The 71759-nt window shown below is 37.6% G+C and overlaps 4 protein-coding genes, 2 long non-coding RNA genes and 1 other non-coding gene across 10 annotated transcripts; 3 read left to right on the top strand and 4 right to left on the bottom strand.

Annotated features, from left to right (window-relative positions):
• Nucleotides 1–11376: 11376 nt before the first annotated feature.
• Nucleotides 11377–12086, top strand: LOC131312845 (uncharacterized). The gene is made up of 3 exons (XR_009196001.1): nucleotides 11377–11560; nucleotides 11647–11767; nucleotides 11847–12086. It is a non-coding gene; the product is annotated as an uncharacterized LOC131312845 (long non-coding RNA).
• A 1812-nt stretch (nucleotides 12087–13898) lies between these two features.
• LOC131312855 (uncharacterized) lies at nucleotides 13899–15379 on the bottom strand. The gene is made up of 2 exons (XR_009196004.1): nucleotides 14386–15379; nucleotides 13899–14168 (listed from the first exon to the last, which is right to left on the bottom strand). It is a non-coding gene; the product is annotated as an uncharacterized LOC131312855 (long non-coding RNA).
• Nucleotides 15380–18725: 3346 nt separating this feature from the next.
• On the bottom strand, nucleotides 18726–21033 carry LOC131312814 (B3 domain-containing transcription factor VRN1-like). Of its 2 annotated transcripts, XM_058340821.1 has the most exons (3): nucleotides 20873–21033; nucleotides 19313–19525; nucleotides 18726–19239 (listed from the first exon to the last, which is right to left on the bottom strand). In XM_058340821.1, exons 1-3 carry the CDS (start codon nucleotides 20924–20926, stop codon nucleotides 19171–19173), a joined length of 336 nt encoding a protein of 111 aa, XP_058196804.1. In that variant the 5' UTR covers nucleotides 20927–21033; the 3' UTR covers nucleotides 18726–19170. The 2 variants fall into 2 exon arrangements, with proteins under 2 accessions (XP_058196804.1, XP_058196795.1); XM_058340812.1 differs by having other exon boundaries at nucleotides 18726–19525.
• A 5857-nt stretch (nucleotides 21034–26890) lies between these two features.
• Nucleotides 26891–41840, top strand: LOC131312838 (protein LSD1). Its single transcript, XM_058340836.1, has 7 exons — nucleotides 26891–27192; nucleotides 29670–29783; nucleotides 36352–36462; nucleotides 38080–38192; nucleotides 41152–41220; nucleotides 41325–41396; nucleotides 41492–41840. The coding sequence occupies exons 2-7, from the start codon at nucleotides 29672–29674 to the stop codon at nucleotides 41531–41533; spliced, it is 519 nt and encodes a 172-aa protein (XP_058196819.1). The 5' UTR covers nucleotides 26891–27192; nucleotides 29670–29671; the 3' UTR covers nucleotides 41534–41840.
• Nucleotides 31707–31814, bottom strand: LOC131318224 (small nucleolar RNA snoR100). Its single transcript, XR_009197559.1, has one exon. It is a non-coding gene; the product is annotated as a small nucleolar RNA snoR100 (small nucleolar RNA).
• Nucleotides 41841–48608: 6768 nt separating the features above from the next.
• Nucleotides 48609–50946, top strand: LOC131312828 (CASP-like protein 1B2). The gene is made up of 3 exons (XM_058340827.1): nucleotides 48609–48982; nucleotides 49697–49820; nucleotides 50383–50946. Exons 1-3 carry the CDS (start codon nucleotides 48732–48734, stop codon nucleotides 50632–50634), a joined length of 627 nt encoding a protein of 208 aa, XP_058196810.1. The 5' UTR covers nucleotides 48609–48731; the 3' UTR covers nucleotides 50635–50946.
• Nucleotides 50947–52272: 1326 nt separating this feature from the next.
• Nucleotides 52273–69497, bottom strand: LOC131312894 (F-box/kelch-repeat protein At3g23880-like). Of its 3 annotated transcripts, none has more exons than XM_058340912.1 (3): nucleotides 69356–69497; nucleotides 66670–67975; nucleotides 52273–52568 (listed from the first exon to the last, which is right to left on the bottom strand). In XM_058340912.1, exons 2-3 carry the CDS (start codon nucleotides 67839–67841, stop codon nucleotides 52559–52561), a joined length of 1182 nt encoding a protein of 393 aa, XP_058196895.1. In that variant the 5' UTR covers nucleotides 67842–67975; nucleotides 69356–69497; the 3' UTR covers nucleotides 52273–52558. The 3 variants fall into 3 exon arrangements, with proteins under 3 accessions (XP_058196895.1, XP_058196908.1, XP_058196902.1); XM_058340925.1 differs by having other exon boundaries at nucleotides 66670–67923; nucleotides 69356–69471; XM_058340919.1 differs by lacking the exon at nucleotides 69356–69497 and adding an exon at nucleotides 69205–69242.
• Between the last annotated feature and the right edge of the window lie 2262 nt (nucleotides 69498–71759).

The following is a 71759-nucleotide window of genomic DNA, read 5'->3' on the forward strand; positions in this document are numbered from 1 at the left end:
GTTCCACTAACACTTTTTTTACTTTTAGAAAAGTGCACGTTTTGTTGTTATTCAATTGTTTTCGCATTTGTTAGTTTTGCGCCAAACTTATATGAATTATTGATTTGTCTCAACGAGAGGAATCAAAAAAGTAAACAAATTATAATTTTATCCAAATATTATGGGGAATATCACTTTTAGTTAAAAAAAAAAAAACCACCTTTTTTACATTCTTTACTGAAAAGTGGTTATTGTTTAAAAAATGTTACTCCCTCCATTCCAATTTGTGAGTTCCGCTCCGGGATTCCAACTTGTTAAGAGAGTGTAATTATTACATGGACAGATTTCTAACTTTCCAATTTTGCCCCTCAATTTTGGAATTGTTTTTGTACACTTTAAATGGAAACCAATTTCCTAAGAAATAAGTAACAAATCCCAAGATGTTCTGGGCGGCAAAGTTGGTTGGCATTTCAAAAGTTAGTTCAAGCATTCAAAATTGAATACAACTCTCTTTCTATCTCTCTCTCACACACACACACATTTTTGTTCTTTTTAAAGAAGGGTAAAAGAGGAAAGTTGAACATTTTTTTGTGTTGACTTGGCAAATGGGACTTTCATTTTGAAACAGCCAAAAAAGAAAGGTGGATTATCAAATAGGAAGGAGAGAGTAAACGTGATGTAGGGTGGAGTACTTAAAAAGGCCACGTGATGAGAAGCAGGGAACTATAGTAGACTAGTAGACTGGTGGTTTCAAGTCAGGCATGGGGGGCTGCCACAAAATTCAAACTTTGAATTTCATTATGGGCCTTTTGGGTGATATTGGGCCTTCTTAACACAATAATTTCAACTTTAATGGGCTTCAATGCAATTCCATAAGTTTGGCCCTACATCCTCGCCCACCTATTCCCAGAATTGGCTAAGTTTGCATGGAAGCTGAAAGGTCTCCAACTCTCAAGAAGAAACCCATTGAAGAGAATCTGGGGTTTCAAAACAAGTCAGCTCTCCATTAGCTGGAAGAAGAAGGAAAAAAAGGAAAAAGTGAAATCTACATATGAGCTGTTGCAGCCCTTGCAGTCTCAGTTTCTATATCTGAGGGTGGTATTGCAAAATCGAAATAGGATTCTGCTTAATGAAGCTCAAGCAGCGTGGACCTTGAACAAAATCATGGACTTAAAATATGATGGTGATGAAGATTGATGAAGTTGTAAGCAAGATCTTCGAAATGGAAATACAAGATGAGGAGAGGGCTGCATGCCATCTCTAATTTTCCATTCCAAAAATCGTAAAGGGTGTCCTTCCAATGCCTCAATGAATGGAACATCTGAGGCTTGGGTTAGGGGGTGAAAAGGGGTAAGTTCTCTTGTGTGAATGTGCCCAATATATGGGTGCGTGTGTTCTCTCTTCTGGGTCCAATGTATTCTCATTTCTAGGTGGTGTGTGTGGGGCGGGGGCATTCTTCTTCTTATGGGGGTGTAATCACTTATGGAACACATGAAAATAGGGGCAGTACACAAAATAGGGGACGGGGGCGTTCAAAGGGATGGGGTACGTGTGTCCATAATTGAGTCAAAATTGAGAGGCTTTGAGTCTACATTTGGGGCGGGGGAGTCAAAATTGAGAGGGTATGAGAGGTGTGAGTTTGCAATTGGGAGAGGGGTAAGTGATCTGTGTACAAAAAGGGTGGGATCGGTGGGGGTGTATATCTGGATAAGAGGTGGTTTTGTGAGGTCTCTATTTCTGGAAAAGAGGTGGGAATGTGAGGGGCGAGTTTGTGAGGTTATTGTCGAAGTGAGGGATGGGGGAGCATGTTAGCCTTTTAAGTGGAAATGGGGTGGCACTGAAAATTCCGCCATTGATTGAAGTTTTTCAAAGGGGATAGAATAATTGCTTCGGGTGAATTTGGTGATTTGAGGAACGATCTCGATAAATTTGGGTTTGTGTTTTCCCTATTGGAAGCAGGAGGAAGTCGTTAATCTCATTCTCCAGAAGTTAATTGTGGGTAAGCCTGTACAAGCTATGAACGGAAGCTGCATCTTCGAAGGTGTGACTGGAAAAATGCTTAGTTTAAAATGTGGAAGACAGACAGATTGCAACCATAGCGTAGACATTGTTCGGCTTAGTTTGTTTCGTGAAATTATCAAATTACCTTTAATGAAACGAGCCGGTTAGTCATTCAAGCTTCATTGAAAGCTTATCGAGCTTTTAAAAATTATTCAGGCTTAAGCTTCTTTTTGAGATGAGTGGATTTCGAAAAAGATTATGTTAAACAATATATAATGAGTGCGGAAGCAGGTTTGGGTTACAATTTAAAGTAGCTTATTTTTTGGTTTCCTCTAATTCCATCCAATTCGAAGAATAAAGAAAAACAAAAACAAAATGATACTAGCTACTACCAAACATGTTTTGTGATTTCATTATTGTTTACAAAAATTATTACCAAATATATTTTTTTTTTTGTTTTTATAAAAACATAATCCTAATTCTACTTCTAGTTTCTTAAAAACAAAAAACTGAAAACTAAAAATGTTACCAATCGCATTTTGCAGAAATTATTCTTCGGTTTACTCCGGTGATTTAGAGGTTCTCGTGTCTGTGATGTTGAATTTGAGGACATTGGATTTGTGGGTGTCAACTTTAGAAGTTTAAAAGCCCACCAAAGCTAATTAATCCTCGAGATACAAAAGATAACAAGAATGGAATATAAACGGGGCATGGGCACGACAACAACACGAATGTAGCACGCGCACAAAAAAAGCACGGATATGGAACGACATGAGTAAACATAAAGGGACAAGCAATTACATTTCTTTTCTAATATTTTGTGTAAATTACTCGTGTTTTGTTCTTTGAAATCTGGTTCAAGAGAAGAGTACTTATGACTGGAGTCAAGCTGTCTAATCTTACAACGAGAATAAGTTTTTAATCTTAGGTGCAGTGGCTGTTGGTAGTTTTTGTTAAAACAAATAGAAAAAGACAATGTTAAATAGTAATGAGAGACAAATTAAACACTGTAGTCATCGAAAATCTCGTTGATACAAATAGGAATTCGGAAACGTGGGAGCTCTCTTTACTCAGCGGGAATTCGTTGTATTATTGCTTATCTAAGATAAATATTAGAATCCTTTTATATAAATTTGTAAGTATTACCAGTTGCATTTAAAAAAAAACAAAAACAAAAGAAAGTATTACTAGTTGAGAACATAGTACCAATTTATTTATAATTAACACATATTTTGTTTCTCCAATTTTCAATTCAAGTTCAACTTTATACGTTTGTTCTATGCGCCACAGTATGCATCTCAAACCACATATCGGTGCAAGCAGTGAAAGATCCCAAAAAGGCTGATCAATTGATGGATGCGAATGCTATAAACTTAATTGTAATGGTTATAGTGCTCGTCTCCCTAACAATTATTGTTTTATTGGCCGGATATTGTTATAAACGCATACGATCAAACATTAATCGGCGGTAAATTAACTCGTTTCACATAGTTCACTACCCCACTGATGTCGGGGTTGGCTTTGGTGCCACTCGGTGTACCATATGTCTAGAAACTTTCATTGAGGGAGGTAGAGTGAGTAAGCATACTTCCAATTTGTAAACACAGTTACCATCATCATTGCCTTCTCAAGTTGATGACATCCGGCATCCTTAGATGTCCTGACTGTTGGCAAGAGTACACCGCAGCACGGCGACTGCGTGATTGTTTATCATGAACTATTGTGCTCACTTATCTATTAGCTAGTAGTACTACTAGTATGTTTTTTTCCCGTTTCACTTGTAAAGAGTAGTAACAATAAAAGTTTCATGATTTCCTGGAATTTTTTTTTAGAACAAATTAATACTAGTCGTTATATATCAAGTTGGATTTCTTTTTCTTTTTTGTCAAACGGAAATAGCATCCATTCTTTCGGTTACCGAAGAAAATGCCTTGTGAGAATATGAGATTTCCATGCTAATAATCTCGACTGGCAATCAAACAACGAAGGACTACTTGCACTACCTAATAAAGAATATTAGTCGCATTGTGGTCTTAAATTAGAGGGTGGATTAATCTAAGTTAAATTATGTGACCAGAAATAAGTTCCTTCTACATCATCTATATATTATAAAACGAAGCCGTTTTTGTCTACACATACAAACATGAGCACCTCTACAACCGTTATCGCTTTCAAGCTAAGATCGTAGCCGTCCGATTAAGAGAATGTTTCCGTAAGTTATACTTCGATATGTTGTTAATATACACTTTCCTTCAATTTATTACCTTTTGTTTTTTTTTCTTCATTTTAAGTTGATATTATTTCAAGAGGGTTGATAATTAACCTGTAAATTATTTCCTTTTTCATTTCTTCTCTCTGCCTTGGCATGAGCTTTTTAAAGTGAGGCAGAGAGTAAGTAGGTTATATTGGATGGGTAGAGCAGACAACTTATTTTGTTAAGATGTGCCTTTAGGCACAAGCATCCACTAGTACTTGGATATGACAAGACAAATGCCCGCAATACAAACTTTGACAGATCTACCTAAAGTAAGATGTTTTTTTTTATCAGCAATTTTTTTTATTAATCTTCAAATTCAAAAATTACAAAGATTAAAAGGACAAGGGCAGATGAAATTTGAAATTACTTAATCTTCTTAGCTACCCGAGACTCAATCGGTCAAAGACCAACAAAACCCAAAAATAACCCCACAGCCATCTGCCAACCAGAGCTGATTGGCAAAAGAAAGTACTTTATTATGCAAAAGAAAGTTTATTAATCTCGAATGAGGATAAAAAGATTATAAAAGGGACAAGGGCAAGCAAAAGCAACCTAAGATCCAAACAAAAAGTGTTGGCAAAAAATCAACAAAGAGAGAAATTTCTCAGACACATGGACAGCTCTTAGTTAATCCGATTGAACATTTTTTTTTTTTTTTTGGTTGCAAAATGATTGGTGTGGCTATTAGTTTTCCTCAATGGTTGCCTTGGATTTCATGTTCTACGCAACCAGGATTTCATATTTCTTCTTTAAAGAATTGTAAGTTGAATTTCTTTTGCTGAAAAAAAAAGGGATTGTATGTAGTTATATATGGGAACCACGGAGAATAGATTTGAAGGATTAATTCATAGAATCCAAAAATAGATATACATATTCTTCCCTTTTAAATTTCAAATAGTAACTACTTCTTATGAGATGTTTTCTCAACCCTCTCTCTCAAACCTAGCCACCACAACTCCTCGATCTTCTCCCTTCTCCTCCTCCCTGTGGGTTCCATACCTGTGTGCGGCGGCGAGAGGGGGAGACCATGGTACTACCGACTCACTTTCTTTGTTTTTTTTTTTCCTTCCGTCTCTCCAGATCTATGACTTGTCGTCTGCTCTATCGGAGTTTTGTCTCTCGTTCAACGAGAGTTATTGGTTTTGTCTTTGGATAAATTTTGTCTACAGATTGGATTCTCTCAATTGAGATTGCTTCAAAACGATGTCTGTGCTTCAGCGTCCTATCCCCACACGATGTCTTTGGCGAGGCAACCTATGGCGGCTTGGCAGATCTATAGTTCTTGGGAGTTCATTGGTGCGTTCTTACTTGGGTGGAGTGCATCTGATCGTCTGGGTATTTTGGTGTCTTTTATCCATAACTTTGCATTTTTTTCTCGTTTGAGACTCCTAATTAAATGTTAGGCAGTTTAAAAGTGTCGCTTTTGCGTCAAGCCATGTCTGGATTAGGATAAAAGACTTAGATTGCCTTGTGATTTACTTGTTTTGTATTTATTAGACGATTAGTTTGGCTTTGTCCAAGTTCTTTGCAATGATCTCCGTTTTGTAAGTGCCGCTGGGCATTTATCAATACAATCTTCTCACTTTTGACCAAAAAAAAGAAGAAAAGTTCAAATAGTAGAAAATAGCAATAGATTCACTTTTTCTTGGATAACTAAGTTAAATTCTTGACTAAACTAATATTGCATAAACTGCAACAATCTTTCATTACGTGCAGAAACCAAATCCCTAACGTAAGAATAGCAATCGATAAAGAAAGTTGGGGAAGTAAAAATGGGAATATGCCCATGGCGACGACACGATTGATTGTAATGGTGGATACCATAAGGCTAGTTTGTAATTTAAGGACTAGGTGAATTGCAACGTGCACGACACGTTTATCATGCCCGCTGAAGAGATCAAAATTGAAATCGTAGCAGTAGTAGGGGATGGCTTGAATCTGCTCCTTCTCGGTGGTCAGGAGGTCTCAATTGGAGCATTTCCCTTTATTGCCTTGTCACCTGCTTTCCAACTTCCACACAGAGTCTCTGTTTGCAAGTTCAATATATCTTATGCAGAAATTTCCGAAATTCTTTCATCCATCAGTGCTCACATGGAGTTGCTGCTATCTACAGTGGCGTCCTGGTTTACTATGTCAGGATCGACAATCACGAACTCACCTTGGGTTGGTATGACATAGTTGCTGACCACAAATTCGGAGGCGACTACACTATATTATTGGCCTCAGTAGGTCATCTTCTGTTTGACCTATATATTTTTGATGAAGAAGGATTGCCAGGTTAAATACCCATTGACAACCACTACAACTATTAATCATCCAAACGCACCTCCTAATTGGGATCCCATCGAAGCCCAAAGTTACGCCACCCTTTGTAAGTTTTACAATACCAGTACAACCCCAAAGTTACAAAACACAGGCACCCAATAAACTTTCATGAAATTTTCTTTGCCAATGAACATGCACTATATTCACTGGATGCATGCCATCAGCGTTTCGAAGCATGGGACATGAACTAAGATTCCACAAAAAACTGACCAATGGAGATTTAGTGGCTCTGGTAGTAATTTTATTATTACCTACCACAAAATACCATATATGAAATGGCAACTAATAAGCACACTTAATCTTACTATAGGAACTGTGCAAATCAATTAAGCAATTTGCAAAAGAGCACAAGATGAAGACTTTCATTTTGGTGACGAGGCAAAGAATCTGGGAAATACAACATATTGCTGGATACCTCGTTGGGCACAGCTGGTATGCATATGTTGCTGCACACAGTCTCAGATGCCATGACACTCTTATCTTCAGTCTTGATTCGCATCTAAGACTCCGTGTCTTGATCTTCGATGAAGCCGGAAGGGAACGCACATATGATTGGTATTAAAAACCACAACTCTCTTTTCGCTGTAATAGCTAATTCCCTTCCAAAGGCCTTTTGAACCCTTCATTTAACTAGGAGCTGTACTGGCTTTTGGAAACTCATCCTTCTGGTGTACTAAGGACAAGAGTCCTCTTTTGGATCTGCTAGCCAATGGTCCTTTTTGTATTACTTAGCAATGGTTTACATTATGATAGGTGCAGCTCTCTTTTCGCTATAATAGCTAATGCCCTTCGTAAGGGCTTTTGAACCCTTCCCTTAGCAATGCGTTGTACTAGCTTTTGCAATGACCTCCTTCTGGTGTACTAAGGACCAGAGTCCTCTTTTGGATCCACTACCTAATGGCCTTTTTCATATTACTTAGCAATGATTTACATTATGAAGATGGATGATGTAGACTAAATTCAATGTTGCTAATGAACAATAGTAGTACAAGTACATCATCTACACATCTTTCAGCTCAGTTTGGGAAAAAATGATGCAGCTTCTTTCCATTGCAACCATATCTACCAGTTTGTTTCAATATCTTATTCTTGAACTCGACTAATATATTTTCCTTCGTTGCAACACACACGCATAGATGCATATGCCCAAAACTAAGGTTTCCACGTGAGTTTATCTCCATAACACTAAACGCTTTATCCAAGCTATTGTATAACCTCCTGGCAGAAAAAAAAGCCTCATAAATATTTGTGGAGTGCACAGATGTAGTTGTTTATATACATGAAAAGCCAAAAACAAGCACGACCAGCTTATTCTGAACTTTCAAAAGAAGAAAAAACTTACCTTAATGCACGAAGAAAATAATTGCACTCACTTAAAAAAGGGAACCACAACCTGCCATTGCCAACCAAGATTCCGCACCATCTCAAATCTGCAACTAAAACATACTGAAAATTTCCAACTTCTGAAAAAAGGAATTCTATCAGTATGGTAGGAAATGCTGCATGCAAACGATCTCCCATGCTCACCAATCAAGCATATCATGTGCAGCTAAAAAAGACTCATGTGCAAAATGGCCTGGATAGATTGACAGAAGCATCAAAACCAAAAATGCTTTTTGAGTCCCCATTACAAAATACCGCCCATTTTCTCAAAAAATGAAACTCATCCATGGACTGCTTTTGAATTTGCTTAGACAAATTTCTCTGCTTGGCCTTAATTGACTTAGTGAAGTTCATGTAGTTTGGCACACTGTAATTTCTCTTCTCAATTCCATCTGAAGCCATGTCATCCACCAGTAGTGAACAACAAGGACACAAAATAGGACACAGAGTCGAAAAGATTCACGACGTCAGTTTTCCTTTTGCACCAAATATTTTCATTTCACCTTTAGTCTCATGGTCCTAGCACCATAATGTTATATGGCAGCCACTTACGTAAACTCCTTTTCAAAATTAACATGATCATTTGCAAATAGGTGGCATATGGCCAACCAAATTCAATCAAATGAATATGCTGAGTCAAAAACTAATGCAGTTAAAAATCAAGTTTTCTTATCTTCAATGATTCACAAACAACTAATTGCATGGTTATAATTTGCTTTAATTTCTTAAAACTGCAATCAACTGGTATCCAGGATCCTATCATCTGTATTCAACTATTCGTTTCTTGGTGAATTGCCGATTATGGTGGTTTCATAAACTTGTAAGGACTGTCAATATACTTTCGTGATATCTGGAGCAATGTTTTGGATGTGTACTTCCTAATTTTGAATTTTTTTTTGTTTCTCACTCAAATTTGAGTGCCTTCATACGAGCTATCACAAATTTTGGTTTGAACGAGTTGTATTAGCACCCACAGTTAGCAAGTCTAAAACAGATACTTAAACGCGTCCCCTAAGGCCTAATGGATCTTTGATAATAATGTATCTTTTGTTCAAATTTCCTATTTAGTTTTGTCTATTTGTCTGGCGAAGTATTTAACATGTGACAGGTAGCTTGAACTTAAAATTGGTTTTAATATGTTACATGGGTGTTGAAAGGGGCTTTAATTAAGGATATGTCTCATATATCTGAATCTGCATTGAGCCAATCCTTCTTAATTAAAAAACTTACAATACCCTTGCTTCTGATGAACGAGACGTATCTAACGCAGCCTTTGAGCCCATTCACATGGGATTGTAAACTTTAATAGTGGAATCACTGTTTGCTGCTATCGATTATGTTATTAAAACAGTGGTTTCAATAAATGCTAGACAACATAGGAATACACTTAGCGGCTAGGTTTCCTCAAATCATGGCTGATATGGTACACTTAACGGCTGCACCTCCTAAAATCAAGGATGATATACTGTCAAAACTGAGAATCACTTGTATTCTTCACATGTGCATTCCGGTAGTGAATTCGTAGCACTAAACGGCTACATTTAATAAAAAAAAAATGAATAAAGTACAGCTTCTTTTAATGAGCATTAATGGCAAACTTAAACTATTGGATTCTTTATCATTTCATTAGCCCAATGCCCAAACGCAACTCACCATTTTGTTATTACCTGTTGGTCATATGTAAGTCTATAAAAACTTGCATTGAACTTGTTTTTTCTATGGTTATCTGATTGCAGGCCTCAAGGTAATGCATTCATTCTTTCATTCAACAGATACTTTCAGCTCTATTACTATAGTTATAAAACTTATCCTGATTTAAATTACTCTCACTTTGACATAGATTCTGACAAGTAAGAGATACAGTTTGCTACTGCCACTACTATGCTTATCCAAGTCTTCTGCAGGTAAGATGGCTTCCAACATCAAGATGCTTAAGGACATGGTTACTGGCGACTCTAACTGGACGGCCGAATTCATGGTGATTGAAAAGGGGTTTCCAAGAATTACTGAAAAGAATAGGCTTTACCAAAAGCTTGTCTTCATTGACTCTAAGGTAACTAAAATTTCAAACTCACCGTCAAGAAAACTTATATTGCAAGATTCAATTCCTCTCCAGAATAATCATGCTACATAACCTCACTACAAAAATACAACCCAGGGTACCAAAATACAAGGCACCATCTTCCAAGAAGACATGAGTGTGCTCAAAGACACATTGAAGATCTACCACACTTACACAATTAACAATGTTGTCGTCAATGACACTCCCCCAATACACCGAGTCATTGACAATGATCACCAATGGCTGCTATACGGAAGGACCCCAATCAAAGAGGTCGAAGTTAAGTCACTTAGCGTTTGAGCTTTGAAGTATAACTTCGTACCTCTTGCTAACCTTACTGACCATACCAACTCAAGAGAAGGCATAGGTACAATCTTTCTACCGAAGTTAAATAGAATTCCTTCTAGATCCAGCAACCTAATACAATTGATTCGCCCAAAAAATAGATTCAATATTTGCTGTTCTCAAGGTTGGCGCTCCTAAAAAAACCAGGGAGTCATGGGTCCAAAACATTCTCGTCATTGATCAAGGGTAATATTTACCACAACATTGCCACTTATTCCTTATTTGCATCATTATTAATTATTGTTACCACACATGCATTTATACAACCTATGTATCCACAGAATGCAGTAAATAGTCTTGACACTATGGGATCAATTCGTTGAGCATGAAGGAAGAGCTTTCGCTAAGCTCTCTGGAAAATACCCAATCGTCCTTGGTGTCAAACTCAAAGTAGACACGCAAAATGGTAGCAGCCGTGAAACTATCTTATTCAGATTCCAGATCCACCTTGCTTTACACATCATCTAAACATCCTTACTATTATTTGGACTCTCGTGCACAGTTTTAAACATTTGAACAACACATTTTAACCAATAGCCAAAAAAAGGGATTCACCTAAACAATTACACGCACCAACACATGCGTCTTGGGTTCACTGATTAATGATATAAAAAACTCAACAACATTGAAAGTTCTTCAAAGTAACTGTTACTGATATATCTGCAGGTGTCAAAATGCAAACAAGGGGATCTACTACATTCATCTTTGACCCAGCCCTCCCAGAGGCAAACATGCTAAAGACATGGTAATCTCAATTCCAAAAAACACAAATAATACCGCACAACATAATAATACAAAAGAATGCACTAAAAGTTATATTTACAACAAAATTACAAACAGGTGCATGGCACATTCAACTGCACTAAAAAAAATACCACCTATCGAACTGTACCAACTGGGATTGGGTAGATCATCTAGGCCGCACCAAAGTGAAATAATTTTAGTGAGCCGCTTACCAACAATTGTCAACACGGTACTCTCTCATTCCTAGACACTAAAACTTTATACAAATTTGTGCATTACTAAAGCCTGTGGAGTTTCTAAATACAGCAAGAGACACACTGGGTTAAAGTTGTGTGCAAAGTCACCGATTGGAACCAAAGGTTCTACTATGTGTCGTGCTCAAAATGTATAAAGGCAACAACAGCTCAAAGTGATGCTCCTTTCTGGTGCAACTATTGCAAAGAAAAAGTCCATCCAATGCCAAGGTTAGTGCCTCACACATACTACATCTGTTCTTAAGATAAAAAATCTGCGACATTTAATACATTTGGTCCTTTGACTTTAATAACAGATGCAGGTTCCAAATACAATTGAGCGATTCCATAGGATTCATCATTGCTACAACATTTGGAGAATAAGCTGACTCAATGTTCTCAATCACTAGAGATTACTTAAAGAACAACATGCAAGAGGTTTGTGAAAAACAAAGCCAACATACTTCTTTCTTTTATAATTTATAACACTAATAAATAATCTTGCAAAAAAATATAGGGCATTCTATCAACCGCAGCTAGGGAAAAATTGGCAACAAGAATAGAATACGCTGTCCATTTGCGAGCTTACAAATATGCACCAAGAGATGTTGAACTCTGCCTCTTCAGCATCCACACGTTTGCTGCTGTAACTGAAATCATAGACGACCAAGATGACTTCTAGCTTCTCCTAGCACAAGCACCATCCCCAAAAAAACGTCTGGATGAAATCAAAGGTCAAACCTTTGCACCAATACCAAAAGCTCTGACCACTGCCATGCAAAATGCTGAACCTACTGAACCATTCACGCCAGAAGTCCAAGCTTAATTTGACCATTGGCATGGAAGCCGATGCAACTACTGAGGCTTCAAAGAGTCACACCATGGAACACACAATTGCTGCATCAAAGAATCCCAAAAAATAGCGCAGCCTCAAGATCAAAAATGACTGAATCCAGTCACCCACTAAAACTTTTTGCCAAGCTATTGAATCTACAATAGCTTATTCTATTTACCACTACTATCTATGTTTAATAACTTCTAGCACTTTGTAGTTTCGTAAATTTTGCACTCCTATGCTAGACCAAAGCACAGGATTCAGAATTTTATATACCTGCACCACTTCTTATAGCTTCTACAGCTGTAAAATAACTTTTTATCGTCGCCTTTAAAATAACATTTCAGTACGACTTAAGTAATCTCTTCATAATTCGATGCCTTACTTGTGCACTTTTCCGCTTGTCACTACAACAAAAATGAGAATAAGTGACGAAATTGCTTGTGAGGAAAATAGATTTCGTCTCCAATTGTGCCTATTTGTGAGGAATTTTTTTTTTGTCACCAATTAAGAGGACAGACAAATTTAAGGTGAGAAAATTTTATTTTGTCACCAAAAATAGTTAATTAGTGAGTAAGATATAAATTTCGTCACCTAAAGGATTGACAAAATAAATATAAGGTGATGAAATATTTATTTTCGTCACTAATCTCTTCCCTTCATAATTTGCATAGATGCTTACAACCAATACATGACAAATTAGTTCCTCACAAAAGGAAAGGGTTTTGGTGAGAAATTTTAATTGTCGTCGTTGAGGGGGAATTTTGGCGGGTGAAAAGGGCGCTGAAAATTTTAGGCGTTGATCCCAAAATTTTAGTAAAAGCCCTTTTTCATTCTAATTTTTTACACCCCTCTTATTTCTCTCACAAACCCCATCACCGTCGCTCACACCGCGCCCCACTCCATCTCTGTAACTCCATCACTCACACCGCTCCCCTTGCCATCACTGCAACTCCGAATCTCTCTCTCAAGGTATGTTATTCAACTTATTTCTCTTCTCCTCTATGGAATCCCTTCATCACTTTCCTCCCCCGATTTATAACCTCTACTGCGTTCTTTTTTTTTTGCAGCGGCATTAGCAGTCATCCATGTCTGATTCTAGTGAGCTCTCTCTCTCTCTCTCTCTCTCTCTCTCTCTCTCTCTCTCTCTCTCTCTCTCTCTCTCTCTCTCTCTCTCTATTTTTCTTGATTAGGTTCCCAATTTCTTTCTTTGGAGTATTTGTCACACCCCAAAATGGGAAGTGACCGGCCATGAACCACAAAACTGAAACTCGTAGAACATGCAGCCTAAAAGAAATTTGATTAAAAACCAAGGCAATAAACAAATAAATGGTCAACCATTTTTTTTATTTAAGCACAACTCCAACAAATTAAGTTCAACAAAAAGTATGGGGCACAAACATCCCATGAACCAAATAAAATTCAGTGATCCAACAGTAATAAAAGAATCCAGATGTCCGACAAAATATTTCAAATGCAGAAGCATTTAATAAAATAAAAATATGATTAGACACCCTAAGGAGGTCAATACAAGAAATCCCCGAGATGCCACCAGAGTACTTGCCTAATTCCCCAACTTGCCTGAAAAAGAAGTTGGAATAAATCCGTCAGCTGACGAGCTCAGTGAATAGCAAGTATGTATAATAAATAAAGTTGAAAGCGGAAATTAAAATAATTTACCATTAAATCATAATTTGGCATACGAGGTGTCCGGCAAAATAACAAATTAATCAATGAAGTATTTAACCAATAAATATTCTTGGTGGTGATCACAACATTAACTCCATCAACAATGGGGAACCACAATCAAATAGTACCATGGCCAAAATAAATCTCATCAAAATTGGATCCAATATCGAACTTAGAGTCACCAGGGTTGGCAGCCCGTGGTACTTTTCCTTAAGACGATCCGGCGAAAGAAAGCCATTGAGCATTAGGGTCACCGGCCTAACACGGTCTTTTCCCCAATGGCCAGGGTCACCAACACGAGAAGGAATAAGTTCCCTGGACTTCCGAAATAAATGTTCCCACTAATATCCACCAAGTTCTCACCAAAAAGAATATTAACAATTGATCTTAGAAAATTCGTCGCATGCCAATTTATATTACAACTTATAAACAGTTTTGAGTCTCCAAACAACATTCATATAAATTTCAGAAGGAAATACTTTTAATGGACACAGGGATCTTTCGAAAATACGTAACATACTTAACTACTCACCTGAATCCAAAAGTAATGCAATCGAACGCGCAAAAAGATGTTAACCTGAATAAAAGAACAAAGAACAAAATGACTAACTATACATATATACACTTGTAGATACAGAATACCACCTCCTATCAAAATAAAACTTAGCCTAATCCTAACTACTGCCCTCTGTAATCACTACTGCTAAAACCAAACTACATGCCTCCAACCATGAGCACACACCACTGTCCAATAACATTAAAAGAAAATAACTTCCAGCGAAACTCGTATAAAACCAAAACCATCCAAGTCTACTGCCACCATAAATTATTAAAATCATTCCACAGGAGTATTCCTAACTCTAGCAATTCCCATACCACGACAACAGAGATCAACACCACACACGACATCTATTATAATTTTAACCCGTTGCCGCACACACGACACACACTCTCACCCACCGACTCACTCCATCCATATCACACCCAATTAATTCTAATACCACAAAAAGATTGTGCAACCCAACAAACCCAACAACTGCTTCCCTCCTCCAAACGGCAGTGGAAAGTAATGGAAACATTAAAGACAAGATTACGTACCGTACAAAGCCGAGAGCAAGATCGGGAAAAGAAGTTCGACTGACACACCGGTACCTCACAACCTCCGGCTGCTTCTGCTCTCTCTTTTTCTTTCACCCAAAGTTCTCTCAACTTCTTTTCTCAAACGCTCTGCCCAAATAAAACCCTACACCGTGCAAAATATCTCCTAACTTTATAAAACTACCCACTACTCCCTATATTATAGCTAATTAGTTAATTAGATTTGTATAGAACGTAACACAATTTATAAAATTACCATTCAGTACCACCATTTTATCCAAAATTAATCTCATACCCCAAATATTACAATCGTGACATCAATATTCATAGCGCTCACAAAAATAATTAATTGGGACCCAAATATAACACCAATTAATAACGACAATATAACTAATTAAATAAAAGAAAAATGCTAGGCCGTAACAGTATTTGTAAAGCCCTAGATTTGTAATCCCGAGTAGATCCTGTAAGCCGCCCTCGATTTCTTCATAAAGTCATTGTAACATATTCTATGTTTGCTATATAGATTTCCCATACTGTGATTAATTTATTCTGTAATCAAAATTCGTTGGTTTTTTTAATCTAATTTGTTCCTTTTGGGTTCCGACACAATGAGATTATTTAGCATTTCCTTATTTTGATACTCGTACCCTTACGTCTTATGCCTAGTTTTTTTAATGGAGCTAACTTCATTTTTTTTTTAACGTTTTATATTCTTCAAGTCAAACATGATTCTAGATAATATAGGAGGAATAAAGGTGGGGCTATGGTTGCTTGGGGGCTGTTTTGGGACTGGTTTTAGAGATGATTTCAGAGTTTATTTCATCTGGTTTCAGAGGTTTTTTTTGTAGGGTCTTAGGGGGTTTTTTTTTTCCCTTCATGTAGGCATTTTTCTTTGGACTATATTCTTTTCTTACCCCCGTAACTTCAAAGAGCACGTATTGGTAATTAGCAGTCTATATAAAGGAGAGGGGCTAGGAGTAATAGGGACAGCCTATATAGGGTAGAGGGAATTGTCCTTAATTGGACAAAGAAATTCTAAATTTTCACCATTAACTCAGAACATTCATGTGTTTTAAACAGAATTCCGCAGGTTCAATCGAACCTTCTTCGTACTTCAAACTTCATAGGTACAGCTCATATTTTTGAAAACTAGGGGTTCAGCTGAACCCTCTTATTATATGGTACAGCGGCTACCGCCACCAAACTTGTACATAGGAATCGCTGAAACAAGAGTAGCCATTGAGGTATAGAAATATGTTGGGACTAAACAATCCTTCGAAATAAAAGCTGTCATGAGGATTGGAAGGCATACTAAATCTTAACCAAAGTGATGTAGATGACCTTTTGACCAATAGTTGTTTAATGTAGTATTTACATGTTTGCTTTTTTACTTTAAGAGGTAGTAGAGGACGGTGATTCTTCCACATGCACACGTATTCAGAACTTTTAAGCTTGAAGTATGCATTTTACCTAATGTATTGTGTTTCTTTATGCATAGCTAATTGTGAAGAGTATTCATGCTAATAGAGAGTTTTTTTGTCAATGCACAATTGTATTGACTTTCCTGGCATTCTCTTTCTTTCTTTTTGGGTAAAATAGCTTGAAATAAAAAGACGTTAAGTGAATGTACAGCCTACAAGGGGCATACCCAAGGAGGAGAAAAATAACAGAAAAAAAACAAAGATTAAGAAAAATGATCTGGCCAAGTGGCTACATTGATTTACGTCTAAGGTTACATTGAACATCCACATGTTTCAATTCCATTTAAGAGATGGAAGAGAAACACATGGCATTGAACATTGAAAATTGAAAACTGGCCCGAATTGCATAACAAACATAGCGGCATAGCACGGTTTTACTCAGCAGTGTAGCTTTTAGTCAGCAGCATGAGAGGGTGGTTGACACTGTAGCTAACCGGATTACAGGCATCTAGTGACTATTAACAGCAGTAGTCTCACTGCCACACATCAAGAAGCAGCACGTATAGCAGTAACAACTAGCAACTTCACCATGACAGACTTTGTTAACTAGCTAGAGACAACCAGTAGCAGTAGTAGAGAGCAGCAGAACAGCAGCTACTTGCTACCATGATAGCAGCTACAGTAACCCATATAATGAGAATCACAACAACAGCAGCATCTGGACTTACCAAACTACAACAACAAGGTAGTTAACATTTACAAACTGTGTTGGAAATAGCAGCAGCAAGGCACACAGAGATCTATCATGGACACAGTTTGAAACTCAAAAGAGAATGTAGGAAGCTAGGGACAAACCCCCTAGGAAAGCTTAAAATAGCCCAAGAGACAACCCCCCAAGGGTAGGTACAAAACATAGGGACTTACCAAGCTCCCAAGCTGGACAATTACAACATAAACACCTTATACAACTTCATGAAGGCATCAAAACAGTCCAGCACTCTGAATGGTCGAGCAAAGTAGCTGCTCAGCCTAAGAGGAATAGGACAATAGAAATACAGCCCACTCTATACACTGCTGGACTGCCGTAGAATTACAAGACTTTTGCGAACTAGAATAGAGCATACATAACAGAATAGAATGAGTAACAGAACAACAGTCTCTTTCTTTCTACTAGAGAATGTGAAAAGGAGAGAGATTCCCAGCATTTAGTCAAGTTTAAGAATATATGTGTCTAAAATGTTTGACATAATGTTCTATTTGGTTTTGATGTTCATTAATTTGGAAGTCTATGGATTATGGAGGTTTCTTAATTTCATTAGTTGCTTTCCATATGGCGCTTTAAGCTTTTCCCTTGCTTCCGAATTTTACTCCATTGTATACTTAGTCACAGTCAAACTAAATACTTTCATTAATCAGGCTACTCTAAAATTATTAGATTGAACTTTGTACTTTGCCTTAGCTTCGTAAGTAGGTCTACTCTAATATTTTTGTTTATTCAAATCTATCCAATCCGAAGACCTCATTCATAGTAAGCAACTTAATTACTATGTGATGCATGACATGACATTAATTTGATTACTTAAAACCTACTTGCATTTGCTATCAGACATGGACAAAAATTTGATGAAAATGGGCGTGACAGCAGATGGAAGAATTAGTCAGCTATATTATAATGGTGTTACTTTGTTTATTCAATTTGCAAGAGCAGTTGTTGATGCGCAAGGTAATATTCTGTGTCCTTGTCTAAAGTGTGTAAACTTTTACCGAAAAAGTCCAGAAGATGTGCAAATTCATTTGCTTCAGCATGAAATTATGCAAAGTTACACTATCTGGAATGAGCATGGAGAAAACCGTGAATCAAATGATGTTCGGCGTCATGAAATAAGAGATGGTGATCTAGGTGGTATTGATGCATTGGTGGAAAATCGAATAAGAGGGGAACCAATAGATACAACCCAACATCATGAGGAAGTCCAGAACTTTGATAAACTTTTGAATGATGCCCAACGTGAGATATACCCAGGTAGCAAAGATTATAATCTGTTGAAGTTTGTTATTGAGGTATTTAATATGAAGGTAACGAACCATTGGACCAATAAATCACTTGATATGTTCTTGAAATTCCAGATGAAACTTTTACCAGAAGGTAATTTAGTTCCCAAGAACACATACGAGGCAAGGAAGATATTGTCTGGCTTAGGCTTGTCATATGAGCTCATTGATGCCTGCATAAATGATTGTATACTCTTTTGGAAGGAAAATGCAGCACTGGATAGATGTCCAAAGTATAATGTGTCAAGGTACAAGATCAATTGTACTAGGGGAAAGATGCCCCTCTTTATCTTGCCTATTGACGTCCCTTTTAAGTCTACCCCCATTAGAAAGGCAACACTTTTGACCAAATCGATCTGCTGCCGTTAAATTATCCACGTTCTTCATCACATTCCACTTCTCCTTTTCAGTTTTCTACACTGACAGCCTTTGTGAATTAGACATTTCACTAGCTTTCATTTTGCCTTTCCACGATAGGGTTACACTATTTACCTTATCTTCCCATGATCTTCCATTTTATATAATTATTTCTGGTGAAAAATACTGGAAATTACATCTCAAGCTCTCCAAGGAAGAAATACATCTTCCACGCTTGTTGATTCTGATAGCAACTTCAGGGGCAAACTCATACATGTCCTGAATCAATGAATGACAGCATCTTTTACCAGTTCTTCTTTTATCCTGACATCCATCAAGAATTCCTTTTTCCAAAGAAACAAGCACTGGCCTTGATGGACGGCAACTCAATTTCTGAAGAGTGTCATTGCTTCTCCTTTCCCCTTCATGGGAGACTGGACGCTGCTTTCCTTTATCTGGTTCATCAGAGATGCTGAGAGTTTTTCGTGGATTGTAAATCTCAGTAGCAGTAAAATCAAATATAAGTACCTTGAACTCCAAATTCCCTTCATAATTGAACACTACAAAGAATCCACAACCAATAGAGTGGCTCTTGGAAAATTCTTTCCAACCATCACTAAACCAATGCATCTCATCAGCTTTTTCTACTCCCACGCGCCAAACTTGACCACTGCGAACAGTGAACTTGACCGAGGCAGAGAGTTCATCTCCATATTTCTTTGAGAAATCCTCTGCGATTCTCTGCAGATAAACCAAATCCATGTTCAGTTTGTCTAATGGATATAGTGATCCAGAAACCCGAAATATTACCATAAGTCTCCACCAATTGTGGTCAATGAAACAAGATATGGGGTACGGAAACAGGATGCAATTACAATCTGATACGTATATTACTACATGGCAATATGGAGAAACCTAAAAAGCAGGATATGCATCAGCATCTGTTTTGGTTTCGGATCCTGTCCAGTTATTCTCCTCTTTTTCTCTTACTGTACAACATATATAGCACATATACAGGGTAATTACCAGGTTTACGTATTGGTAGAATCAAATGGAAGTGAGTGCAACTTGTTACACCGGCGTTAAGATGTTTTGTGTCTGTTTCTTAACCCGTTATTTTCTCCTATTCTCTGGGAGTTAACTTTTTTGCGAAAAATGAATATCCAGATAGGCTACTCTAATTCATATATTTTCTGGGAATCATTCCCCTTGGCATCACATACCTATTTCCAGGATTCGTGCATGCACATATATTGGGACCAATGTTTGCATCAGCCAATACGTAGTGGTTTTTGAGATTTCAGAAACCGTCGATGGAAAATCGCATAGGTATCGCCCAATTCCTGTTACCTATGGGTCAGTTCCCGATTCACTGACCAGTTACTGCCAATACTCGACTGTTATGGGTTATTTAGACACTTGAGTTCTTTTTTCTTTTTTTTTTTGGTAAAAACTGATTTTTAAGAATTCACGACCACTGCATATTGTACAATACTTCTGATACCATTACACCAAAACCGTTATGTTACGTGTTCTGACATCGTTATTTAAAACCTTGATCGGAACGACACCAAGGTTCCACGGCATGCTATGAGCGCCGAACAGCACCAAGCATACACGTGTCATCACATAACGATCGGCACAAATCTAAGTACTTTTACATAGTTGGAAACTTGGAGAGCACCAAGTGGCCACGGAGAGTTGAACTTAAGCATTGAGCGAGAATCGAAGTAGTTTTAGATTGTTGGATTATTCAACAGACCAGTTGGCAAAAATTATTTAATACTCCCGGAGTATATGAACAGTATACTATGGGATCCACACGGGCACATGTGAGACCATATGATATGTTATGTGAGAGAAGTGAGCATCCTGTTCGTATACTCCGGGAGTAGTGAATAATATTCCAACTTACTGTCTAACGGGAACCAAAACAAAACACAACTCATAATCATTGTCTTCTTCCTCTTGTTTTTTTTCATGTTCTTGTTAGCAATTAGTATAACCCTTTACTAATCTTTGTTTTTTTCTGAACTTGACAGAAGAAAAAGGAAAAATCAAGAAAGACAGAGAGAGAGTTAAAGTTACAAGCCTGTGGTAGAGCATGACGGAGGGGAGGATAATCTTATAGAAACTTCCCATTCTGAGGCGCCGGCGATCTTTAACTCTTCTGGGCGCAGAGATTCTTTTGGGAATTGGGTTTGTTAATGGATTCTCCTTGGTCCTATTGACGTGATGTTGGATTTACACCTTATTTAAGGCTGATTTCCTGGTTTTATTGGTTTTGGGTCTTCGATATTTTTGGGGCACGTTTGGTTTCTACGGACCAAAATAAAGGAGTATGAGAAGGAAAGGGTAAAAATCACCGACAACCCCAATGGTTTTCCGTAAGTACAGATTCCCCTCCAAATTTCGAAACCTGGAGAATGATGCATTTCAATTACACCCAATTATCCGAAATGCTTATACTGGATTGTGTTGGATCCATCTCGGAGTCCCACATAAATGATCTGAGTCATTTAACTTTGTTTAAAACCTGTTTCTAAGAGTCCTCGTAAAAAATCGGCTTAGTCGAATATCAATCAAGGCTTGATTGACTCGTCAAATTTTTGGTCTCTAAATTCCCAAAATCCTAAAAAACACATGTTAAACAAATTAAATGATTTCGATCATTTGTGTGGGATTCCAAGGTGGGTCCAACACAATTCAGTGTAAGCATTTCAAAAGATTGGGTGTAATTGAAATGTATCACATAACCTTAGGGGGTTCCAAATCATTTTCCAAACCTGGAGCGGAACTAGCAAAGCTCGTGTTCTAAATATTTGCACTTTAAGAAATGATTATATGTTGATTGTTACTGAGTGAGCTACTTTCAAGTTGTTGAGTGAGCTAAAATTGTTTTTAGGTTCATAATACTAAGATGCCGTCTTGGTCATGATGGTTTGTATGAAAGTTATATACTCATGTACTTCTACTTCAATTATATAGATATAATATTCGCCTTTCACCCAAAAACAAAATTGTCTTCATTAATATTTTGATATGAATATTGCTTTTACCTTGAGATATTATATTTAGTAGTCCTGCTACATACACAGCAAACTGTGCACAGATTGTGCACAGATTTTGTTGTGGGGCCTACCACGAGTCCCACACAAATCATCCGAGTCGTTCATTTAATGTAAAACATTTTTTCAAGGGTCCCCGTAAAAAATAAGCTCAATTCAATACATATTGGTGCTTCATTCAACCATCTAACTTTTCATTCAGATTTTCGGATAATGAAAAGTTATATGATTGGATCGAGCACCTATAGGTATTGAATTGAGATTATTTTCTGCGGGGATCCTTGAAAAAATATTTTACATTTAATGAACGGCTCGGATGATTTGTGTGGGACCCGTGGTGGGCCCTATAATAAAATCTGTGCACAATCTGTGCACAAATTGTATGTGTGTAGACTTTCTGTATATTTAGTTTGTGCCAACTTGTATCCTAATACACATTTTTCCTTATTTCTTCTCTCTATCATATGTTCAGATGTCACTATATTTCTCTTTGGAACCCTTCAATTTTCTCTCGATTTTCTTCAACTACTCCATATTTTTTTTCCACTTATTTCATATCATACTTCTCAGGAGCTCTCTTCTTTTTTTTTTTCACCACTATTACCTATGTTATCCCTCTCAACACCGTGTTATGCATGGCTTTTAGCAAAAAAGTTCTACCTCCAATATATAATTATAACTCGCCTATTCATATCCATCATAGCATAATGGACATAATTTTCCATTCAGTTGGATGAATGGGTTGTCAATTTGTTACTAATTAGTATTCAGGGCATTCCAAATCTGTGGTTATTTAAGTCCTTGCGTGCAATGACAACGATTTTGATTGTTATGCTCGATAAATTGTGCACTTTTCACCTCAATCAAATTGCTTTGAAACATTTGGGCCACTTGTTCAAAGGTGGTTCAAACTTTGGGAATGAGTTCAACACTTGCATTTTTTGGTATGAGGATGAAAAATAGTTACTTGAAGCTTGGGAAACTTCGATCGATAAATACAACTTGCATGATAACATGTGGATGAAGAAAACTTGGGAAGAAGTGGGCACATGTATACATGACGTGGTCATTCACTACGGGAATGCGAAGCACCCAACTTAGGAGAGTCTAAATGCAAAGACAAAGAAATTTGTGAAGTTGGAATTTTTTACACAATTTGATAGACTTGTTATGGAGAATCGGAGTGAGGAATCGGATTCTATATTTGATCTTAGGGAAAAGATACAAGACTAAAGTTGAAAAGATCCCCCGAGTTAATTCAAGTTGCACATTTTTATCTAAATCACATATCAACCTAATTAAAACCACATTTTATGCCAAATCTTCTTCTTCTTTTTTTACCTAACAACTAATTTAACCACATTTATACGCATCTACTCTACAACCGTAAAATATACATGAAGGTATGTAATGTTTATGGTAGCTTCAGTGGTGGTGGGATTTGCATGCCCCTTTGGAAAATTGTATATGTAGAATATATAAAGTTCAAGAGAACTTTACGAACTCCGCCATATTTATCAATCAGAGGTAGTGAAAATTTAAAGAGTTCTCCTTTATTTGGACAACCTAAATTGAGTCTACAACTCTACTGGGGCATTCGAGCCAACCTGAGCTAAAGACTAAGAGGCGACCGCTTTAGGTCTTAATTTTTTTTAATTTTTTAGTAGTCTAGAAAAAAGGGCTCGATTAATTTTTAATTTTTTCTTTAGGCCCCTAAAAAGTCAGGGCCGGCTTTGTGGGGCATCAATGTATATGTGCAAGTTGTTTCATGTCTGATTGTGGTTGCCACATGGCGGTTGGAGTGTATCATTCTTCTGCGGGGTAAGATTATCTGATCAATGTTTTCTTCACAGTTTTGTGTGGTTGTTTGACGTATAGGTTTTTGGAAAAAGTATAGGACTGCCTTTTGGCCCCCAATATATATTTTGGATAGCAATAGAAAAAAAAAACTTTGGGTGCTTGAGTTTAGTTTATTCTTTGGAAACCAATTTTCTTTGATAATTGATATAGTCAACTTGAAATTTATAGTATCTCTAACTGATTTTTCTACGAGGAGTTAAACCTAATTTAATTGATTCCTCTCTCTCTCTCTCTCTCTCTCTCTCTCTCTCTCTCTCTCTCTCTCTCTCTCTCCTTATTTTTGATAGATTTTTTTTTATAGGCAACACAAGTTTTATTAAGAACACTTGACAAAGGGTACATTAAGTGGGAGAGAGGGGGAGAGGAATCCAACCAAGAGTTAGACGGAAAGAAAATAAAATGATGGGACAAAGCCCACCAACACCCAAAGGGCAGGCCCCGAAAGATAAATCTAGAAATCACCTGGGCCTGGCCCAAGAAGAGCCAAAGCAAACCCTAAGCCCAGATCACTTCCTATCACCAGCAAAATACGAACAGTTGCCGCCGCCACACCGCAGAACACATCCTCCACCACCACCAACCACCTGAGCCCCAGCTCCTCAACACCAGCCGCCCCCACACCAGCCGCCTCCAACCACACCACCACCTTCCCAAAACACCACCAACCACCTCCACCCTTAGTCACAACCTGCGGCCACCACCACCCACCAACCAGATGGCAAGCAAGTTTCGACGCAGACACGAACCTCACGAGCAACTGGTACCCGAGATTAACCGCCGAGGAGCCGACGATTCGGTCCTCACAAACGATTTGGGACGCCAGAAACTGAGCACTTCCATACGTCAACACTGAAACCACTGTCGTGCTGACCACCACCTCCCTTAACCTTCCACGGCCAACCTCCGGTCGAAAAGACCCACAACAGCCGTTAAGCAAAACCCACGCCCGTCCAGCAACGAAAAACGTGGTAGGATCCAATCTACCTCAACACCTTCGGCCACCGTCGGACCCTAGCCGTTAGGACAACCGAACACCCCCAGATGTGGTGATCGGCGGGAACCAAGCGGCAAGTAGGAGAGGCGAGGTAGGGAAGTTAAAACAACACAAGGAAAGATCGGTTGAGAGGAAGAGAAATCGACCTTGAGTTTGGGGTGAAAAAAGAAAGGAGGGAAGAGAAGAGAGATATTGGAAGCTACATGTGGATGGCATTGATAAAGCTTGATCGATTGGCATTGATAAAGCTCGATGACCTTTCTGCTAAAGGACTGGTGCACCATGTAAGGCCCCATTCCAGAAACCTTCTTAAAAAATAAGCAGCTTATTTCACATTATCAAACTCAAAAATAAAGAAAATAAAAAATAATTTTTTAATTTTTTTTTGTATCGTATAAAAGATCTCATCAAGATCTTCCAAATAAGATTCATATCGCATATTTTTAGATTTCAATAAGTCCATAATTTTTGGGCTTGAAATTACCTTCTTAAAAAATTAAAATTTTTCTTTAGTTTCGGAACGGAGCCTAAGCCTCTTTTGTTAGGTGATCCAAAACACATCAATACCATAGGCAGAGAACAAGTTGGCAACCCAACAGATCGACACTTTAATGGAAGTAGCACTTGAAAACCTTCCCAAAACACGGGAATTTTCCATGGGCTTAATTGCAAGAACACCCCATAAACTATCATTTTTTGGCAACTTTACCCCCTTAAGTTTAAATTCGTGCAACTTCACCCCCTAACTATCAAATTCGAGCAACTTCACCCCCTCCCCCATTTCCCGTCCAATTCTGTTAGGGATTTGAATGGAAAATTATAAAATTGGATGGAAAAGTAATTTAACATACCAAAATGCCCTATATACACCCATTGTAGACCCCTCTCTCTCTCTCTCTCTCTCTCTCTCTCTCTCTCTCTCTCTCTCTCTCTCTCTCTCTCTCTCCTCTACACCTCTCCTCGATTGGAGATGGGAGGTGGGAGATGGGGAGATCGGTTCTAGGGTCTCGGTCAACCTCGATCCATGATGGAGAGACAGAGACAGAGACAGAGATGAAAAGGTGGTGGGAGTGATCAATTGTTTTTTCTTCCAAGTATAAACCGTGTGTTTTTTTTAAACCTTAGGAGTACGTTGGTCTTTTTATTTAAGTCCGTCCAATTTCTTGGACGGAAAATGGGGAAGGGGGTGAAGTTGCTCAAATTTGGTAGTTAGGGGGGTGAAGTTGCTCGAATTTAAACTTAAGGGGGTGAAGTTGCCAAAAAGTGATAGTTTAGAGGGTGATACGGGAATTTTAAATGTCGGCGACAAAAGTTCGTCTTTTTTTTGTTACTGTAGTAGTGCTATGTGTACATATGCTATGTACATATTATGTATGTATGGATTTTGTTAGCCCATCTTGGTTTCCACAAATATGATTTGAATTATTTGGCCTCCATAAATTCAGAAAAAATTCTTATCGATATCGGGTTGAGCTGATTTTTTACAAGGCTCCATAAAAAAATGCTTTCAAAATAATGGACGGTTCGAATCATTTTTGAGGAAACCTAATGGGCCCCACAAAACCCATCTGTACATGGTATGTACGTTCCAATGTGTACCCATAGTTTTATTAAGGTAGTGGTATTATGCAATTTTGTAACTGGTATAAGTGAGATGTTATCCAAGTGGCACGCGTTGCTTTTCAATTAGCTTATTAAGAACGTGTTTGATTTCCCGGAAGAGTTCATCATAATTCATTGAATTGTACAATAAAGTTTTTGGGGAGTGCCGTAGACAGTAGGCACGGATCATTCGCTAGTAGACCATGGTGGAAATTCACATTATTCAAAACTGGTTATGTCATTGGAGATAAGGTCTCAATTTCTCTGTTTGGACGTCGTACTGATACCGTTACTCGTTTTACTATTAGTAGAAGAGAAAGATAGAGAGGCGAGATCTGGTGTAGAATAATTTCTTCCGATAAAAAATCAAAAAGAAAACTTATTTATTGACGGTGAGGTTTCCTGTTTCCGACTTGCATCAATAAAAAAATGGAAACCATACTCGTTTTTATCGAAAAACAAAAAACAAAACTTGCAAATTTGGACCATTTAAAAAAAAAAAAAAAACGTACTCCAATATAATTAAAAAAAAAAAAAAAACTTAGCAAATTGGAATTATATAAAAGAAAAAAAAAACCAAACTTGCAAAAACAGTTGGAAACGCCACAAGAGAAGAGAGAAAAGGTGAGGTTTCCGACTCGCATATTCAACAACACGCTAAAAAGCAAAGAATTTCAAATCTTCAACGCGAAGAATATATATACACACACACATCTCTCTCTCTCTCTCTCTCTAAATATATATTTTTTAGTCACCCAAATCCAGATCCAATTCCTTTTACCCCGATTCTTTCTTTTGGGAAATCCGATCGAAAATCCGTTGAGAGGCCTTTTCAATTTCGCATCAAACTGGTCCACGCCCTGCCGGCTCGGATTGGAATTGTGGTAACTTCTCTCTCTCTCTCTCTCTCTCTCTCTCTCTCTCTCTCCGCAATTGCTTTGATTGTGCTGAATTTGGTTTGGTTTTGATCTGATTGGTGTTTTGGAATATGGGTCCCGATTGTGGATTGTTGGTTTTTATATAGGTTTCGCCGTGACATATAATTGAACACAAAATGTAAATCCACCACCCTGTCAATGTTCTAAAAATCACTAGGTCCTAGCAGGATGGAAAAAGGACGGAAAAGGGGCGCCTAGCGCTTAGGCTAGTTGGCCACCTAGTGCCTAGGCGGCCTAGGCCGACTTTTAGAAAACTGCACCCCGTACACATTTGCAATCCATATTTGAGTATTTTGTTAGATAACTGGGTCTCTGGGCCAACTTACACGCACCTCGACTGATCCAGGACATTGAAGTTAACGGCTAGGCAAACCTCTAGTGGCCCCACAACCTTTGGTTGCTTTCTCATGTCACTTGGCCAAACCCCTTGGGCTTATCCAAGATTTGAATCCTGCAGCTGTCGATGATAGTGGGTACGACAATCCAGATGATATGATAATAATATTGCAATGAATTTTGTTTGGTAGTTGATTTGTACGCATTGGTATTTCGAAAGAAAGGGAAAACGGGTGCTGTTCTTCTTATAGTTTGTCACATAGTTGTCATGTGCAAAAGGCGCACCAAGGCTCAAAGGTCTGTTGGGTCCGAGGAGAGAGGTGCGCGCCTTTTTGAAGCAAGGCGCACCTACGCAGAAAAAACTAGGAAAAATAGTATACCCCAAAATTTCAAATTATAAGTACTAAGCCAATGAGTTTTAGAAAGCATACCATCCAAAAGATAAATAAAAACATCCACCAAAACAAACAAGTTCAATTTACATTAGCTAATAGCCTACACTCTTGATGACTGCGTGTGTTGTGTATATGTTGTTGAGTATGTGTGTTGTGAAAATAAAGCTCTTTCTAAAAACTTTTTTCAAAAAGTTCATATAAAGGTTGACTCTGTGTGTTGGGTATATGTACTTTATGTCGTGCCTTTTTGCGCCTCATCGCCTTTGTCACCTCTTGCGCCTTATTAATGTCACCTCACCTAGGGTCATACAAGGCGATGGGGTGCGCCTCGCCTTGCCTCGCCTTTCACCTAGGCGCACGCCTAGGCACGCCTTTGACGACTATGGTTTGTCATGGGCAAATCGCGAACATAACAGTAAACATAGATTTTAGTGCCAAGGGTCGCCGGAACGGTTTCATGTGTCATCAAGGTTGCAATAAGCGGTTCTGGTTGCTGCAGGTAATGGATGTAATGGTTGCAATGACAAGATCAAAGTTTTCACAGGCGAGAGCGCAAGGCAAGGCGGTTGACCTCTCATAAGGCAAGGCATTAGGACTGGTTCGTTGAGGGAGCCAGTGATTGAGTAATCTAGGAGTGACAAGTTCTAACAACAGAAATTGTGCGCAAGGGAAAGAATTGGTGATTGGTCAATTAATTTACGGCCTTAGTTGAGGTTTAATGAGAGGAAAAAAGGCCAATTGAATGTAGTCATGGGGATGTCTATATGACAACATCCCAACCATAGCAAGGAGCATGGGACATTATATTTATTTTTAGGAAAAATAAGCATAGCCTCCCTAAGTAATTTGTAAGAGTTTGGTCGCTGATACTGTGCAACTTTTTGCCAGAGATGATGCAATGTCTAAAAACATAGACTTGGACCCATTAACATCTAAATCAACAAGGATTACGCACTTGAAGAAAATAGTTAAATAATTTGTTTTTGTTAAACACATCTTAACATATGTACAAAGGTGCTTATGTAAATGAGTTTATGCTTTAGCCAATGCTCTTGCGTCTTGTGTTCTTGTTCTTCCAGAAGTGGTTTCTAAATGATTGGTGTTTTGTGTGTATATTCCTCGGTGACAGCCAAAGTACATTCTCTAGTTGTTACCCTCATCTTTTTTGTCGATCTCAAGCAGATAATAATACTTAGATGAATTTCTCATGGCTAAAAAGTTCAGCGTATTAAATTTTTGCTAAACTACAGTGCAATTCTTTTTCCTTGGCTTTTAGTTTCAAATATAGCAGAACCAGTCGCCGACTATGGACCTTTTTCCTTATGCGTTCAGCGTTCGCATACGATGGTAGCTACTTTGCGCAAAAAATGCAAATGTTTGGTCCAGGCCCATTCTACCCCCAATAATTAGGAGTAAGGTGGGAGTAATTTTAGTTGTTAATTTCTTTTTCAACTTCTTTTGGTTCAATTGTCAGTGGGATTGCAATTTTAGTCTGGTCTAGCCATGACTTCGATAGAAATTTGGATGGTCTGGATTGATAGATGACCATTACAACCATGTTGGGCCTGTTCTAAAATCTTCTCAGTAATTTCTGGTGTGTTTTTGATATATTACTGCTTACAAGTCAAATTTGATTACAAGGTTCTTGTCATGATAATTAATTTATTTGGCGTCTGTGTGTTGACATCACAGATATGCAGAGCCAGCTAGTGTGCAGTGGGTGTAGGACCGTTCTTCTTTATCCTAGAGGAGCTACAAATGTATGTTGTGCATTATGCAATGCAATCACCTCAGTTCCACCTCCTGGTATGTGTCATTCTTTACTTTCCTATAAATACGCATCCGAGGATATAACTATTGGATTTATTATTAAACCCTCTCAAAAGGTTGATTTTACTATTCTAAGCAAATTCTCGAGTGACAAAGGTGGTGAAGAATTGATTGGAGGCTCCTTGCCTTCGAACAAGTACAATGCCTCAGTAGTTAACCCTAAGTAGGCTACCATATGGATGTGCTCAAACTATTAGTATTCTTTTTGTTTTTTATAATATACTAGTCTTGCATCATTTCGTTAGTTTTTGCGTAGTTAAGAAGAAATTGGGGGACCTGTTGTATTTTTCATGTACTGTGTAATTTTCATGTAGTCCTCGAGACGGGCTACAGAAGAGGAATATGAATCTCAAAGCCCAAAAAACCATTTACTTCCCTGCTCCTTGACCAAAAAAATTATTAGTTGTTAAGGTAAAACCCTGAGATTTGGTATAAGTTTGTGGGGTGTCACATTATTTACGGATTATTAATTTGTGGCGTGTTATTGAAGCATTAATTAATCGAATATATTGCATTAGAAACATACAAATCATCAACTTTTAGTTTGATTATTGTTAGGCATAAGTTTTTTATTAGGAGGTTCAGACCGTTCAAAGTATGTAATCATTGTTGATTACACCCCTTATATGAAGCACTAACAATGCCTAAGTGGTCTCGGTATCTGTGTTGGACACGCCGTGGGCACCGATACGCCATGGATATGCAGGCTTGTATGGGACAGACCAAGTGGAATTTCCAATTATATGTGAAAGCATCATGCAGGGGACACTTTAGGAACATGTCGAGGACAATTATAGGACACGGATGGGGGCGCGATGTGGTGTCCCTCCACAATACAAAAGCCTTTTTGATGACACCTTTGTCATTTGTGCCTCGTTGTTTGTTTATTTTTGACGGATCATCTCTTAATTATTTAGAAGTGTTGTTTTCATGTTTGTGCCAAGTTAGAAGTGGTTTTCACTACTTTTGGGTGTTTGTGGCACAATTAGGGGTGTAAACAGTTCAGTTTGGTCCGGTTTAAGCAATTTTTCAGACCAAACCGGGCATTTCGGTTTGGACATTTTGCAAAAAATCAAACCAAAATATTTAGTGGTTAGATTTGGTGCAGTCTGATTGGTTTTTTCCAGTTTTTTTGATTTGGAGAAAAACACAAGTGACTTCAAGTAACATATTGACTAAACCTCAATTTTGAAGTCCAAATAGCAACTAGCATGAACCAAAATCAACTAGAAACAATATTAGATTAAAAAAAAAAGCACCAAAACAACTTTAAAGTATAAACAACAATATTTTTATGTATGCTTAAACAACGTTAAGCAACTAAATGTTAAGCAAAATCGAAAAACTCCAGCAGCCAAATGACATCCTAAATAGTGGGTAAAAGAAGCACCAGAACTACTTTAAAGTCTAAAACAACAATATTTTTATGTATGCATAAACAACATTAAGCAACTAAATGTTAAGCAAAACTGAAAAACTCCAGCAGCCAAATGGCATATCCTATAGTGGGGAAAAAAATGATATTTAGCCATTTAATGTTGGAGAAAAGATTAAAGTACGACAACAGTAAAGGGTGGTTTTCTGGAAGTAAATAGACATTCAACAACAATAACAACAACAGAACCACGGCATCTCCGGCAGCCAAGCGGCATCCTACAATAGTGGATAAAAAAAATGATATTTGCCATTTAATGTAGGAGAAAAGATTAAAGTACAACAACAATAAAGGGTGGTTTTTTGTAAGTAAATAGACATTCAACAACAACAACAACAAAACCCATGTAGTCCCCAATCATTGGAGGTATGGGCAGGGGAGGATTGGAGACAGACCTAACCTTTGACAATATGTACAAAGTGACTGTTCTCAAAATACCACTGAAACAGTGGCCCCCTTATACCTGTTTTGCTGCGGAACCATACCCCCAAATCAAAGCCAAATGGTACCAGAGACGGCAGGCCTAGAGACCCAATTCAATTTATGTGCACATTACCATGCTTCCTTCATTATAGTCCAGAGCATCGGTATGCACAATAAGTAAATAGACATTAAATATTTTTTTTAACAATAGAAATCATATCTCATTTATCTAATATGTATGTAAAAATATCTGGTCGGGTCCGATTTATTCTGGATTAGATGGTGCCATGGTGGAAAACCGGACCAAGCTGATTCTTTTTGGGTTTGACTAAAAATCAAACTGGACTGAACCATTTACCTGTACAATCCAAACCAAATCACCAGTTAGGTCCGGGTTTTTTTATCAGTTCAGTTTAACTGGGTTTTTTCAGCCCTAGGCACAATATCCATATTAAAAATGGAAATTGTTGATATAGATATTTCAGGGGCTAGACTTAGATTTACTCATCCAAGTCCCCTACATACCCATGGTTTGTGATCAAGCCAATCGTAGTTCATACTTGAAACATTTTCAATTTAGTTCACATTTTGGGATTCAAATTTGCAGTTGCACTCACTAAAAGGGTTACCTACATGTTTGAGTCAGGAGAAATGCAGAGTGGAATCAATTCAAATCAATTGGTCCCAATACAAACATCAATTCATCAGTTTAAGTATTTTCCCTCTCATATCATGCTTGAAAGGCCAGTCATAGGTAATTAATTTGAGTCCCTCTTAAGGAATTGTTTGGGAGCGATTTGGGTTGCCGATCCTTAGGAGCAGGGAGTTCTTAAATTGGTGCCGCTTCCCCCTTAGGAGCGCGCTCCTGCACTCCCAACTATGGAGCTTGATGGGAGCCCGCTTCCCTTGAGATGAGAGCTCGCTCCTTATGAAGATGAGAGCTTTTGTACTATAAAAAATAGGGCTTATCACTTGGCTTTATTAAATGGTCTTTGATAAACTCATATATCATATATCTAGGCCAAGTCATGATATCTTGAAAAGAAAACCATATATTGCAAGAAATAGCCCATTCACTTATGGTGGACATGGCTCATATTTTTACTCCTAAAATTATTGTCTTCTTAAAGTGTACATTATATTCTATGTAATGTTCATAATATATGTACACATGCCCAACCTTGGGAGCTTCTATCCCCTGCTTCGTGCAACTAAGTGGCAATCTCGATCATTTTTGCCAAACCAGAATTTTGGTCATTTCTGGAGCTCAAATATTGGACCCCACATAGATTTAGGCATATTTTCAAGGACACAAGGGGCCTTTTATTTTAGATTGACAAAAGACTATCCATTCTATGGCCACATGGGGCTTAATAGACGAGCCTTATTTTTTTTTATGTGGCCGGAAATATAATGATGATCAGCTATGATCTTCAAATCTGCGTGGAAAAATCCTTGAACCATAAATGATACATTCAGAGTATGTGGGGCGTCATGGGCTAACTGTTTGAGGACCAACAACGGCTGTGGTCTTCAAAGTTGTCTAGCGGATACAGAGGACTATCCTTTTTTATGGCCATGTAAGGTGTAACCATTTTATATAAGCGAGGAAAACAAACGACATCAGGTTATCTGGATTGGCTTCGATTGCAGAGTGAACTTTTCTTTTCTGGGCCTTCGTACTTCATTTGTAGTATGGCAGGTATGAAGAAAGAAAATCTGATTTTGGGTTTCTTCAGCAACCTTTGGAAGTAGTTGAGCCAGAGCTGTGCTCACTGGAAATCTTTTTACTGACCTCGAGGGGATTACACAAAGCCACGCAACTTGAAATTTCCAAAAAGAATTCTTCAATAATATCAATGAGGCTGGAGAATTTTGGTTTAACGAAAACTGGATTTACAAGCCCAAATCATTCTTGTGAGGAAATCATTTCACCAGAACAGATTTGGTCTTTCATTTTTGTTTAACATTTCACCATAACGGATTTGGCCTTTCATTTTTGTTAACAATTGAACATTTAGAGAGAGAGAGTGTGTGTGTGAGAAACCACTTGGGATGGAATCCCACATCGGCTTGGTAATGGAAGTTAATGTCGTATATAATGAATCACAAGCAACTACTGGATAACTTGAGGTTAACCTTTTGAGCCACGTGGTTAGGCTAAGAGTTAAGCAGGTCAACTAGAGCGGGTTGTGATAGCTATACTTGTGTGGAAGACTTAGATACTTTGAATCAATCAAGGAAACCAAAATCCAACTGTGCTTAAATAGGAAAAAACGGATTTGATATATTCCTGCGTAAACTGCACAACCTTTTGTATTTTGGCCATATCTTCCTCATTCGACCTCCAATTGAAGTGATTCAAATTGGGTTAGATTCGAAATTCAATTATCTACGACTTTTGTGAAGAACAGATTTTCTAATTCTAATGTTTACTGGGTTGAAATAGCCCTGCAATTAGACCCTACAAATCTGGAAAAAATTTGTTGCGTGTCAAAAACCCTTTATCTTCCATTCCAAATAACCCAATGAATATTATTCGAATCGAAAAATCATTCATACATCGATCTTATGCCTCCATTGGAGTTCACATGCTACGTTAATTATTACAACCACGAAAAATAATTGTGGTACCCAATAAATAACAATAACCACGAATAAAATATTGTGGGATCCAATCACACAAAATCAATCAAAAAATATGTGACCATAATAGCTGGGTAAGAACGCTGCAAACCAAGAAGACTCAGTGATGGAGAGATTTATCTACATATGGGAAATGCTACAAGAGTACGAGAGTGGCAGCAGTTGCAGTAGGAAATGTCATTTTAAATTTTAGTAGTAATAGGAGTTTAATTTTGAGAGAATGTCTTTATTTTCCCTCTATTAGAAGAAACTTGGTTTCAGTTTCTAAGTTCATCAAGGATGGATATTTGGTTTATTTAGTGACTCTGTGGTTATTAAGTTAAATAAACGTTTTATCTATTCTGGTTCATTGGTGGATGATCTCTACATTATTAATCCTATATTTCCTACAGTGCAACTACATGAATTGAATAACACTAATAATATGTCATGTAAGAGAAATGAGCCTTCTAAGCTTGCACCAACCGGAAGTGTAAGGCGGGTCCCGCAAGGAGACATGCTTGGGTGGACCCGACAAGTGAGGAGTTTGAGGTGCTTATCATGCTTGGGCGGTCCCACATTAGACAAGCTTGATGTGCTTAGGCGGGACTTATCACACATCGCTTGGTGAGTGAAAGTGATGGACCTTGGGGTGCAACGGGGACGTTGCGGTCCAAGTGGGAGAGATTGTGAGAACCCACTTGGGATGGAATCCCACATCGGCTTGGTAATGGAAGTTGATGTGGTATATAATGAATCGCGAGCAACCACTGTATAACTTGAGGTTAACCTTTTGGTAATGGAAGTTGATGTGGTATATAATGAATTGTTGCTTTTGTTATCGTTCTCTCTCATTTTTCCCTCAATCTGAAACCTTAAAATAGTTTTCGGGTGACTATCCTAATGCTTTTCCCTTTGTCCCCCTTTTTTTTTTGGTATAGATTAGACCAATCTCAAAAGCATCAGAGGCTTAGAACTGCCACGTCCAAACCTATCCATGTGTCCAAGTCCTTTTATTTTGACATGTGCACCTATGGTATGGATACATATGGAGGGGTAAAATCAGATTTTTCCTTTATATTTTTTTTTTTCTGGTCATTGTCACTTCGACATTGAAATTCACAAGAGCTTTGCCTTTTAATTTCATCTTGATGGTTCAAGAATGACGCACTTGTATTTTTCTTGGGAAGACCTTGGTTTTAATCTGGGACTACAGCCATTATCTTTCTGTTGCGGGATTAGGATTTACGACCATAAAATCACTCTATTAATTGGTCCTTTCACGGAATGATAACGATCATTGAAACTAAATAGCTACAGTAATGTAGGGCATTGCAAAAACATCATACCAAGTTGTGCGCTGTTGAGATTAGCTGTGGCCCAATTCATTTACTTCTTATCAAGTGAAAATATATCACTCAACAATACTAACAAGCTATTTGATTCCACAACATCTGTTCTGATCTAGACTGGACCTAATTAATTTTGGAATGCCTATTTTGTTTCTCCAGTGAAATCAAAGTCAATGTTGAGTATTCATCGCGCACATATAATATAGACCCGTCTCTACATTTTAGTTGCACTCAAGGTGTTATTAGGGACAGCTGCATTGGTCCTGTAATGCTAGAGATAAAATAGTTGATATGAATGAAAACATCATTAGGTGATGTGGATAAGGTTTTCGGAATGCAAATATGTTGGATGCTAGATTGCAGATATTGGATGCATGTATTCCTCTCCTTCAAGAGAAATTGGACTTTCATCGTTTCATGACGACAACGTACCAGAAGATTTAGAAAAACTACTCGTAAACTAATTTTTTCTGTCCCAATCAAGAAATTTTGAGTTGTTCATATCCTCGCATAATTTTTTATTTTGTATGTTTGGACATGAATGGAACTCTAATTCTTTGTACCACATTGCCTTTCCCATTTTCATCTGCATGTCATTGGTAGCTATGCTCAAAAAACTTGTCTTCCACCAAAGAATTGAAGTATGCAAACTAGGAATTTGGTATTGAGTTTTCTGGTTTTATCATCAAATCTACTGGAAAACATGCAGGGATGGAAATGGCTCAGCTGATATGTGGAGGTTGCCGTACATTACTTATGTATACACGTGGGGCTGCAAGTGTGAGATGCTCCTGCTGTCAAACGGTGAACCTTGCGCCAGGTACAACTGTTTGAAGTTCTTTCTTGTCCACGTTTGGAGAACAATCCTGTCTGTATGTTGCAGTTTTAGTGTGTGGGCTTTGAAGCAACTTTCTGATGTTTGCTTCTCCCTACCAAACTCTCTGTCTGCATTTATCCCATGGACTTCATGATTTCGGGCTCTGACATTTTTTATTCTCTTTGTTCCCGGGGCATAGTTCATGGAACAATGGGAAATGATCTCAGTGCATCCTTGCCTTCTCTTTTTCTGTCTTCGTTTTTAGTCTTTTAGGCTTTGTTTGGAACTTGGGGATGGAAGCGGAAAAGAAGAGAAAATAATTAAGAAGAAAATGAGAGGGAAAGTTAAAGAGAACTTGGAGGAAAATTTGAGTTTGTGTTTGAAATTTTCTCCTCTCTTTCCTTAAGAACCAACGAGTCACTGGATCTATTTAGATATATACTGTAATTGTTGACCTATATTAGAAATGCTGGTGATTTCTATGTTATTAGAGAACTCCTTCCAAATCTGTCTTTGTTGTCTCTACTCTAGTTTCTCTCAACACTATGGGTAAGTCTTCGGTCTTTGTAGCAATGTTTACACCTCGAATAAATTCTTTTATAGAATTTATTAGGAACGTCCTGACTTGGCAACCAGGGGTGGACGCAAGGGGTGCCCGGGTCCCTGCACAACTCCAAATATTTGCACATATTATACTAGTTTTTCAGCTTAATTTGAGAGAGTTCTATGGGATTCCCCAGCAAGTCACTTGGGTGAAAAAAATTGTTAAAGATCCTATATACGCATGGAAAAAAAATTCTGAAAATTCAAAATTATCAACTATTTTTTTATCGCATGTTTAAAATAAAATGGCGGCTGAGTATGTACACACAATCCCCTCTCTTTCGCGAACCTAGCAAGTAGCAATATATACATATGGAATTTACTTTATGTTATCAATGTAGAATAAATGTGGTTTTGGTCCCTGCTGAGTGCTAAGTACAAATACTTTGTCCGCCACTATCGGCATCTACAAGCAATATTTGAAAGGAATATTTTGAAGCACAGTTCTTGTTAGTGTAGTACATTTTATTTCCTGTGATTTTATCTTCTGTGAGAAGTCTGGAAAGTTTGAGCTCAAGTCTAGATAGATACATGCCTACGCACTGTGTTCTTATTGTTTTACCTTCAATTTTTTATCTGGTTGATGTTTTGTGACGTTGGGCAATAGAGAGCAATAGAAATTAGTGTAGCAGCTTCTGGAGTTGTTTCATTTGGAGACATGTTTGTATGGTATTTGCCCTAGATCTAGTGGTTTCTTCTTGGAAGCAGTGTATGCATTACGAGAACACTCTTTTTGTTTGGTTTTTTCCCAGGAAAATACTGAACTCATGCTAATCCAAAAAAAAATATCAGTGGATTTGGGTTGGGGTAAAATGGGAATTGTTTCTTATCTTTTTCGGTCCTACTGTTGTTAATGCTACCAGCTTGTGACTTGTGCCTTTTCGTTCTTAGATTGGACTCTTGGTATGTACTATTATTTTGTACTTGTGCTGCAGTAATTTTTTTGTTGTTGTACATTTGGTTCTTTGAGCGAGTCTTTCTGTCTAACTTTTGTGTTTATCATTGTGCATGTAAAAGCGTCTAATCAGCTCGCTCATGTCAACTGTGGAAATTGCCGGACCACACTGATGTACCCATATGGAGCTCCTTCAGTAAAATGTGCCATTTGCCACTACATAACAAATGTTAATGTGAGTCTAAAAGGAAATTTGCTTAACCTTCTAAGTTAAGATTGATAGGTAATACTATCAGGTATTAACTTTCCTTTTCTGTCTCTCTCCATTTTTCTTCTTTTTCTTTTTCTTTACTTTTTTCTTTTCCTGTGTGTGTCTGTGTTGGGGTGGGAGCGTGGGGGAGAGCTTTCAATCACTTTAGGCTCGAGTTCTATTTTTATTTGTCTTTCACTGGGGAACCTAGGTGGCATCCCGGAAAGATGTCCAAGGAGAGGGTGGATGCAATGAGCCTTACCTCGGTACATGTGGTGGTTTACAAACCTAGCTACAAAATGCATGGAAACAAAGAAACTGCATCGAACCTACGCTAGGAATCAGTGAACCCAAACATAAGTATCTCCTAAATAACCATGATGTAAAGACGTATGACAGTGGGAGGAATGAGACCATGAGAGGAAAATTTCAAACAAATCATATCTCCAAGATCACAACGCAAGCATCAGGCACACCATTTTCTTCCTGCTTTTCAATGTGATAGGATTACCTATCAACAAATTTTGTAAGGAGATTATAGAAGAGCCTCAAAACCAATGTCAAATATTTCGCAACCTTTCCCTCGATAAGAAGCACTGAAAATAGCTATACTTAGCTTCTGTGATTGCGTGGGTCCCAAAAAAAGAACGGGCTTTGCCCGTCTTGCTCGCAACTTTTGTCCATCGGGGAAATGGAAATAAAAAAGATCCTTACCGCCAAAGTTGATACTTATAATCAAACATGTATCAACAATCCCTTTCCTCTTCTTTTGCTGTGGCAATTCCACCCAGGGTTCTTCGTAGTTGGGGAAGAGTCTGCCCAAAGCGGATCCTTGGAGGAAGTTCAATGTCATGGAAAAATGGAAAATCTTCTTTTGCTGACAGATAAAAAGAAATAGAAAATGCCAGAGTCACTCCTCCCATGTCCTCTGCAAAGGCCAAGTGGGAAATTGAAGGATCCCCTATAGCCATAGAAAACGCCTGAAATTTGCCATTCTGAAATAGATTAGTTAACCCTGTGCGTAGAACTTGAGCAGAAAAGATAAACAAAGATTGAGAAATAGGAGTGGAATTCATGAGAACCTGAAAAACTTCAGTTCGATATGCACTGCCAAAAAATTTCACTAGACCTTAGCCATTGCTAAGTAGAGCACATTACCAGCAACTGGTTATTTATTGAGACTGATAAACCTCTAGAGCACATCATCCATGCTATTTTTTGCCCTTCAAAAAATCACTAGTCCGGTGGACATAATTCTCAGAACATTACATACTTAAGCTTGTGGCCAAAAGGTTAAATGTTTGGTTAGTTATGCTTTGCCTCTTAGAGTATGCCCATTTTCTACTTCACCCACAACGCTTCTTTACACGAATTTCCTTGACTTTCGACTTCAATCACTTGCTGCTGAACCTTGGAGGCATTGTGGCCTCAACAAATGCCCTATCTAGTAGAGGGTTTGGCTGGGGCAAATTCAATGTTCTAAATGGCGCTTGGCACTAGTAGGGCGGAGACCCACCTCCAAGCGCCAAGCCGCCTAGGCGGCGCCAAGCAATTCGGCGGATTTTTTTTTTTTAACAAACCATTATCCAATCAATCTATATTCCATGTATCCATAATGCAAGTTCAAACTTCAAAGTACAAACCCAAATGAAATTAAGTAGTAGCAACTATCAAATAAGTTGAATAAGACAATAAGTAGTAGGGCTTCGCTCACATCCCTTGTATTACTTTTATATGTATATTTTTTAGGCTGCCAAAGGCCTCCAAAGATGCCGCCGCCGCCGCCAAGGCCGCCAAGACTGCCAAGCTCCAAGACCGCCAAGGCCGCCTAGGCGGCCGCCAAGCCCGCCAAGACCGCCAAGCTCCAAGCCCGCCTAGGCAGCCGCCAAACCTCCCTAGGCACCAAATCAAACGCCAAGGGCTATTGGCGTGGCGGCAGGGTACCTCCAAGTGCCTAGGCGGCCTGGGCGGCCGCCATTTAGAACAGGGGGCAAATGTTTTGACAGTCACTCTTCTGGCTCTATTTTACTTGCTTCGGTCTCCCATTATGATTTTCAGTTACGGAAAACTCCATAACTTTCCAACTTTTATTGATTCATTGTATATGCAATCATTACCCATAATTTTCTGTCAAAGAACCAGATTCCATTTGGTTTGCTAACAGCCACATCTGCTGCTACTGGACAATCGTACCTGATGAAGGCAAATCTTGCATCAGGCCTTTTACTCTTGTTTGGAAGAAACAGCCCGCACCATTCCAAAATCTGTGAACTTGTTCCTGAGCCAACAAGGAACCACTGTTCCTGGTGAATTATAGATAAACAATGTTGTCCAATCTTCATAATTGTTTGTCTCCGCACCATTTTGGCCGCCATGACAATTGGTCCTTATGCTCTAATGAGTTTATCGAGCCTGTCGATGGCTAATTTTGGTCAACTACGTTTGGTTCAGGGTTTGAGGTCAAGATGAAGTGGTTTATTTAAGGTTATAGCCTTGTGGGTTATGTAGCTCGAACTCTTGTACTGATGTGCAGTGCAGAAAATTAGCTTGGTTGAAATACGTATACGCTTTGTGGGCATTCTTACATTAACTATTGTTCTGATGGTGGTGATGGGTTTGGTTGGTGGTGGGGAGGTGGAAGAGAGGACTTTTAGGTATAATGCGAGTCAGTTTAAGACTTCAAGGGACCTTATTGTGTGTGTGTGAGTGTGTGTACATGCATAATATTGTGTGGGTGGGTTGGTGTTTGTTTGTAAAAGTTTTTTTCATAATCGCATCAATGTAGCCATTGTTAATTAGTCATGTCAGATTTAAGTAGCAACATACTGCCAAATTTCGTAGTGCAGTGTTATCACTGCTATTCCTTTTTCTCTTTCAATCAGATCAGTGCTATTCCTTTTGGGGTCTCATGCCAAGATTTTTCAATTATCTTAACTTGTTTCAGGTGGGCAGTGCAAGGGTCCCCATTCCCACGAACAGACCAAATGGGACTACTATGCCCTCCACTTCAACAGTATGTTAATTTTGTGCTGCAGTTCACGAATAAAGGCATTTGGTTAACTTTTTCTCTTTTTTTTTTTTTTTTGACACTCTGGATCTCTTCTGGATCAATTGCAGGCAATGCCTCATTCTCAGAGCCAAACTGTTGTTGTTGAGAATCCTATGTCCGTCAATGAAAGTGGCAAGTTGGTATGATTTCTTGCTAACTCTTTTTTTCTCCCTCAGCTGGCCCTTCCCCCGTCTTCGCAAACAATTAACGGCTGATCTAATTGTCCATTTTATAGGTGAGCAATGTTGTTGTTGGAGTCACGACTGAGAAGAAGTGATCCGACCAAATTTGGCAATTTATTGTGGAATAGTAATTAGTGGCTATTATACAAAATCATGGTTTCCTACAGCTTTGAGGATGGATGTGGAGATGTTTTGTGAATATGGAATTGGCTATTATCGATGCCACAAATTTGCTTTATCAAAATTTCAAGAAATTGAAGTGTTTGACTTTGTATTGAGACGGTAGTAAAACTAGAAAAGAAGATATGTTTATTGTTTGGGAAGCCATATTGAATAATTGACATTTCTGGCTGTGGTCCAAAAATCGTGGGTATAAAAACGAACAGAGCTGTTTATGTTGCATGAATTTTTGTAGGTACCCTTAAAATAAGTCTTAAACAAGTTAAACGGTTCCGATTATTAGCATGGGGCTCCGAACTAATAATGAGTGTGTGTGTGTGTTCAATGAGTTCCTTGGCTTAAGTAGCTAGTAATGACTTGATTTTGCCTTTTCAAGAGGCCCCCTTTTCCACTAGTTTTTTTTTTTTTTACCAAAGTAAATTCGATTTATATATAAGCAAAACAGTACAATAAGAGGAGACACTACCGGTCTCAAAATACAGAAACTAACAAAATAAAATAAAATACAACAAACCAAAAAACCCACTTGGAACCACGACACTGGAGTTGGATCCGTCGAACACATTTGTGAAGAGGGATTGGAGAGGCCGAAGTTGAGAAGTCAGGTATGAACACAGAGCAAGCCTTCTTGTGAAACTCCACTTAAATATATTGGAAAGGTTAAAATTATTTAAGTATGTAACATTATGATAGAAACAAATTATGGGGCTTAACTTGATACGTGGGAGGTGGGGTGGGGTACTGTGCACTTGTAAGCAATATGGGTACTTGTGTTCATCCAGAAACAAAAAGGAAAGATATTTGTGGTAATAAGGACAAGTAAAGCCAAGGGTGATTTTAAAAGATGACATTTGGAGGACATGTGTCAAGTACTAGAATCCCATGAATATTACTCATCAGGTTCTATAAAAAAGGCGGGGGGTGGCTGTCTGGGAGGGACAGGAGGGAAAGACTGGTAAAAGGGCAGTGGGAATTTTAGTGTACCAAACTAAGAGGGAGGCTATCTACCTCAGTTTTCCTTTTATTCGAGAGCCAGGGGAGAGTTTTGAAAATTCTTTTCCGAATTCGTTTATTGTGGAACAAAGGGATCGAGGATTGGCAGGAAGTTTTTTTATTGTGGAACAAAAGGATCGAGGATTGGGAGGAAGTTTTCAAGGGAATTATACGGGGTTGAGGTGTTGGTATTTTTGTTGGGGGTTTTACTCAACATAATTATTAGAGTTTTAATTACCATATTTTGGTATTGGGTTCTGTCTTAAGGATTTATATTTGACTTAAGGGTGATTGTGTTTCATTGTGGTGCTTGAGCTTTTGGATTGTTACACTTCTAGATGACCCGACGCACCAACTTGAACTCGTCTCGCCGTAGACTGGAGGCAGAAGTCACTGCAGATGCCGTCTTCGTTGTCCGTACATTGATTCCAAGAAAACTAGATCTAAAATCACAAACCTGGCTCAATACTAGCTTTTTTTTTGCCTTGGGTATTTTTCGTCTATACATTCCAATACTACTCTATATTTGCTATCCAAAAAAATGGAGGGACAAGACAAAGTAAAGAGTGTACTTTGGTTTGTACTTTGACTAGCTAAGAGCATCTGCACCAGTGTCTTTAAATTTTGGATCAAATTAGAGAGCAAAAAGTCACTTTATTACTTTAGTTATCCATTTTTAAAATGTTCACTGCATTAGGCTCTTAACTCACATTCTATTTTCAATTAAATATTCGTATTTTTGTATTTCCTATTTAATACCAAAAAAAAAAACCCATGCATACCAGGAGTTAAACTATTGGACCAAACACAAGTGGGTTAAAAGCACAGTTAAAATAATAAAATATAGTAGAGTTGGCAAATAGTTCCTCGTTAGGAGACATGAGGAGCTATAGCTAAGTTAAACAATTTGCATGCAGAATAATGAGTTAACAACCGAGGTTGATGCAGCCCAGTTTTTGGGGGTTTGCTCGTTATTTTAGTGTCAAAAGGAATGTGGCGAGACAGATGTGGATGCTCTAAGGGCAAGTGTAGCAGCTAGCCGTGGGAAACAATAATGTTTTTAGCTATTTTAACTAGCTTAAAATGCAAAACAAGCCTCCAAGAGACTCAATAAAAGCCGGGGTAAACTGGCCCAATGAATAAGCCACTTCAGCCCCTTAAGCACTTTTGGAGAACTAAGCTGAAGTAGCGGATAGCTGGACCCCATATTAAACGGTGAATAAGAGTGATAGGGCACCACATGATAACAGGGGTGGCATGCTAATGATGTGGCCGCATCGGGCCCCCAATTTTTTCCTATTTTTAGGAGCCCCCAAATATATATGCCCTTGGTATTATGTATATAGATATAAAATTAGTAGAAAAATGTTAGGTCCCAATTTTAATAGAAGTTTGGGCTCCGTTTGTTTCGATGTAAAATAAACTTCAAATTTTTATTTTTCAGTGTTTAGTTGGTACTTGAAAAATATTTTCAAAAATCGACAAAATATTGTAGAGAGAGGGGGGCTTAAACGGTGGAGATATATGAGAATATTAGAATTGAATGTGGGTCAAGACTGACGATTAAGGAAACTGAGCTGAGCAATGAGAATTACAGTAGAAGGCAATGGGTTCATTTCGAAAAATAACTTACAGAAGATTTAAAGTTAAGTTATTTCTATCCAATTAATGGAAAATGTGTAACGCCCTGAATTTTAGGTACGTTAAATAGACAATTTTATTGGAAACTTCAAAATAGAGTCCGACTCATATTATATTACAATCTCCATAAGAGTACTTTTATTACATAAGGGAGGGAAACTAGGGTTCTTATCTACAGCTCTGCATGCTCCTCCATATCAGGCAGCTATTCGGTTTCAAAAGCTTCCAAGGTGTAGAGTTCACCCTGCTCATGTACAAGGTCTGACACATTATACCGGCATCGCCCCCAGTATAATATGTCAGGGTTACAACGGTAAAACCATGAGTTACAAAGGCTCAGCAGAATAATCTCATACCCGCTAACTCATAACTTACAAACAATAGGTTATAGGAATAATATGCCACCTAAGAATTTCAAATAGCACATGCATATTCAATAAAGTACTTAACAATGACACATCCACATTCGCTATTCAACTGGCGTTAGTGTCTGTGAAATCAGTGTTTCTCCTACGCGACTCATCGTAGACTGTGTCTCATTTTTCCTTTTACCAAATCAATATTTTCAAAACACTTTTTGAACATGCCATGTTACCAATGAGGCTGCCACGTCTGGCTCCATTGGCAACACACATAATGGACTACCAAGTTCGGCCACAATGCGGTTTCAATAATCCATACACACAATGGGCTACCACGTCCAACCACATTGTGGTTTCAAAAATTCATGCACACAATGGGCTACCACGTCCGGCTACATAGGGGTTTTCTTGGCTCCTCTCCACAGAAAACCAAGTCACACCTCCAATGAGACTACCAAGTTCGATCCCATTGGTAACACAAACCACACAATGAGCTACCACATCCGGCCACATTGTGGTTTCAAAACACTTCTTTTCATTAACCACACCCTAGGTGCCATGTTTCTAACTTTCTCAATTTTCGTGTCTTGTTTTTATGCAATGACTCCGCGGCAGGACTTTTCACGTAAGTAATCGTTAATCATTCATTGTAATCTTAAAACTAAACTAGTAAAATCATTCAACTCTATATTACTTATCATGCTCATACTATCACGTAGTCATGCTCAAACATTCAACACACAATAAAAAGCATAGTGTCACATGGACGGACACATTTAGAGTAGAAAACCACTTATGCTTTATCACACATCAAACAAGTAATCCAAGTAATCACATGCTCATAACCATCCTAAGATCAAAATACGAATACTTTCGATCAAGTTTATATTTTCGAAAATCCATTCCTTCTTCCTTTTAGGGAAGTTCAAAACAACATATGTTTTTCCGAAAAATAAATTCAATATATTCAACATACTCCTCTTCCTTTTCAAAACTTTAATAAACACATTTCAAGTTCTCATGCATTTCCACATATAAACAATGTACACATTTCTATATTTAGAGGTAGTAAGTACGAAAGAATCTACTTATACTTAGTGTTAGAGAGTAAGGACATTCTACATGATCATACAAATTTTCTATATATAGGATTAATGAGTAAGAGAAAATCTACTTATACTTAGAGTTAGAGTGAAAGAATAATCTACATGATCATACAAATTTTATATATTTAGAATTAATGAGTAAGAGAAAATCTACTTATACTTAGAGTTAGAGTGAAAGGATAATCTACATGATCATACAAATTTTCTATATTTAGGATTAATAAGTAAGAGAAAATCTACTTATACTTAGAGTTAGAGTGAAAGGATAATCTACATGATCATACAAATTTTCTATATTAAGGATTAATGAGTAAGAGAAAATCTACCATTCTTCTTGGCGGTAGGGCGGCTACGGAAAAGTAAGTCAACTATCGGACGGAGTGACTTTCTACGGTAAGCTTCCGGTAGTTTCGAAAGAGAAAGGTTTCTCTCAAAACTAGTTCTTGGCTAAACTACTAAACTTTTTGGATTGAGAGAGTGGTCGAGTGGTAGTTTAGTGGCGGCCTTGGATGAGTTTCTTAGAGAACTCAAAGAGAACTCAAGAACAAAAGAAGAACAAGTAAAAACAAAGTAAGAATGTACACAAGGATTTCTAGAGAGAGAAGTTGAGGGATGGAAGGTGTGAGTTGAATGGCATGAGGGGGGGTCCTATTTATAGCAAAAACTTGGCTCTCTCTCTCTCTCTCTCTCTCTCTCTCTCTCTCTCTCTCTCTCTCTCTCCAATAGATTTGCTCCATTGTCTTGTCCAATCAAGCCTTACAAGCATGCCAAGCCATGTCAATCCAACTTAGATGTAAGACTAGGTAATCATGGAGATTTTCTAAGGCTTTAAGGCAATCCTAGGTGATTATGACTTAGGTTGGCAAGTCTTACAAGTCTAAGAGGTTAGTCTTCCATGTTTAGTCAATCCTAGGTCTAGGTTGTAGTCAAAATCTAAGGTAATTAAGGGCTAGGTTCTAGGTGATTAAATGCTAGATTATGTGCTTGAAGTGGTCTAGGAATGGGTTGTCATGTAGTAATTAGGCTTGAGGCTAAGAGGTAGCTTGTGGGAGTGTACAAACACATGCACACACCTCTCTCTCTCTCTCTCTCTCTCTCTCTCTCTCTCTCTCTCTCTCTCTCTCTCTCTCTCTCTCTCTCTCTCTCTCTCTCTCTCAGACTATGTGTCTATATATATATATGTGTGTGTGTGTGTGTGTGTGTGTGTAAGACTAAGTATGTTTAGGTCTAAGTAGCCTTATAAGTTTAGGAGAAAGAGTAATAATTATGGTTAAGGCTTTCAATGCTAGTCATTGCCCAATGGTTAATATATATCCTAGGAAGTATATATACATATATCTATATATTTAGCTAGGTATACTTAGGCCTAAGTAGTCCTATTAGCTCTAAGGAAAGGTAATGATTAAAGTTAAGCTTTCAAGTGCAAAGCATTGTCCAATGGGTAAAGATTTTCTTAGAAAGTATATCTATATATATATATAGGCATGCTTATAATAGGTTATGAGGTATATACATATATATACCTAGGGAAAGATCTAGGAAAGCAACTTTGGTGGGTAATTAAGTTTAAGGCTATAAACCTTAGGTTTGCATGCATGGCAAGCCTAAGTACACCACTTTTGGAAGCATTATGATTACTTCCTATGGTCTAGTGGTTCAATTAGGGTTTGGAGGGTTCACAAGGCTCAAAGATAGTTAAAAAAAGTTCATCTAGGGTTAGGAGAATGTAACTAGGTGAAATGGTAGTTAGGTTTTTCTAACTAATCAATTGGAAGCTAATTCTACTTGCCAAGTAGGATTTCTAGCCAAGAAATACAATTTAAAAATTTTATTTCACTTACTAGGAAAATATACAATTGCTTCTATAAGCATACTTGTCTTTAGAAAAAGTACTAGATTGTCCGGTGCAAAAAGATATAATTTTATAAGCCTCAAATTTAATTATGACGGATTATTATAAATTAAAAAGGAATTTTAAAAGCAAATTCTAAGTAATTAAAAATGGAATTTTAAAAGCAAATTCTAAGTAATTAAAATAAAATTTAAATATTTAACGAAATTTTTATTTACCAAAAATCAGGATCGTTACAAAATGTTTTACATGTATAGTGCTTTCCTCATTTTTTACACAACCGAATACCGAAATATAAGTAAAACATTTTACGCCCGAACAAACGGAGCCTAATACAGAAGGCCCAAAAAATAATGGTAAAAGATGATAACTTTTTAAGTTTGTGGGTCAGATTTTATAATAAGAATAATATATTTGTCTTAACCTCTTCATAAAGAATACAAACCCGAGCCCTTAATTTTCCTTTTTTACGCCGTCTCCAAGAATCCAAGCCCTAGCCCCACTCTTAATTCGAATCGGCAAACAATCCCAAGGCGTAAAGAAAACCAAAGAAGATTTTTGAAGGATCTCATATGAAAAAGTTCGCATCGGGTCCCGAAAAAACTCAGAAATGATCCTGCGTGACAGTGCTTCAAAACTACAAAATAATTTTCGGTCCTTTAAACTCCCTTTCAATTTACATGTCGAAGATATCTAGGAACAACAAGTCATTGACTCATATATTAAAAGAAAAAATTTCTCTCCAACACTTAACTACTCCCGTATAATTAATATATGAGTACTACAAAAATAAAACAAATAACGTGGTTTACACTCTTCCGTTGAGACTTGCGGGTGACTGACTACATTTTATTTTCTTGACAACCAAAAAACTGTCACTTGAAAATCAAGTGGTTAGATCTGACTTCACCAAGAAATTAATACAACACACAATACCCTTTATCTTATTATTAGACTTCAAACATGTAGGTAATCCATCTCTCTCTCAACACACTTTCTTTCTCTATAAAAGGGGCAGTCTTCCATTCACACATTATATTGTCCATTAAAGAATCCTCCTCCTTCTTTTTCTTCTTCTTCTTTTTGGGTAAATTCTTCTTCTTCTTCTTCTTCTTCTTCTTCTTCTCTCTCTCTCTCTCTCTCTGTCTCTCTCTCTCTCATGGCTTCAGAAGGAGGTGAAAAGCCAGATGTTGGTTCCAACCAAGTGGGGGCAGCAGCAGTAGTAAAGAAATTACCAAAGGGCGTTTGGGTGGTACCATTGCTGAGGGTGGTAGCATTTTTGGCGACTCTTGCAGCGACGATTGTGATGGGAATTAACAGAGAGACTAAAACAATAGTGGTAGCACTAATTGGAAGCAGCCCTATAAGTGCCACTCTCACTGCCAAGTTCCAACACACTCCAGCATTTGTGTAAGCCTGCTAATTAACCCTTCCTTAATTAATTCCTTTATCTAACATATATATGTCATAACATTATTAACATAGTATTACGTACTACTTTACTCCCAATTCATATTTCACCTGTTAATTGAATTTTTGTAAGTTTCGCATGCGCATGTATTAGAAAATTTAAAAAAAAAAATTTCGGCTCCTTAGTTAAATGTCTTTGTATCATGTTTTCCTCTTTTAATGACTTTATGAATTTTAAAAATCTCCTCATTTTCTTTTTCACCCGATTAAAAAAAATTGTTCAAAACCATTAGCGTCATGCGCGACCCAACTCAAAGAGTTAGAATGTATGATTGGTCAGTGAAACGAAATCACCTTTAATGCCTTTTTAACTTCCCATTTGTAAAATATTTTCAAAAAACCCAGATTTATACTTTGAAGAGCATAAGCATGTGAATCAACTAAAATACAAGGCCCATTTTTTTATTGATGCTTTAGGCCTCCAATTGTCTTGAGCCGGCCCTGAATGCACTTGCTTGCTTTTGTTTTTCGTCTCTTTTTGTTTTCTCAAAGCGAGGTTTAGTGGTCGGTTTTCATAACTGTATGGCTATGTTTTTTGTTGTTGTTGTTGTTGTTGTGGTTGTGAGGCAACCATATGACTTAATTAATTTCAGAAGATACTACGACAGTAAGCAAGTTTATGTATTCTTAAAGTTTATGTATATATGCATGCAGGTTCTTCGTTATTGCCAATGCAATCGCCAGCTTTCATAACCTGTTGATGCTGGCTGTGGAGTGTTTTGGAAACAAGTTTGATTTCAAGGGACTACGTCTTCTGTTGATCCCCATTTTAGACATGGTAATTAATCAATGAGAACACTTTTCCAGGCGTTCGTGTAATTATCCATGTACTAATCCAGGAGCACCGCCACGTGATGCTTCGGACCACTCTAGAACCACACATTTATGTAGAATTCATACGCTTAGTCGTGAACCCTACGAGAATGTGTGATTATGGGCAGTCCGAAACACCACGTGACGGTGCTCACAATCTACTGAATAAATTCACGTTTTCTAGGCATTCTCTATGTTTCATAATCACAAAGGAATTTATCAATTTCAGGCCGATTTTTTCATATTGCAACTAGGAGTACTATATACCAAAAAAAAAAATTTTCTAGTACTTTCACATATTGAACCTGATATTTACTCCCTCCGCCAGATATCATTTATCCTTGTTTAAAATTATATTTGATACTTTCGGATAAAAATAAATGGTACTTAACTTTTTGACCTATTTTGCTCCAATTTAAATATCTCATGTAATATTTTAGATTGGTGTGTAAAAGTTAAAAAATTATAAACAAAATTTCTATAACTTCCTCAAATAACAGCTCTTTGTTTTACCTCTTGTATATCAGATGATAGTGGCCCTTGTGTCAGCTGGGGCAGGTGGAGCAGTATTCATGGGTGAGCTAGGGCGGAATGGTAACTCACATGCTAGGTGGAACAAAATCTGTGACAAGTTCGAGTCCTTCTGCGACCATGGCGCTGGCGCCTTTATCGCCTGCTTCATCGGCCTCCTCCTCCTGATGATCATCAACGTCATTTCCATCCTCAACCTTCGAAATCATCTCAAGTACTCCTCGACCAACTACTCTTTTCTCCCTTGATCGATGCTGCATGCGTGCAGAATTAAGCAAACGAATGAACCAATGAATAATCCTGATGATCGATCATCGAGCCATCCATATCCTTAAACTCGTGTGACTTCATGTGTGTTTATTAGTACTTTCTTAATAACTATCTTGCTGGTTTGGAGAATTGTATTACAGCACTCTTGTTGCAAAAATCTGAAAACACAGACCACTTACTGGTGGTGAGTCCTACAACATGTTAAGTGAACTCCTGTGGAACCCTCCTCTTGTGTGCGATTTGATTCTAGATTTGTGTGTTTTATATATAGTAATGTTACAGTTGTGAAACTTGAGCTTCCAACTTTTGATTTTAAGCTTTGTGATTCTTCTTGTGAATTAAAGAGATCTAGCATGTGTTATTTACCGTTATTGTTTACGTTTGTATGATCTCATTTTAACAAGATTGAGTGCGACTCTATGGAGCAATCGTAGTGTGCCTAGCTCAATATGTTTTTACCAAGATCTCACCATCGTGATCTGATACATTCAGTATATGTAGAATTTGCTGAGTAGATCATTTAGGACAAAAATCAAATTGATCCAATATAACTAACCCCTTGGTCGGTCAACCTTTTGGTATGAAAAAATGAATGATTAGTATAATTCTAAAAATCAAATGTGAAATATAAATCTAACTTGATCATGTCATTTTACCGATATTTGATTAACTTGATTTTTGTTGCAATTGTAATATTCAACGAGCACTATAAGTTGAATGAATCATATGAGTGCATTTGTGCACTGGATCCTACGTCTTGGTAAGGGAAAGTCTTAGATGAAGTTTTTCTATTTGATAGTGGGATGAAGTTAATTAGCCCCTTGGTCGGTCAACCTTTGGTATGAAAAAATGAATGATTAGCATAATTCCAAAAATCAAATTTCAAATATAAATCTATCTTGATCATGTGGTTTTACCAATATTTAATTGACTTGATTTTGCAATTGTAATATTCAATGAACGCTACAAGTTGAATGACTCTATGCCTGTAGGGCATTAGTGCACTTTAGGGATCCTTTGTCTTGGTAAGGGAACAAGGGAAACACCCAGCTATAGATGAAGTTTTTCTATTTGATATTGGGATGAAGTTAATTTTCAAAAGGGGAAAAACAGAAAGATGGAGAAGGAAAATTGATGAAAATAAAAAAATATAGGTGAAAAGAATATTTTCGGAACAATTAGTGGTCATAATCAATCACGTACTCATTATAATCTAATTGAAACAAAAATATATATGACTATGTTTTGAAACAAAAAGGGCAAAACAAAAATATAAAATATCTTTTGAATATATAAAGACATATATGATTGAATCCCATCGAAAGTGGGCGATGGAATTGATCATTAGGAATTAGAATTAGTTGAAGTGCACGTAATCTGACCCAAACACTTGAGTTATCAAAAATAAAATAAAAGCCTTACCACAGTTTAATTCTCCTAAGTGGACCTCGTATTTTCCAATGTCATCTAAAATTCCCATGCTTCTTTCCTGCTAAACTTTCAAGTTTAACAATACGATCTCAATGCAAGATCTTCATCTCTCTTAACTATAGTCATCCTAGTAATTGTAGATGGTAAACGTAATCTAGCAAACAAACGATAGATTGATCTTGATATCGATCTTAAAAATATTGTAAGGTACAAAGGATAGATTGATCTTTGATAAAACACAACGGCCAACAGCATAAAGCACATACTACAATGGTAAAACCTAAAATAAAGGAACCAAAAGCAAAGGCATTCAAATGGGTACTACCATCTTCAAACCAATCTTCAACTTGAAAGTCAGTGCTCACATGTAGAATTGTGTCCCCAAACACAAATTGAACATGTAGATACCTATCGAGTTTGTTCCCCAACAGTAAATTCTTTTGACGAATTAACGTTCTCTCTTTTACCCCCTTATGTTTCGCTGCAGAGAAACAAAAAATCGAACCCACATTTCGCTTTATTAAAAGAGAACATAAGATGCGAATAATGGAGAATTTGCAGCAATTATCATAAACAGCAGTTAAAAGGGTCGGTAGCCTGTGGCCTGTATAACTTGTCGATTCAATCTGTGATATCCATTGGTCCAAACAAGGAGTATACTCATCCATAAAATCAGAGCAATCTGATTATGAAATGATCATACATAACACCTAAATAACTGTATCCAAACACATGCATCCATCTGATCGATAAAGTCATTAAGTTATCCAAAACATGCTTTTAACTAAAAATCCATCATTGCACGAGTCCACCATTTATCTGTGAAACAGGATAAAAACCCATCAATATCCATCCATCCATCACAATATTTTTTATTTTTGTCAGCCCATGTTAGAAGTGTTAGTAGAATAAGTGGGTTTGTCCCACGTCGCCAATCTAATGTACTTGTAACTCTCCAAAGTAATATAAATATATGTGTGTGTGTGTTAGGGTGAAATATACTCTACACACTTTCTCTATTCTTCCAAACAACATGGTATCAGAGCGTAACCCGCCATAGATCTACCGTACCCATCTGTCACCTGATGGGACTTTGGTGTATATTTATAAAACATTGTGTTTGCTTATTGTCCCACATTGCCTAGTTACAAAACTCCTTTCTATCTTAAATGACATTTGCACACTAACGGGTTTGAGAATGAGGACCCAATGAGAGGTCTTGCGCTTGGAAAAATGGGCCAAGGCCCAAAGGCAAATTGGAAAATTGATTTGGAAACCAGTTAATCGGGTGCGCGTTACGAGTTATTCGCGCGCAGGAGGGGGGGTGCAAATCCGAGGATTTGAGCCTCGCACACATACTATAGTTTAAGCCCACGTTTTGCTAAAATTCTGAAAGGTTTTTTTTTTTTGCTACAAAATTGTTAGTCAATCAAATCTTTTTCGAAATGGAAAGTGTGTTCATTGAAAACGTGTGCTAAATCAAAGCAACTGATTTGATTTGATTTTTTGTTTCCAAAAACTAGCATAGCCGCTCCTTCCTCCATCTATAAATTCACTATTTCAGACTCGTTTTAGATACAGAAAAAAAAATTCAACTCTCTTCCACCCCTAAAAGTTTTGGAGTAAAAGTTTCGGAGTTCGAGCAATAGGTTGATCGTGTGTTTTGTTCTCAGTTTTCTTCCGTGCAGAGAAGGCTGAGCAAAGGTGGTGAATTTTGGGCTGATTTATCCTGGGGACGGCGTGGCATTAGCGAACTGCTTGCACAATCTAGGCAGAGCCGCAAAACGTCTTAAAGAAAGCGACCTAGTCCGCGACTCAACCCAGACATCATTCTTCAATTTGGTATTCTGTATTTCACTAGCAGATTTCGAGGTAATTCGTTCTTATTTTACAATAATTTTAAGACATTCAATCTGCCATGGATTCTGAAAACAAGATTTCTGTTACCACCACTGATATCAACAAACCTTTTCGCTTTGAGGGGTTGCATTTTAAATGTTGGAAGCAAAAGGTGTTTTTCTTTCTAACTACTCAAAAACTTGCTGGTTGTTGTGATTCTGTGAAACCTGTTGCTGCTAATCTTCCTACTGCTGAAAACACTAAGGAGATAGCAAAATGGACCAATGATGATTTTTTGTGCAAGAACTACATTCTTAATGCTTTGACTGATGATCTTTATGATTATTATTCCAATTTTCACACTCCTAAAGAACTATGGGATGCCCTCTAGAAAAAGTTTGATACCGAAGAGGCTGGAACTAAAAAATATGCTGTTAGTCGTTACTTGAAGTTTTCTATGGTTGATGACAAATCTGTGGTTTCCCAAGCACACGATTTACAGAAAATTGCACATGAAATAGTTTCTGAGGGCATGGCTATTTGTGAACAATTTCAGGTTGCTGTTCTTATTGATAAATTGCCTCCTAGTTGGAAAGACTTTAAAAAGAATCTCCCTCACAAGTCAAAAGATTTTTCTATGGAAAGCTTGATTGTTTGGCTCCGTATTGAGGAGGAGGCTCGAAAATAGGATCTGAAGGATGAGGTTCTCCTTGTTGCAAACAAAAAGAACCACAGTTCGGCTATGCTCAAGCCGAAAGGAGGAATCGTGAAGTCAAATCAGAACCAGAATCGGAACGAAAAACTGAATCAGAACAAGAAGTTACCCGCTAGGCTCGAAACACGGACTCTGTCCAATTTGTGTGATACAATTGTAACAAGCCTGGCCATATGGCAAGAAATTGCAAGAACCCCAGGCGAACCTGGTGGATGGAGAACCACTAGTGGCTATGATATCAGAGGTTAATCTGATAAGTGGTTTAGAAGGGTGGTGGATAGACACTGGCGCCTCTCGCCATGTCTGTTATGATCGCTCCTTGTTCAAAAAGTATTCTGAGGCTGATGATAAGAAAGTTTTGTTGGGAGACTCCCACACCACTAAGGTTCTTGGTACTGGTGAGGTTGATCTCAAGTTCACTTCTGGAAGGACTGTCACTCTGAAGGAAGTCCTGCACACTCCAGAAATGAGGAAGAATCTTGTATCTGACTACCTCCTTAATAAGGCCGAATTTACCCAGACTATAGGAGCAGATCAGTATACTCTTACTAAAAATGGCATGTTTGTTGGAAAGGGTTATGCATCTGATGCCATGTTTAAGCTTACTATTGATATGAATAAAAGTGCATCTTCTTCTTACATTGTTTGTTCTGTTAATATGTGGCATGTTATACTTTGTCATGTTAACAAGAAACTGATTAAATATGAGCAACTTAGGTTTCATTCCTAATATCTCCTTAAATGATTTTGAAAAATGTGAATCATGTAGCAAGGCTAAGATCACAAAGAAGCCTCATAAATCAACTTTTAAGGAGACCGAATGTTAGATTTGATCCATTCTGATATGTGTGAATTAGATGGAGTTCTCACTAGAAATGGACATCGATACTTTATCACGTTTATTGATGATCATTCGAGTTACACCTCTGTGTGTTTGATGAAGCATAAGAATGAAGCATTTGATATGTTTAAAATCTTTTTTAATGAGGTCGAAAATCAGTTCCAAAGAAATATTAAAAGACTCCATAGTGATAAAGGCACCGAGTATGATTCAAATGAGTTCATTGCATTTTACAACTCTACTGGTATTATTCATGAGAAAATTGCTCCATATTCACCCGAAATGAATGGAAAGGCTGAACGCAAGAATCGAACTTTGTGTGAACTTGTAGTTGATATTATGCTTAGTTCGGGTGTAGCTTCACATTGGTGGGGTGAAATTTTATTGACTGCATATGTGCTGAATAAAATTCCTAATTCTAAGTCTTTGATTTCACCTTATGAATTATGGAAAAACAAAAGGCCCAATGTGTCATATTTTAAAGTTTGGGGTTGTTTAGCATATGTTCGTATTCCTGGCCCGAAAAGGTCAAAACTTGCGAGTAGAGCTTATGAATGCGTTTTTATTGGTTATGCTGTGAATAGTAAAGCATATAAGTTCTTTGATATTAACAATAAGGTTGTAGAGACCAGGATAATTTTAATTTTTGAAATGTTTATTAAATGCCTAAATGGGAGAATATGGTTTATTTGGTGGTAAATTGAATTAAGGATTAAAATGATAAGATTGAAACTTGAGGAAGTGTGGGTGTAATATAAAGATATAGGGGTATATATCTAGTGGGTGTGTGTATAGGAGATAATTATATCTCCCATTTTCTCTCTCTACAGTCCTCTCTCCCTCTTTCCACTGAAAAATCTCTCTCTCTCCTCTCACTCAAAACTTCACTCCATCTAACAAAAATCTCAAGGATCCATCTCTAGAACACTACCTCGAGCTTGTATCGCATTGGGTGAGGCTCAGAGAGGAGTTCTTGGTCAATTCCGGAGTTGGAAGGTCTAGGGCTCCCTTGGACTTCGAATAATCGCTTGGGTTTCGTTCGAATCACTTGAGGTAGGGATTTCTTACTCTCTCTATGTGTTTATGAATTGATTGTGTGCTTAGATTGTGTCTTAATTCATTGTTGTTGTTGGGATTTTGCCCTTCGAAGTCTGAAAAAATCACAAAAAAATTTCGGGATATAGATACCCCAGCCTTTTCTGGACAGCAGTCGTCCAAGTATCAATACCTCATTTTGGGGTATCGATACCCCCTTGATTTCTGGACAGTTTTGACACACATTACTCTTTCCATGCTTGTTTGAACCCGATACCTTCTAGCACTCTCTAAACACCTTCAAATCACTTCTAAACTTGATTGTTCATACCTCGAAAGATTCATTGACCAACCGGTCTCCTTGGGCTCTCATTGTAACATAGAAAGGTGTAGAATTCAATGATTAGGGTGTTCGTACATTATTTATGCATTTGGTTGATTGAGGTAGATATTGTGGCATGTCTCAATAAACGATATAGACTTGTTAAGTGTTATGGCATGACGTAGTGATTGGTGGATTGGCAGACGTATCATGGAGTCATTATTGAATATCGTAGGCTACAAAGTATACTGTAGGATGCATGGTTGGTTGATTAGGGCTTGTCAAATAGTCCAAACGACAATAGAGTAATCCGTATTCTCCTCATTCGTCTTGTTGATCTTTCAAACTTTCTTTGGTGCCCGTTCTATGGGATTTTAGTATAGATGTTAATGGGTAGTGCGACGTAGAATTGTTTGTGGGTTCGGTACGTTTCGTAGAACATTGTGATATACTTAGGGAGAAATGAGTGATTTATCAATTAGTTGAGGTTATGATATGGTTGATTGTTTTGAAATGCTTGAATTGTGACTGATCAATCGACGTGTGGACATAACGGACTTGACACTACGCGTATCACCATTCGGTGGTGAGACGACCAGACTTAACACGACAGGTATCACGACCAGACTTAACACGACAGGTATCCCACGACGGTGGTGATATGACCGGAATTGGCATTACGGGTATCATCATGGGCATTCGATGAGATGACCGGACTACGCACGAAACATGCAAAAACAATGATTAATGATATATGGAATAATGTGTGATTATCGAGAAAGGGATACATGATTGATTTTACTAAGATTTTGAGAAGAAAGGATTTGGTTTTCGAAAAAGGATTTTTATTAAAAATCCTCTGGTATTCATGAGCAAATCAACGATTTTCGGTATTTTGGCACAAATCAATGGACTCCGGTATTCAGCCCAAATCAACGAAGCTCACCCTATAATGGTCTTGAGTTTTCTTTGAATTATTTTGAAAACAAAAGGGAAAGTTTTATGGAAAAAGGGTTTGATGATGAACGAGGTGAAAACGAGAAAGATTGTGGTATCATACGAGAAACGATGAGATAATTGAGGATTGGTTATTGGTTGATGTAGACTAATGCGAGTTTATTAATGTTGCTAGTTTGATGTGTGAATAGCTAGGAATATTTATAAGATGTCTAGAATGTTATAGTCGTAGTCCGATTCTTCTTGGTGGTTAACCTTTGTTCCTCATGATCACTAATTGACACTCATTCACTCTTGGTTCATACATCATCGCATGTTCATATAGCTCGTGTAAAGAATTCTCTACTGAGCTAGTGTAGCTCATGTTGGAATTTATTTATGTGGTTCACATGCCACATCAATCCTAATTATATTTATAGTATTTATGTTCGTAACTAAAATATGGGTATTAGATTTAAATGAAATATTGTCTAAATAGTTGGTGACTATTCATGAAAAGGTTTGGTGACTATTCATGAATAGACATGGTGACTATTATTCATGAATGGGTTTAGTGATTATTCATGTGTAAGGTTGCAACCATTAATGAATAGATGCCTTATTACTTCTTTGATGGAAGGAAGTATGAAAGGTTGTGTCCATTGAGAAAGGGTCCCGATCTATCTATATAAAGGCTTGTGATTACCATCAAGTTACAAGTGTGAATAAACTGAGATAGATTAGATTGGAAATCCTATCCATTGCTCTTCAAAATCAATTAGTGGGAGTTTGTGTTGGTGGACCATATTGGTTCAAGATCGAAACGGTTTCCGAACTTCTCAAGACTTAAACACCATGGTAAAAGGTAAGTAATTTTTCCGTTGCGTATTTATTTTGATTCTCCCACAGGTTTATCATTTGGTATCAGAGCCAACCTTCATTCCATTTTGTTTAGTATAGACGAATTGACTGGTAACATTAAATCTGTCGAAACCCATCACTGTTATTGTGCAGTCTTTCAAGAGAAAGGCTTTTCTGTTATAGTTTTGATCTTGGCCATCGTGTGGGTTTGCTTAAAAGTCACAGGAGCATTTGTTTTTTGTTTCCATGACGATCAACATTGTCAGTTTTTTCCTCTATTTAATTGATCACTCTAGTTTACGCGACTTTTAATCCCATTGGATTTCTATAATTTTTATCTTAAGTTTCTGCTTGACTGAATCCTAATCCTAAATTAATGGGTTGCCCCAAGCGTAGGGCGGAGACCGACATAGCACAATACCCGGTAAGACCGGAGTCGAATCCACTAAGGACGGTGATGTGTGTGCTGTGGAACCTCGGGTTGTAGTATTAAAATTAGCTCTTGGTAGCCACCCCTTGTCGATTTGATTAATTAACTACAACTAACAGATAACTTGCTCAAATGATTAAAAAGAGAGGCACGGTCGAAGGGAATCCGGCGCTCGCTACCCAATCAAAATCTGCTCGCTTTTCAAGGTTCTAAAAAAATAGTTAAATTTAGGGAGAATTGGAAACTCCGAAAGATGCAAATCCTATGGTTGTCGGCCCCGTACACAGCAGCAAACAGGTTTTGGTCTCCCGTTCCTGCTCACATGAGCCCTAGCAATGCCTCGGATTCGTCCAATGGACGTAGTTTTCACCAACTAAATTATTTAATTAAATTAATGTGCGGAAAATTGCGAGACGAATCCTAATTGGGTCGCGGTGCGCCTTTGCCCAACGACCAAACCTCAGAAAAACTACTCACTCATTATTAAAAATAAAAAGAAAGAAACCCTAGAATTAATCATACCTCCGAATATGAAATAAATAGAAGAAATAGATTAAATAAGTTCCAACGAACAACTTTAATGAAGGACGAAAATTAATACGAGTTACCGAAGTGCGAGTACTTGAACAAAACTTGAAAACTTTAAAAGAAAAGAGCTTTGGAAGAAAAAGAACGTAAGAAAAAGCTGCTACGTAATGTTCTAACCCTAAAAACAAAGTCTGGTGAGGTATTTATATTAATCCCCAAAGTCGAGAATTAAAAATAATTGAAATACAATTTTTCTCGTTAAAACCTTCGGTAGCCCTACAAGGAATAGCTGTAGGGCTACGGGTTTCTCTGTTCCCCAGCTAATGCACTCTGTAGGGCTACACTTCTGAGTTGTAGCCCTACCGCCTACTTTAGTGAGAATTTTGTGATTGCATGCACTTTTTGGCACCCGACGCGTCCATCACGTCACCCGACGCCTCCCGCCTCCATCACGACTTCCCATGGCGACGTTCGACACGGCCTCAAGGCCTCGCAATCCAAACTTGGCGCAAGAACCGCCTTATTTCCTGCGAAACTAACAAAGACACAAAAACAAGACAAAGCACGGCATCAAGTGGAAAATGGAATAAACCGTGCCTCTAATGCGCTAATATGCCCTACTTAGGCACTTATATCTACGATATCACGCGCCTATCAGTTTCCGTGACTTTCGAGAATTAGGATTGTCGGTTCTTCATTTTATCCAATCCAATATGAGAAACTGGAAAATTGTGAGAGTTTATTTTTCCTAGAATGATACATCGATATACTTTTGTGTACTTTGGTACAGAATGCGAGATGTTGTGCGAGGTGGTACCGAATGTTTTTTTTTTATGTTCTCCTAATTTTCTTCAGAAAAGGGATTGGGTCTAGTGTCGTTCACATGCATAATGATGATGATGATATGTAACTTTCCTTTGCATGACAAACACTTGGTAGAAAACCCATGTCTGCAAGTTTTGTTTACAATTGGAACTATATGACAAAAGAGTGGGTTAAGAGGACCTTGCCTAAGGTGACCAATTATTAAGATTCGATTGAGCAATAGAAGCACCATTTCGGTTCAGCATGGTATGCTGCACCATTTGGGTTAAGTTGGTTTTGATTCTTGAAATGGATTAGGTTCATTCTTTCATAATAAAAGAAGGAAAACAGATTCTAGACAGAGAATTTTAAGTTCTCTTATTGTATTCAATTTGAGTCTTGATTTTTGGAATGGGTGCTTTGGCACTTGTTTGTTGAATAGGTGTATTCTATTGCATAAGGTGTCACTTGTTGCAAGAGGCACAATGTTTGGTGGGTAGATGTCCATTGAGAAATAACACACCCGCAACCTTGAAAGAAGTCATGATTTGCATTCACTGTTTACGAACGGACTTCCGTGCATGTTGAGCATTTTGATATATTCAGCTCTATTCAATTATTAGATGATATCTATCTCACTTATTTTCCATCGAATATATGAACATTATGTCTGGATATTTCAACCCGATGGAGTTAATAAAACCTTTGGAGGCAATCTATTATGAAACTGTTACTTTGAAGGGTAAAGTGTGACTGCCAAGTGGAATTTTCATATGGGATGTTAAGCCTTATTGAATACCATTAAATTTTGGTTGATGCATTTTCAGGTGACTTGAAAGTTGTAGTATTTTGAGATTAGCCATAGTAACTTGAAATATTACGATGTTCCATATGAAGTGTAGTCACGCGCAGAATAGTCATTGGACTATATATGATTGCGTTAAATGGTATCAACCATTAAGCTTGAACTAGTAAAATTAATTATTTTTGCCCACAGGAGAATAATTAGTTCTATTAATTCGTTTTGGGAAAATTTCTACTTTCACATGTTATGGAATTTTCATTTTGATGTTCGAAATTCGCTAGTCTTGTTGCAGTGAAGTAGATTTAGTGCGTATTGCAGCCTTTGCTCACAGGGAGGCTTGAGTTTACTTTTATTTCAGGCATATATTAGCATAAAAGTTGAAATTAAAGTTTCAGTTAATTCACAGAAATTATAACTCGGTCTTACAAGGAGGTTCTTATTTTGTGATTTAAGTTGAGTAAGATAATAATTTGAAAGTCGAAAATAAACTTTTCCTATGCCCATAGGTATGGAGAATTCATTTTCATTGTTTTGATCATTTATCTTATTCATCAAGTGTTATGTAAATTCATGCGTGATGCACCTCTACCTCCAAAAAGGTTAGAATTTACAACACATTGAGAGTCTTGGTTATTGTAGCCATTCTGTTGTTTTTGTATTCCACTATCATTTGTGAAAATTTTATTGATTGCCTGAAAAGTACTCTAGTCAGGGATGCATGGATCATGTTTTTGCGTTATGTGGATAAAGCATCATACCCACATGATTAAGTTCATACGCTAGATAAAAGTTTGAACATTAATAGTGGGAGAATTAGTCCCTTATGTTTAATGTTCAAAGTAAGAGTATTTGGAGTTCCATTTATGTCGTTAATGTGTATATACGAAGATCCAATAAGGTTTCAGATGGCATCCAAAAGAAATTTGCAAAAAGACAGCCTTTTGTTTATAAGTAGAGACAAAGGTATACTCCTTAAAGTTAGTGGGAGTAAAAGCATTTTACTGAATCAATATCCAAGTAAACATGGTATAAAAAGCTACAAATAAAGATTGTGAGGTACTTATAAAGAACCAAGAACTACATGTACATGCATGCCAATCAAGAGTAATTGGCTGAGGTTAAGCTATAAATCTCTTGCCACAATGTTAACATCCAATTCAAAGTGATGTTTATTATGAATGCTAGAATTAGTGGGAGCTATGAAACTAGCCTAGCATGCAATATAGGTCTCAAGTTGTCAATGTTATGTTGAGAGCATTATTAAGTTTACTTTGGCTACAGTTTTGTTCTCTAAGATAAAGATGAAAGCCGAATAAAGAATATCAACGTAAAGTACCTCATTAGGGGAGAGAAATAGTTCATTAACACAATTCGTGACCACTGAGCGTAAAGTATTGAGCTAGTTATTGCCGGCAAAGTGTTTATGTCATGTACTGAATACATGACTTTTAGCTCATTTCATATTTGTTTTCTCTCATATTGATGCTCAATTAAAGTTTTGTCACACTATAAGTATTCTTAGAGAATAAAGACGTACATGTGCACATAAGGTATGACATACGTGTACAGTTATCCATGGGGATAAATAAAGCAGACCCTAAGTGACTATTAGTTAGTCATGATTTACAAAGGATACCACATAAAGTTTTGAGAGATTTGTCCATTGTAATACATGGAAGGAAATGCTTGCTTATATAGCATAACCGCCATGATTCGTGCTCAATCTTTTTATTATAGACGGTTATTTGGGTAGTTGTTGTGTAGTCATGTACAATACTTAGTATCTTTTACCCAGCAGGTTTTTGGTTGATTTGTCAAGTGAGCCAAGTGGGAGAATGTTGGAATTTATTTATGTGGCTCACATGCCACATCAATCCTAATTATATTTATTGTATTTATGTTCGTAACTAAAATATGGGTATTAGATTTAAATGAAATATTATCTAAATAGTTGGTGACTATTCATGAAAAGGTTTGGTGGCTATTTATGAATAGAAATGGTGACTATTATTCATGAATGGGTTTAGTGATCATTCATGTGTAAGGTTGCAACTATTAATGAATATGTGCCTTATTACTTCTTTAATGGAAGGAAGTATGAAAGGTTGTGTCCATTGAGAAAGGGTCCCGATCTATCTATATAAAGGCTTGTAATTACCATCAAGTTACAAGTGTGAATAAACTGAGATAGATTAGATTGGAAATCCTACCCATTGCTCTCCAAAATCAATAGTAGGAGTTTGTGTTGGTGGACCATATTGGTTCAAGATCGAAACGGTTTACGGACTTCTCAAGACTTAAACACTATGGTAGAAGGTAAGTAATTTTTCGATCCGCTGCGTATTTATTTTGATTCTCCCACAGGTTTATCAACTCAACCTATCATTTTCAGGTACGATGCAGGTCACTGTCATGGAGTGCTTGGAGAGCATGCTGATGTATGAGTTAAAGCTATTTTTGGAGAGTACTTTATTATCCTTGTAAACTAAACCGCCTTGTTATGTATTTTCTATTTTGGATCGTGGTATTTGTGGACAAGTTTGTAAAACTTGGGTTCCATATTGTATTTTGGGGTATTGTATGTACTATTGTGAGGATTTAGTATTTCAAATGATATTGTTATTTATGTTAAAAATCGAAGGCATGACAAAGGTGATCGTAGAATTTATAGATGCTGATTTTTACGAAGAAAATTTTCCATTTAAATCCAGAAATAGTGGGGGCACTGAATCTAGTAGTAGTATGCCTAGATTAGAAGAACTTAGAAGCGTGAACTCTAGGGACACTGAGGTTGAACGAAGAAGGAGCAAGAGAGCTCGAATTGCAAAGGACTTTGGTCTTGATTTTGCATTCTCTTTAGAAGAGGACCCCACTACTGTTAATGAGGCCTTGACTTCCCCAGACACTGGTTTTTGGCAAAAAGCCATAAATGATGAAATGGACTCGTTAGAGTCCAATAGAACTTGGGAATTAGTAGACCTACCACAGGGCCGCAAAGCAATAGGTTGCAAATGGGTGCTTAAAAAGAAATTGAAACCTGATGGTTTTGTGGATAAATATAAAGCTAGACTTGTAGCTAAGGGATATTGGCAAAGGGAGAACATAGATTTTTTCGATACCTACTCTCCTGTGACACGGATTACTCCTATCCAAGTCTTGATTGCCATAGCTGCCGTTCATAACTTAGTTATACATCAAATGGACGTTAAAACTGCTTTTTTAAATGGAGATTTAGAAGAAGAGATTTATATGGATCAACCCGAGTGATTTGTTGTCCATGGTCAAGAACACAGAGTGTGTAGATTAGTTAAATCTCTTTATGGCCTTAGACAAACTCCAAAGCAGTGGCATAAAAAGTTTGACACTCTAGTTGTTTCAAATGGTTTCAAAGTCAATGAGAGTGATAAATGCATATATTACAAGTCCGATAATAATGCATGCACTATTATCTGTTTGTATGCGGATGACCTTCTAATATTTGGTTCAAGAATATCTCTTGTAAATGAAACCAAATTATTGCTTAGCCAAAATTTTGACATGAAGGATTTGGGTGAGGCTAGTGTAATCCTCGGAGTTAAAGTTACTAAATCTGCAAATGGAATTTCTCTTGATCAGTCACATTATATTGAAAAGATCTTGAAGAAATACAATTACTTTAACTGTAAACCTGCTTGCACTCCTTTTGATCCTAGTATTAAATTGTTTAAGAACACTGGAGACAGTGTTAGACTATCTGAGTATGCTAGCATCATTGGTAGTCTTCGTTATGCTTGTGATTGCACGAGATCAGATATTGCTTGTGCAGTGGGGGTATTATGCAGGTTCACTAGCAGGCCAAGAATGGAGCATTGGTTTGCTATTGAGAGGCTCATGCGATATCTGAAAAGAACCATGAACCTTGGATTACATTATCAGAAGTTTCCCGTTGTTCTAGAGGGATATAGTGATGCCGATTGGAACACCCTTTCCAATGACTCCAAAGCAACTAGTGGGTATGTGTTCAACATAGCAGGAGGTGCAGTCTCTTGGAAGTTCAAGAAACAAACAATTTTGGCGCAATCCACTATGGAGTCTGAGATGATAGCGCTAGTTGTGGCTAGTGAGGAGGCAGCTTGGTTGAGAAACCTCCTGTCAGAGATTCCCTTATGGGAAAAACCGATACCGGCCATACTAATCCATTGCGATAGTACCGCAACTATTGCAAAAGTTCAGAACCGTTTTTTCAACGGTAAGAAACGACAAATACATCAAAAGCACAACACAGTTAAAGAGTTGCTTAGTAATGGGGCTGTTAGAGTGGATTATGTACGGACAGCTGAGAACCAGGTTGATCCTTTGACGAAAGGATTAGCTTTGGATCGCAAAATTTACCATTTTGGAACGGTAGCATACCATGTTTTGAAACGTTCGTATCAAAACATAATTCGCTAGGCTTGTAGCATTCCCTGGTAACATAGTATAGACGAGTTGAGAACCCAGCATATTTATCAGTTAGTGATCCATTATGACATGTTTGAACGTAGTTCTATAGTTTTCCTATCATTGAATTGACCTTTTGCAAAATTTAAAATCCCCAATCAACTAGGAAAATAAGAAGAAAACATGTTGGCACTGAAACTACAATGTGCAAGAGATTGATGATATAAAATTAAGGTCTAATAGGAAAGAAGACTCTCCTCTCCAAAGTCCAAATGTCCTCCTTGACTAAAAAGCTTCTCTGTCTCCCGCTCAGTGCAACAAGATTAGTGAGCGGACAAATTCCATAAGAAATAAAAAATCCCAATCGTTAAATTTTCATTCAACCACATAAGATCCCAATCATTAGAATGCAAGCCACATTTACTCTTGTTAATGGAATATGGACTACTATACTTCTAGTAATATCAACTTTCAACCTATCCAAAACTAAATGCCCAATAATGTTATCAAACGCTTCTTTATCCCAGAATTCCAAATTTAACAGCTAAAATTTTGGCAGATCTATAACCTTCCCAACATTACAGTCCTTTTCCACATTTGGCTAAAAGCCATTGCCTGATGCTCATGAATGCCTGAATAGCACAAACATGGATGCATGACACAAAGTACACGTTGACACGCCAATTTTTCACAAAATAAAGGGCATGACAAGTATGGGACAAATTCAAAAAAATTCTTTTCACAAGGTCTGTATTAACAATTATCATTCTTAATCAGGTATCAAAAACATGTAACAAAACACTACTTACTTCTAAAGTTTTAATAGACCATAAGTTTCATAACTTAACATAACAATAACTTATAAGTAACAGAATATTATAAAGAATGTAAACAATTGCAGGGCCTTGTAAATTGTAATACAAATGAATTGTTGATTTTATAAGTGATTCAAACCATACTTACAATTCACAAGTAGCTTTTTCAGAATCCAAAAAGATAGAACTGAGGAAAGTAAATGCTGATATTTGAGTTAAACCAAGGATTCACCTGTCTTTCCTCTTCCTGCTCACTCCCCTTCTTGAAACTGCATCATTTTTTTTGTCGAGTAAGACAAGGTTCTCCTCAAAAGTATCAACATGAAAATGACCTAAAACACCTTGAATTCCCAAATTCTTAACTTGTTGGCTACTGGGGTCATATGAAGAAAGCTCCCACTCAATTGGTGTTTTTGCGTCAAACAAAATATGACCATTGTGCCTCAGGCTTATTACCCGGGTAAATTCTTCGTTTAGATCGACTTTGAACAGGTTATACCAAGAATCAACTATGCCATAGTCTTTCATTATCCAAATGGAACAAGATTTTTGCTTATTGCCATCATAACATAACAGAGATAGCCATCCCCCGAATACTGAAGTACTGATGTTAGATCCCCTGCTTACCATACCTTTTGGTAACAATACGGTTTGAAAGACCTCATCTCCCAGATCAAACAACAAAATAAATGGATCACCAGAACTCTTCTTTGCCGCAAAATGAACAGCACCTTCAAAAGAAGCAGCAAAGTGCCGATACTGACTTATAGAAGACCCAAGCGGATAAGAGTTACTCGCTGCACTATTTATCTTCCACACACCCGCATTAAGGGAGTAGACCTCAACAAGAGGCATCTCAGCCTCTTGATGCGGTTTATTTCCACTAAAAACTATTCTCACAATCTTATAATCATAGGTTCGGATATCAAATCCAAACCCCAGAGTACAATCATATCGGCTCCTGACCTTAGTGCGAGGATTTGGAAGGGTCAAGGACTTTCTAATTGATGGGTTCCAAAGGAAATGACTATCCTGTTCGTAAAGGCAAAACAAACCTTTCACATAACCAAGCAAGTAATAAAAGTGGAGACGGCGGCTTTTCAGGGGGAATTCAATTTCTTGACACTCATGAAATGCGTCTTCAGTATCACGAAATAGTTTGTAGTGCTCTGTTCTGATAGGTGTAGTACGAATGCATTGCCTAACTATCAAGGGTGGGAGATTACTGCAGTCGCTAATGCTGTGATTGGAACTCAGCGATTGATTGAGGTGGGAACTGATGAAGATAGGGCTTGTGATCAGAGAGCTCCAAACTTTGGAGACACATCTGAATCGGATTAAGGATTTGGCTGGAAGTCTAGAAAGGATATCCACGACAACGTCTTCTGGCAGAAAGTCCGACATTGTTGTCCTTCTTCCTCTTCTTCTTGGCAGCAGGTTTTGCTAATTTCCGCTTCACCTTTGTTGTCTGTATGAGTAAGCAGATCTCTTCCAAAAAAAACAAACGTTTGAATCTACTTACACCTTGCTTTCTCCTTCTGCAAAAAAAAATTGAAAAAAGAAAAGGAAGAAAAAATTTGACATACTAAACATGGTGGCATTGCAAAAGACTAAAGTACTAAATTTAAGTTCTCTGAATTTGAAGGAGAAACATATCAAATTTTGGCATCCATCAACGTCGCCGAAGCAGCAATCACACTTAATTGAAGCTAACAGGTTGCTACAGCCACGAAAGATAAAAATGAAAAAGTAATCCTTTCCTGAACCCAACATCAGTAAAGCTCAAAGACTTGCATCCTTTCGTACGCCTAAAAAAAGTGAAGGGTTTAAAGAACAGGGGTAACAAATAAAATAGTTAAAAGAAGTCACCACTTCTTCATTTTATAGGACTTGAATTTGGACACAAAAGTATCAAACCTTGGACTATGGTACTGCAGAGATCACATCATTGTTATTTGAAGCTTAGAAATTTAGAAAGTCTAACAGAAAGGCTGCTAATTGTCAAAAGTAGGGTAGGGCAGTGGCATGGCGTGTCAATTCGGGTTTGTGTCAAATAACCCTCAATACTAACCCAACCTGTTTAGCTAAACGTGTCAAGAATTCCAACCCTAGCATGACCTGCTAGTAATCATGTCAACCCGAACATGACACGGATTGACACAATTACGCAAAGTCCTTTGCTTTCCGATGACCTGTTTACATAACCCATTTGCACCTGTTCATGTTTCAAGTTTTCAATCAATTTCAATCCAACAATTACCCCTGTTTACGTAAATAAGTTCGGGTTAACGTGTCGGGTTCGGGTTTAAGTGTTGACACGCATAGATAAACAGGTTAACCATGTCAATTTCAGGTTATGCGGGTTGAACACTGTCCACTGAAAAAACCGAGAGGGTTTCAAGTCCTTTCATTGGGAGGATTCTTTAGGATGTTTCCTTTACTAAGCTGGATAATGTCTGAAACTCTTATTCCTAAGTTAAATACTGGCCTTATCTCAAGAGTATTATTCCATACAGAACAAAACTGGGACCCGCAAATGGGCGGTGGAATCGATCTCCCAGGATTAGTCGAGGAGCACATAGGCTGGCAGTTATCAAAACCGAGTCTTGTTATCAGGTTTTCCGAAATTATTTTTCGGGCCACTGAAAGGTCCTGCGTTGCGACGCCCCTACACTATGGTGGATATGAAATTCAGAAAATGGGTGCTAATAATAAGGATATGAAACAGGTAAATAACCAAAAAAAAAAGAGGGGAAAAAAAACTTACTTATCTGTGTCTATTCATCTATTCATTGTAGAAAAACAGAAAACTCCCTTGTTATTATTATTAGTAGTAATAAGTACAGTACATAAGAGAAGAGAAGAGAAGCGGAAAACAAGAGAGATGAAAATAGATGGGGAGGGAGGGCATTCCGTACCGTGGCTGTGAATGGGGAACTCATCGACAGACAGGGAGAGCGAGAGAAGAGAAGAAGAAAGTTGGGGTAATTGGGAAAAGATCTTCCTTTTGTTGTGTTGTCCTGATTCCCGCCTGGCCAAACTGTAGTCGCAATTGGGAAAAGATCTTCCTTTGTTTTTGTAGTCGCAAAGAACGCTTAGAGTATCTACAATGACATAATAAAAAAACTAGAGGCCGGGCACACACATCACTTGTGCAAGTCAAATTTTCACAACGTTTTTGTAAAAACACTTTCCATTTATTGTTTGATCAAATTTTTACAAATATTTTGAAAATCCGACTTGCGTATGCCCGGCCTCTAGTGTTTTTTATTTTGCCGTGCGACTAGTATAGTCAGCATGTGCCAGACACTAAAAGGAAATCGTCCTCTAAATGTTAAATTTGTTTGAGATAGTTAATCAAAAGAGGATAAAAAATTGAACAAAGAAAAAACCGTAAATGCGCCGATATAGTATTTCCCCTCAACCCAATTCTGACAATACGTTTATACCTCCAACACATCGATTCATTCTTACAGTAAACATGCACCACGAAAACTAATAAACTCAACTGAAGCAATTTTAGTAAAATTAAAAACTCTACATGAGGGCATCATGTGGACTTACAGAGTTGCACAGAGGATGATGAAGAAAGGGGAAAGAAAGAAGTAGTGGGAAAGAAGTAGATTTTTGTGACCAGGTGAAACAAAGGGGAAAGAAGTAGATTTTGTGACAGGGGAGAAGTTGTAGTGGGAGGGAAACTGACGTGGGTTCATTGGATGGATAGTTATTGAGTTGGGTGGTTATTTGGTGTTAGTTTGTCTATTATACCCCTACAACTAAGTCCTATATAACTTCAATTGTGTCACGCCCTCGATTTTTAACATAATAATGATAATAACTTTAAAAAGGAAAATCACCGCGGTATACTTATAATAACCCAAAAGACTTTCTCATATTCATTTATTGAGTACGATCCAGTTCGAAAGATTACAACAATGGCACTCCGGCCCCAGAGTTCCAAAGTTTGGACAAAGATAAGTTAAATAATTACAATACTTTTGAACCAAGGATTTAAATGAAAATTACAATTTATGTCTTCTCAAAAGAGTTCACAAAGATATCTGAGTTGTTTCCTTGATGTCACTTTCAAAATGATGAGATGATATGCACGCCAAGTACTCCATGCTAATACTCTTGAGTTGTACCTGAAAGAATGATAGGTTTGAGCAAAACACATGCCCAGTAGGAAAATCTCTACACACTTTATATGCAAAGGAGGAGATTTGAACATAAAAGAATGAAGTCGGAGACAATGATAGAGAATGCAACCATCGTAACTTCACGAGGGAACTTAAGAATTCAAGGGACACTTCACTGGTCATTCATCGATCTACTAGCCATCTTTTTCGTGTTCTTATTGACCAATTTCAGTTTGTACACTTCTGCGGTTATTAGCTTACATTCCGGGTCTTAAGGATCTCGTACATCTCTTATTGACTTCCAATATGAGCTCAAGTAGTTCTTCCTCAATTAACATACCGAATAGTGAGTTTAAGAACTCTTCTGGGTCTTAGGGCCCCATATACCCACAATACCTTTCCGGGTGCTTGGGACCCCGTACATCCGTTCTACATTCCGGGTACTCATGACCCCGTACGCCAATTCAAGTTCCGGGTATCAAGACCCCGTATGCCAATTCAAATTCCGGGTATCAAGACCCCGTATGCCAATTACCACTCATCTGTATTACCTTTCGTCTTATGTGTTTCTTATATTCTGATTTCGCGACTGTCGATAAAGGGAGATTGATTTTAAGTGACAGTCCACATGCCAATTCATATTTCCATTTTATTTCCAAACTTGTTATCTTCGTACGATATGGCATCAAGTGTCAAATTCTCGCATTTGCGTCTCATGATCTATCCCTCCTCCTATCTAACATTCAATCTTATCAACACCCACATTTAGCTCAAGCATGATCACTCCGTCTATCTTAGCATCTCACATTACCACTAATAGTTAAACAAACGCATCAACAAAGCATTAGGACGATAATTTATTCCATATGACACTTGCGTTCAACGCAACGAGAGCCTACGAACGAAGATGACCAAGGAATAATTGGAGTGCGAATAACTATGTTTAGAAGTCATTTAGAATGGCTAGAAGTGATCGAAAACCCAAACGGTGAAAAATATAGCAAAACAGGAAAAGCTGGAGATAAGCAACAGGTATCGATACCAAGGGACAAGGTATCGATACCTCTGGACTAAAAATCTTCCAGACGCAAGGGTATCGATAACAAAGGCTGAAGGTATCGATAACAAATGGTTTTCTGGCTTTTGGAACACAGAGGTATCGATAACAGTGCTATGGGTATCG

The sequence above is a fragment of the Rhododendron vialii genome, chromosome 2a, assembly GCF_030253575.1.
Source record: "Rhododendron vialii isolate Sample 1 chromosome 2a, ASM3025357v1".
NCBI classification, from domain to species: Eukaryota; Viridiplantae; Streptophyta; class Magnoliopsida; order Ericales; family Ericaceae; genus Rhododendron; species Rhododendron vialii.

Bases quoted from the DNA above. Each gene is read 5' to 3' on its own strand.
- LOC131312828 (XM_058340827.1), top strand. From the start codon at position 48,732: ATGGCTTCAGAAGGAGGTGAAAAGCCAGATGTTGGTTCCAACCAAGTG. The intron at 48,983-49,696 runs GTAAGCCTGCTA...ATATGCATGCAG, and splicing joins CAACACACTCCAGCATTTGT to GTTCTTCGTTATTGCCAATG. The intron at 49,821-50,382 runs GTAATTAATCAA...CTTGTATATCAG, and splicing joins TGATCCCCATTTTAGACATG to ATGATAGTGGCCCTTGTGTC.
- LOC131312894 (XM_058340912.1), bottom strand. From the start codon at position 67,841: ATGTCGGACTTTCTGCCAGAAGACGTTGTCGTGGATATCCTTTCTAGA.
- LOC131312814 (XM_058340812.1), bottom strand. From the start codon at position 20,926: ATGGGAAGTTTCTATAAGATTATCCTCCCCTCCGTCATGCTCTACCAC. The intron at 19,526-20,872 runs GTAACTTTAACT...GTTTATCTGCAG, and splicing joins TCATGCTCTACCACAGGCTT to AGAATCGCAGAGGATTTCTC.
- LOC131312838 (XM_058340836.1), top strand. From the start codon at position 29,672: ATGCAGAGCCAGCTAGTGTGCAGTGGGTGTAGGACCGTTCTTCTTTAT. The intron at 29,784-36,351 runs GTATGTGTCATT...GAAAACATGCAG, and splicing joins CACCTCAGTTCCACCTCCTG to GGATGGAAATGGCTCAGCTG. The intron at 41,397-41,491 runs GTATGATTTCTT...TCCATTTTATAG, and splicing joins TCAATGAAAGTGGCAAGTTG to GTGAGCAATGTTGTTGTTGG.